Source organism: Ranitomeya variabilis, chromosome 3, assembly GCF_051348905.1.
Source record: "Ranitomeya variabilis isolate aRanVar5 chromosome 3, aRanVar5.hap1, whole genome shotgun sequence".
NCBI classification, from domain to species: Eukaryota; Metazoa; Chordata; class Amphibia; order Anura; family Dendrobatidae; genus Ranitomeya; species Ranitomeya variabilis.
Genome location: NC_135234.1, coordinates 276,050,043 through 276,122,131, shown reverse-complemented (window position 1 = coordinate 276,122,131; position 72,089 = coordinate 276,050,043). Strand labels below are relative to the sequence as shown.

The 72,089-nt window shown below is 47.0% G+C and overlaps 1 long non-coding RNA gene across 1 annotated transcript; it reads left to right on the top strand.

Moving 5' to 3' along the window:
- Positions 1-11,488: 11,488 nt before the first annotated feature.
- LOC143815838 (uncharacterized) lies at positions 11,489-65,877 on the top strand. Its single transcript, XR_013223814.1, has 3 exons — positions 11,489-11,601; positions 11,681-11,738; positions 64,730-65,877. It is a non-coding gene; the product is annotated as an uncharacterized LOC143815838 (long non-coding RNA).
- Positions 65,878-72,089: the final 6,212 nt, after the last annotated feature.

Here is a 72,089-nt window from a genome sequence, read left to right as displayed (position 1 = left end):
CTCAGCTGCAGACATGAATGTTCAGACTCTGACTTCTAGTGTGGATCATCTTACTGCACGAGTGCAAAGTTTTCAGGATTTTATTATTCATAGCCCTATGTCAGAACCAAAGATACCCATTCCTGAGTTGTTTTCTGGAGATATATCTAGGTTTCTAAATTTTAAGAATAATTGTAAGTTATTTCTATCTCTGAGACCTCGTTCCTCTGGTGATTCCGCTCAGCAAGTTAAAATTGTTATCTCCTTGTTGCGCGGCGACCCTCAAGATTGGGCTTTCTCTCTGGCGCCAGGAGATCCTGCATTGCTTAATGTGGATGCATTTTTTCTGGCTCTTGGACTGCTTTATGAGGAGCCTAATCTTGAGAATCAGGCAGAAAAAGCGTTGCTGGCTATCTCTCAGGGTCAGGATGAAGCAGAGGTGTATTGTCAAAAATTTCGGAAATGGTCGGTGCTTACTCAATGGAATGAGTGTGCCCTGGCTGCAAATTTCAGAGAAGGTCTTTCTGAGGCCGTTAAGAATGTTATGGTGGGGTTTCCCACCCCTGCAAGTCTGAGTGATTCTATGGCTTTAGCCATTCAGGTTGATCGGCGTTTGCGGGAGCGCAAATCTGCTCATCCTTTGGCGGTATTTTCCGAACAGAGACCTGAGTCTATGTAATGTGACCGAACTCTGACCAGAATTGAGCGACAAAGTCATAGACGTCAAAATGGGTTGTGCTTTTACTGTGGTGATTCTACTCATGTTATCTCAGCATGCTCTAAACGCTTAAAAAAGAAATTTAAACCTGTCACCATTGGTACGATACAGCCTAAATTTATTTTGTCTGTTACTTTGATTTGTTCTTTGTCGTCCTACCCGGTTATGGCTTTTGTGGATTCGGGTGCTGCCCTGAATCTGATGGATTTGTCGTTTGCCAGGCGCTGTGGTTTTGTCCTGGAGCCTTTGGAATTTCCTATTCCTCTGAGGGGAATTGATGCTACGCCATTGGCTGAGAATAAGCCTCAGTATTGGACGCAAATGACCATGTGCATGACTCCCGTACATCAGGAGGTGATTCGCTTTCTTGTTCTGCATAATTTGCACGATGTTGTCATTTTGGGTCTGCCATGGCTGCGAGCTCATAATCCAGTTTAAGATTGGAAAGCTATGTCTGTGTCAAGTTGGGGTTGTCAGGGAATTCATGGCGATACTCCGTTGGTGTCTATTGCTTCTTCCACTCCTTCTGAGGTCCCTGAGTTTTTGTCTGACCCCAGGATGTATTTGATGAGCCCAGGTCCTGTGCCCTGCCTCTTCATAGGGATTGTGACTGTGCTATAAATTTAATTCCTGGTAGTAAATTCCCTAAGGGACGACTTTTTAATTTGTCTATACCAGAGCATGCCGCGATGCGGAGTTATATAAAGGAGTCTTTGGAGAAGGGACATATTCGCCCATCCTCTTCCCCTCTTGGTGCAGGATTTTTTTTTGTGGCCAAGAAGGACGGTTCTTTGAGACCTTGTATAGATTATCGTCTTCTGAATAAAATTACAGTCAAATTTCAGTATCCTTTGCCACTATTATCTGATTTGTTTGCTCGGATTAAGGGTGCCAGTTGGTTCACCAAGATAGATCTCCGTGGTGCGTATAACCTTGTGCGCATTAAGCAGGGAGATGAATGGAAAACAGCATTTAATACGCCCGAAGGCCATTTTGAGTACTTGGTGATGCCTTTTGGACTCTCTAATGCTCCTTCTGTGTTTCAGTCCTTCATGCATGACATCTTCTGAGAATATCTGGATAAATTTATGATTGTTTATCTGGATGACATTTTGGTCTTTTCTGATGATTGGGAGTCCCATGTGAAGCAGGTCAGGATGGTGTTTCAGGTCCTGCGTGCTAATGCTTTATTTGTGAAGGGCTCAAAATGCCTCTTCGGAGTACAGAAGGTCTCCTTTTTGGGTTTTATTTTTTCTCCTTCTACTGTGGAGATGGACCCAGTCAAGGTCCAGGCTATTCATGACTGGACTCAGCCCACGTCTGTTAAGAGTCTTCAGAAGTTCTTGGGTTTTGCTAATTTTTACCGTCGTTTCATCGCTAATTTTTCTAGCGTGGTTAAACCTTTGACGGATTTGACCAAGAAGGGTTCTGATGTGACTAATTGGTCTCCTGCGGCCGTGGAGGCCTTTTCGGGAGCTGAAGCACCTGTTTTCTTCAGCTCCAGTCTTATGTCAGCCAGATGTCTCTCTCCCCTTTCAGGTCGAGGTTGATGCTTCTGAGATTGGAGCAGGGGCTGTTTTGTCACAGAGAAGCTCTGATGGCTCTGTGATGAAGCCATGTGCTTTCTTTTCAAGAAAGTTTTTGCCTGCCGAGCGGAATTATGATGTTGGTAATCGGGAGTTGTTGGCTATGAAGTGGGCATTTGAGGAGTGGCGACATTGGCTCGAAGGAGCTAAACATCGTGTGGTGGTCTTGACGGATCACAAAAATCTGATTTACCTTGAATCTGCCAAGCGCCTGAATCCTAGACAGGCTCGTTGGTCGTTGTTTTTCTCCCGTTTCAACTTCGTGGTCTCATACCTGCCTGGTTCGAAGAACGTGAAAAACGTGAAGAAAGTGATGCACTTTCTAGGAGTTTTGTGCCTGACTCTCCGGGAGTTTCTGAGCCGGCTGGTATTCTCAGAGAGGGAGTGATTTTGTCTGCCATTTCCCCAGATTTGCGACGCGTGCTGCAGAAATTTCATGCGGATAGACCTGACCGTTGTCCACCAGAGAGACTGTTTGTCCCGGATAGATGGACCAGCAGAGTTATTTCCGAGGTTCATTCTTCGGTGTTGGCGGGTCATCCTGGGATTTTTGGTACCAGAGATTTGGTGGCTAGGTCCTTCTGGTGGCCTTCCTTGGGATGTGCGTTCCTTTGTGCAGTCTTGTGGGATTTGTGCTCGGGCTAAGCCTTGCTGTTCTCATGCCAGCGGTTTGCTTTTGCCTTTGCCTGTTCCGAAAAGGCCTTGGACGCACATTTCCATGGATTTTATTTCGGATCTTCCAGTATCTCAGAAAATGCCTGTCATCTGGGTGGTGTGTGATCGTTTTTCCAAGATGGTCCATTTGGTGCCCTTGCCTAAGTTGCCTTCTTCCTCCGATTTGGTTCCTCTATTTTTTCAGAATGTGGTTCGCTTGCACGGCATTCCTGAAAATATTGTGTCTGATAGAGGATCCCAGCTTGTGTCCAGGTTTTGGCGGACTTTTTGTGCCAAGATGGGCATTGATTTGTCTTTTTCATCGGCCTTCCATCCTCAGACTAATGGCCAAACCGAGCGAACTAATCAGACGTTGGAAACTTATTTGAGATGTTTTGTTTCTGCTGATCAGGATGATTGGGTGACTTTTTTGCCTTTGGCCGAGTTTGCCCTTAATAATCGGGCTAGTTCTGCTACTTTGGTTTCACCTTTTTTCTGCAATTCTGGTTTCCATCCTCGTTTTTCCTCGGGTCAGGTTGAGCCTTCTGACTGTCCTGGGGTGGATTCTGTGGTGGATAGGTTGCAGCAGATTTGGAACCATGTGGTGGACAATTTGAGGTTGTCACAGGAGAAGGCTCAGCGCTTTGCCAACCGCCGCCGCGGTGTGGGTCCCCGACTTCGTGTTGGGGATTTGGTGTGGCTGTCTTCTCGGTATGTTCCTATGAAGGTCTCCTCTCCTAAATTCAAGCCTCGCTTCATCGGTCCTTATAAGATCTTGGAAATCCTTAACCCGGTGTCTTTTCGTTTGGATCTCCCAGCATCGTTTGCCATTCATAATGTGTTCCATAGGTCTTTGTTGCGGAGGTATGTGGTACCTGTGGTTCCTTCTGTTGAGCCTTCTGCTCCGGTGCTGGTCGAGGGCGAATTGGAGTAAGTGGTGGAGAAGATTTTGGATTCTCGTATCTCTAGACGGAGGCTTCAGTATTTGGTTAAGTGGAAGGGCTATGGTCAGGAGGATAATTCCTGGGTTGTCGCCTCTGATGTTCATGCGGCCGATTTGGTTCGTGCCTTCCACGCGGCTCATCCTGATCGCCCTGGTGGTCTTGATGAGGGTTCGGTGACCCCTCCTCAAGGGGGGGGTACTGTTGTGAACTCTATTTTTGGGCTCCCTCTAGTGGTCACAAGCGGTACTGTGTAGTGTTGTCTTTCTGCAGGTTGCAGCATCAGCTGGTTCGTTATCCATGGTTGGTTTCCTATTTAGCTCACCTGGAGACTCAGTTCCTTGCCTGCTAACAATGTATTCAGTGCTCTTCAGATTCCTTGTGTCTACCTTGCTCCCAGTCTCTCCAAGACAAGCTAAGTTTTTGTTTGATCATTTTTTGATTATCAGTGTTCATTATGTTTTTAGTCCAGCTCGCTAAAATGTGATTTCCTCGCTTGCTGGTTGCTCTAGGGGACTGAGTTTCTCCCCCCACACCGTTAGTTGGTGTGGGGGTTCTTGAAATCTCAGAGTGGATATTTTGTAAGGGTTTTTTACTGACCGCATAGATTCCCTTTTCTATTTTCTGCTATCTAGTATTAGTGGGCCTCATTTGCTGAATCTGCTTTCACCCCTGTGTATGCGCCTTCCTCTTTCCTCACCGTTATTATCTGTTGGGGGCTTCTATATCTTTGGGGATTATTTCTCTGGAGGCAAGAGAGGTCTTTTCTTTCTCTCTAGGGGTAGTTAGTTCCTCAGGCTGGCTCGAGACGTCTAGGATTTTTAGGCACGTTCACCGGCTACTTCTAGTGTGTTTGGATGGGTTCAGATTTGCGGTCAGTCCAGTTTGCCACCTCCCTAGAGCTTGTCCTATGTTTGTTACTTAGCTGGAGTAATTTGTGATCCTCAACCACTAAGGATCATAATAGTCTCTATGGCCTGGATACTTTTTTTGGTGTCAGCAATTTCCTTCTGGAGGTACTCCACAGTCAGAAGAATAATGTTTTTTGATATTTGTCACAGAATTCCTGATTATCTGCAAACAGAGTGGGTCTCAAATGACTCCTCAATCCCCTAGGGATTTTGTTTTGGCGGTGACCTCACTACTGACCTCTACACCAAACCAACCGACTGTAACAGCCTACTACTGTATTCCAGCTGTCACCCGAAATCCACTAAAGACAGCTTACCTCGCTCTCAGTTCATGAGGGTTTCCCGGATAGTCACTGACCCGATGACACGACAAGATAGGCTTAACCTCTGTCAGGGAGAGACTAGGTGAGCGAGAGCTAATAACCCGGGCTCCTACAATTTCCCTAAGACTAGGGAAATCCTGACTGACCCTCTACCTGAAGTTTACACTGATGGTGTGCATGTTCAGGCCTCGAACCTCACCCTAACTCCTGAGCTCAGCCCTAGGCTGAAACCTCCACCCACCACCCAGTGAAGAGGTAATACTTAAAAACCCACAGTTAGCACAGACAAGGATAAAGGAAAATATACACCATGCCGCAGACACTCAGGAATACACTATAAATGTGCAGGGCAAAATAAACACAAATATAGGAAGGAGTAAATAAGACGAAGGAATATACACCACCAGCAACGAATCTCCAACCACCAGCTCTCCACTCCAGACCGAGATAACAACGCAAGACAGAAGCTATAATCGGCGACGCCCAGTAATCAGGAGAACTATTTAAAGGCCATGGAAATGACCCAGCTTCCAATCCGAGGATCAGGTAAATTAACCCCGGAACAGCTAGACAAAATCTAGCAGATGCCAATGAGTAAATAGTGGTCAAAAGTGGAATTACCACTGTCTGTCGGACGACCTGGTCTGAACAGCGTCCGACATGACAGTACCCCGCTTCTACGAGGGACCCCAGGGCCCTCACGGCTTAAAGGTCCCGGCTTGTCCGGATGACGGCGGTGAAACAACCTGACCAGCCGGTCAGCATGGATGTCCGAGGCTGGTACCCAGGACCTCTCCTCAGGCCCATATCCACGCCAGTGTACCAAGTACTGTAAAGTATGACGCACTACACGAGAGTCAACCACCTTGGAGACTTCAAACTCCAAATTACCATCCACCAAGACTGGAGGTGGCATAGGCGCCGCGTCCACAGAACCCACCACCTTCTTTAGAAGAGACCTGTGGAACACGTTGTGTATCTTATACACCGTAGGGAGCTCCAATCAATACGCAACTGGGTTAATGACGGCGGTGACCCTAAATGGACCAATAAACCGTGGACCCAATTTAAGGGACGGTATCTTGAGTCTTATGTTTTTTGTGGATAACCACACCCAGTCATCCACACTCAGGTCCAGACCTGGCACACGCCTACTGTCAGCCACACGTTTGTACCTAGCACCCACACTCAACAGGCGCTGTTTAACTCTCCTCCAGACTGATGACAATTGTGTTCCTAACTGGTCCTCCTTCAGAACGCCGGAAGAGCCCCTCTGACTCAAGGTACAAAATTGAGGATGTAGCCCGTGAACACAAAAAAACGGAGACTACCCAGACGACTCCTGGCAGTGATTATTGATGGCAAACTCAGCCAAAGGAAGAAAGGTAGACCACTCCTCCTGGTTATCAGAGACAAAGCAGCGTAAGTACTGTTCCAAATTTTGGTTCATACACTCAGTCTTACCATTTGACTGAGGATGAAACGCCGAAGAATGAGATAACTTGATTCCCAGCCGTGAGCAAAACGCTCTCCAAAATTTTGCCACAAACTGAGACCCCCTATCAGACACGTTGTTAGATGGAACCCCATGAAGTCTGACCACCTCCTGCACAAATACCTGAGCCAGAGTCTTAGCGTTAGGCAACGCAGGCAAAGACACAAAGTGCGACATTTTAGAAAAACGATCAACAATCACCAAGATGACCGTGTTTCCAGCTGATGAGGGCAAATCAGTGATGAAATCCATGGAGATTTCCGTCCATGGCTTACTAGGTACCTCAAGAGGAAGTACTGTGCCAACAGGACGGGAGCGGGGCGTCTTAGCCCTAGCGCACGTGGTACAAGTTGACACATATGAGACCACGTCCTGTCGGATCTTGGGCTACCAAAACCGACGTGACACCAACTCCAAGGTACCTCTAACCCTTGGGTGACCAGCCAGGACGGCATCATGATGCTCCGCCAAAACCTTTAGGTGAGATGAAGCGGAACAAAAGATTTGTTGACGGGAAGCTCAGATGGTACCTCCTCCTGAGCCTCGGCAATCTCAGCCTCAACCTCGGTAGTGAGAGCCGAAACCACAACACCCTATTGGAGCATTGGTAATGGATCCTCCCGAGGTTCTCCCCCCGGAAAACACCTGGACAGAGCATCCGCCTTAGTGTTTTTAGACCCCGGTCTGTAAGTGACCACAAAATTGAACCGCGTGAAAAACAATGCCCAGCGAGCCTGCCTGGGGGACAGACGCTTGGCTGACTCCAAATACAGCAGATTCTTATGATCGGTAATAACAGTTACCTGATGGATCAACCCCTCCAAGAAGTGTCGCCATTCCTCAAAGGCCAACTTAATTGCCAACAACTCCCTGTTGCCGATATCGTAGTGACGTTCGACGGACGACAGTTTCTTGGAGAAATAGGCGCACGGACGTAAACCACTCAAAGATGAGCCTTGAGATAGTACCGCCCCCACACCAACCTCAGACGCATCGACTTCCACAACAAATAGTTTAGATACGTCTGGCTGCACAAGAATGGGGGCTGAAACAAAACTGTTCTTAAGAAATTCAAATGCGCGCACAGCAGCCTCAGGCCAAACAGAGAAATTGGTACCCTTTTTAGACATGTCAGTTAGCGGTTTAGCAATGATGGAAAAATCCTTGATAAATTTCCTATAGTAGTTAGAAAACCCAAGGAACCGCTGAAGTGCTTTCAGGTTATCAGGACGTTCCCAATGCAGCACCGCCTGCACCTTAGCGGCGTCCATTTTAAAACCAGAAGCAGACACAATATAACCCAAGAAAGGCAACTCTTGAACAGAAAATACACATTTCTCAAGTTTAGCATACAGCTTATTCTCTCTGAGAAGCTGTAACACCTGCCTGACATGATCTAAATGAGCCTCACAGTCGAAAGAATATATGAGAATGTCATCTAAGTACACGATAACGAATTTCCCCAAAACATGCGAGAACACATCATTGATGAAATGTTGGAACACTGCAGGTGCGTTAGTCAACCCAAACGGCATCACCACCAAATTTTCAAAATGACCCTCAGGGGTATTAAAAGCCGTCTTCCACTCATCACCTTGACGGACTCTTATGAGGTTGTACGCCCCCCTGAGGTCAAGCTTGGTGAACCACTTAGCACCTGCCACCTGGTTGAACAAATCTGGTATCAGAGGAATAGGGTATGGATCACGAACCGTAATCTGGTTCAACTCCCTGAAATCCAAACACGGGCGTAATCCGCCATCTTTCTTCTTCACAAAGAAGAACCCTGCTGCCACCGGCGAGGATGACGGCCTGATGTGCCCTTTGCTCAAGCTTTCCGCAATGTAATCTTTTAACGCTTGTCTCTCCGGGCCGGAGATGTTAAACATCCTTGCTTTAGGTAATTTGGCCCCTGGTTTAAGCCTGATAGAACAGTCATAAGGACGATGTGGCGGCAACTCTGAACAACCCTTCTCAGAGAACACATCCACAAAATCCTGAAGTGACGCCAGAACGCTTGAAGTCACCGCAGCCACACATGTGGCCAGGCAATTCTCCTGGCAGAACTTGCTCCACCGAATTATGTCCTGAGTTTTCCAGTCAATTACCGGGTTGTGCATAGACAACCAAGGAAAACCCAAAACCACCTGAGCAGGAAGATTCCTGAGCACCTTACATGTAACCCGCTCAGAATGTAGAACTCCAATGTGGAGTTTCACCTCAGCCACAACTTCAGTAATCTCCCCCTGAGAGAGAGGAGCAGCATTGATGGTGACCACGCAGATAGGATGAGACAGTTTTTCAATCCTAAAACTCCTCATCAATGAGATTTGTGGCTGAACCACTATCCACAAAAACAGTAATTGGCAGCTCACTGCCAGCAACAAAAACCTTAGCAGGGAGCATGCACTGAGAAACCACCATGGAGGATATACATAAGCTCAGACTGGTCTCCTCCACACCCTCTGAGGTCAGAAGTTTTCCGCTGTTGCGTTTTTCTTAGGCAGCAGAGGACAGATGTTAATAAAATGACCAGTTTTACCACAGTAAAAACAGGCTCCCTGCTTCCTGAGCTCAGGGGCTCGATGCTTGACATGTGACACCCCTGCGATTTGCATAGGCTCCGTGGGCTCACCTGCAGCAACCTCACGTGAACCTAAACCCTCTCCCATAGGCGGTGTCTCATGCTCCCCCTGACGCAAACGGCGATCAATGCGGACAACCAGACTCATAGCGGAATCTAGAGAAGTAGGAGTCTCGTACAGCAGAAGGGCTTTTTTAACCCTTCCAGAAATCCCATGTATAAACTGACTCCACAATGCTGCATCATTCCATTGGGTATCGATCGCCCAGCGACGAAATTCAGAACAGTAATCCTCTGCAACTCGCTCCCCCTGGCAAATAGAGCGTATCTTAGATTCTGCCAGAGCCATTCTGTCAGGTTCATCGTAGATTTTCCCAAGAGAAGAAAAAAAACTCTCCACAGAGACAAATGCCGCAGAATCAGATGGCAAAGAAAATGCCCATGCTTGGGGATCCCCACTTAACAATGACAACACCAGGCCCACACACTGAGCCTCATTACCCAAAGATATCGGGTGCATACGGAAATATAGTTTGCAAGCTTCACGAAAAGAAACAAATTTACTGCGCTCCCCAGGAAAATTTACACCACGCCGCAGACACTCAGGAATACACTATAAATGTGCAGGGCAAAATAAACACAAATATAGGAAGGAGTAAATAAGACGAAGGAATATACACCACCAGCAACGAATCTCCAACCACCAGCTCTCCACTCCAGACCGAGATAACAACGCAAGACAGAAGCTATAATCGGCGACGCCCAATTATCAGGAGAACTATTTAAAGGCCATGGAAATGGCCCAGCTTCCAATCCGAGGATCAGGTAAATTAACCCCGGAACAGCTAGGCAAAATCTAGCAGACGCCAATGAGTAAATAGTGGTCAAAAGCGGAATTACCACTGTCTGTCGGACGACCTGGTCTGAACAGCGTCCGACATGACAACCTCATGTCAGAGAAATTTCGCGATAGGGAATATCCTCCCACAATTTTACAACAGGAACTGACATGATCCCTAAATACCACACCTGACGTGATTTCCCGACAACCACAGGAAAGGATACCCTTCGTGCATATGCACCAACCCTTTATGCCCAAGGTCCACTCAGTAATTCGCAGACACTGGCCACTTTTGGGTAGGGCTTTTCCCAATATATCCTCTTTCCAGACCCCGGCACTAATGAGCACTTGGAGACCTCCCAATATTAAGGATCAGGTTGTCAGGGCCGACATTGGTAGTGCCCGTCTAGAATACACCCAAAGACTTTCAGTACACGCCGCCAGGGCACCTTTCCGTGCTTGAACTGTGCCGCTTGTTCCAACATCATCCGATCAGAAAATGTCACACACCCCAGGACTAGCAAGTCCTTCCCCATTCGAGGCTTCTTCACGTGCGACTCCAACTTTGTCGTGTATGTAATCAAATGCCCTTGCGGCTTGCTTTACGTAGGAGAAACAATACAACATGTAAGGGACAGGATTGCCAGCCATAAGTCCATGATAAGATGTGGAAAGACGTGGCTCCCCCTCCCTGAGCACTTTGCCACAGCTAGACATTTAGTGGCACAATTAAAATTTCAGGTTATTGAACACATACCATGACCCAGACACGGGGGTGACCATATTAAACTCCTCAAATCCAGGGAAGCTTTCTGGATATATACCCTTGACACCCTAACACCCAGTGGCCTTAATAGAGAAATGGACTGGCTCATTTAACTGTGACTAATTCTGTTCTCTTCTCTCCCTCACTACAGACCCGATGACTTCACCGGTGAGTCTCTCATTTAAACCCCAGTTACGTTGTCTCCTCTTTTTCCTCACCTTTCCCTCCTATAGCCTCCTTTTATTTTTTTCATTTTTTATTTTTTCATTTTTTTTTCATTTTTTTATTTTTGTATTTTTTTATTTTTAATATCATTTTTTTGCATCATCCTTTTTTCACTTTTTATTTATTATATTTTATTTTCATTTGAGTGCACCCAAGTGTAGCTACAATTACAGGTTCGCTCATGCTCCTCATGTCACATCTCCGGCCAGGCAATATATATGTATACAAGGGAGTTCAACATATGGGGAGTTCATTTAGTACATGGGTGATGAACACACATCTATAGGTTCCCTTATATTACATCTTCCCTTAGCGTCCCCAGCCATATGACCCCCGCAGTACTCATATGGGTATACACCATAGCAGGGAGATGCTCTCTCATCTCCCAGCTACGTATGTCCTTTCCACGCAAGCGCAGTTGTGCTCACAACTTGCGTAACGTCACTTCCGTTACCGGTTGATGTACTTCCGGTGCCTCGGGTCCCTGCGCGCTCATATATCGGATTGCTCACACAGACAGCATCAGGGCACACTCAGCTAGGCGCAGGAGCGCCGCTAGGACCTCTGTCTACATCCAGGTAATATGCTGCTCCATCCAGCGAGAGCACATCTTCACCCACACTGCCACCAATACTTAACTATTTACATTTATTCCAGACCCTATACTCGTCAAGACGGCTACTCATATCCCCACTCCATTTATACTACTTTACAGGTACTGTGCACACAGCACCTGCGTGCCTCTTTTCTTATTTATTTTGCATCCCTATTAACCCTGTCTATTCTCTGCAGGACATTCTATCCCTACATGGGATTCTCCTACATTTACTACTATTTTCACTTGTTAAGATAAAACTCTTTTTGTGGTTATATGCTTCCACTTTGTCTACTGACACAGTGTGACTCCATTACCTATCTACCTACCTCATACCCTGGTGTTCTAGTTCTTCTACTATGTCAGGCCTCCCAATCTTCCTTTTCCCACACAGTTTTCTATTCATCGATTAGTTCTTATTGTTTGCGATGGATGTTGTGTTCATTTACTTTATCCGGGGCGTGCACTCTTTTGTTTGATTGTTTTTTGCCTATTGTTTGCTATGGACCCACTGTGTTTTTTTTCAACTTTGAGGGCCGGATTTATTATTATTATCATTATCTTTATTTTTTGTCTTGTTTCATTTAATTTTGCTTGTATATATGACATCTGTACCATTGATATTATGTGTTTACATATGTTTTATTTTTTCTAGCGACCTATTTTGACAAAGACTCGGGAAGAGTCGAAACGTCAGCTTATGCTTCTGGTCGCCCTCTACATTATTGAGTCTTATGTCTAATGTAATACAAATAAATCTCATTCTCTTTGCATTATATACTCCCAGAGTGTGCGGTGTATACTATTTATATTGATGTCTATGGGCTTATCCAGTCCACTACACCAGCACCTTGCCTAATAGTTGATCCTAGTGCACATCAATTTTTTCTTTACTGACTGTGGGCCACAACAGGTGCAGGGCTAGAGGCATCTTTACATGCACGGTGGACTGGGGATTGGCTTCTATGCAAAACAGTGGAAGAAGCAGTGGTGTGACCTGCAGGCAGTGGTCCTGGAGCCTGGGGTTTGGCCCACAAAGTCGGATGATTTGCTGCCAGGTGCCTGATCATGCTGGTAGTTTTGCTACCCCTGCTGATGCGGGCATGGTAGGTGCTGCAAATGCCCTGTGTGGGGTTATCGTCAGAGTCTTTAAAAAATAACCAGACTCGGGAAGATCTAACAGTTGGAATGGCTACTTCCCTCATGTTGGTGTTACTGCGAATGGATGCATGCCTTCTGTCTGTGGCCACCACACTGCTTCTTCCTGCCTGTTGGTGTGATATGCCTCATTCCCCATGTGTGCTGCTGCCCTCGCTCTGCATTTCCTTCTGCCAGGTTGGGTCAGTCACATAGTCATCCACCACCTCTTTCCCACCATCGCCTTCGTGTGATCGGGGCTGGTCAAAGCTTTGGGCATCTCTACATGTGATCTCAGCTGTCATCACTTCAAGTTGACCGACCGAGAGTTCAGAATCTTGAAATGGAAAACTGAACAGCTCTTCAGAGTGTCCAAGTGTGGGATCAGTTGTCTCAGGGCTCTCGGCAAGGTGGCAGGAAGGAGGATCAGGGTAAGGAATATCCGGGCCACACTCATGGCTACTCAGACTTGACCATGTGGAAGACATGGTGGTGGTGGTGGCTAAGTGCCTAGAAGCATTACCCGCTATCCAACCAACAACCGTTTCACATTGCTCTGGTTTCAATAGTGGTGTGCTGTGATCCTCTAGAAACTGGGACAGGAAGGTCGAGCAACAACATGTGGGTCTTTGTTGTGGCCCACTTTCATCTTGGCCATGGCCTTATCTTCTGCATGCACCATCATCATCACGTCCACTTCCCCATCCCTTGCTCCTTGCCTTGCCCATTTTAAATGGACTACTGCACTATTTCAAATGTTCAACATAAATATATTTATTAGTAGCGAAATAATATCTGATCAGTATGCCTGCAAATCTACGATTTTTCAAACCCAAACACCAGGCAGGCCTCAGCCTGACATAACAGATTGTATTCAATTTTCGGGGGCTTTTTTGTTAATTTAATTTATGCAAAATAGTGCTGTATATGAGTAGAGTAACAGACAGCCAAAAAAGTGGTACACCGGCCTACAATGACCAAACTTGGAGCACGCAGATATATGAGGGCTGTCACGGAAATACCACACTGTCAAATATGTGGCCTTTTAATATTTTTTTGTGCTAAATAGTGCTGTATATAATTTTAGTAACAGACAGCAAAAAAAGTGGTCCTCCGGCCTACAATGACCACACTTGGAGCACTCAGATATGAGGGCTGTCACGGAAATACCAAACTGTCAAATATGTGGCACTTTTTTGGCTGTCTGTTACTCTAATTATATACAGCACTATTTGCCAATTTTTAAAAAACAGGCCACATATTTGCCAAATAGTGCTGTACATAAATAGAGTAACAGACAGCCAAAAAAGTGGTACACCAACTTACAGTGACCAAACTTGGAGCACGCAGATGTATGAGGGCTGTCACGGAAATACCACACTGTCAAATATGTGGCCTGTAAATATTTTTTTATGCTAAATAGTGCTGTATATAATTTCTGTAACAGACAGCAAGAAAGTGGTCCTCCGGCCTACAATGACCAAACTTGGAGCGCGCAGATATATGAGGGCTGTCATGGATATACCACACTGGCAAATGTGTGGCCTGTTTTTTTTTTTTTTTTAAATGCCAAATAGTGCTGTATATAATTAGAGTAACAGACAGCCAAAAAAGTGGTACACCGGCCTACAATGACCAAACTTGGAGCACGCAGATATATGAGGGCTGTCACGGAAATACCACACTGGCAAATATATGGCCTTTTAATATTTTTTATGCTAAATAGTGCTGTATATGATTTCAGTAACAGACAGCAAAAAAAGTGGTCCTCCGGCCTACAATGACCAAACTTGGAGCACCTAAATATATGAGGGCTGTCATGGAAATATCACACTGGCAATTATGCGGCCTTTTTGTAATTTTGGAAGCTAAATAGTGCTGTATAGAATTAGAGTCTCAGACAGCAAAAAAAGGGGTCCACCGGCCTACAATGCCCAAAGTTGGAGCATGCAGATATATAAGGCCTTTTTCGGTGAATTTAAAACTAAAAAAAAAGTGGAACAAGGCTAGCACACACAACTATGCTACGTTTGCCTGACAAACTATGATTTTTCAACAGGCCTCGGTATGACAGAACAGACTGTATATTTTTGTTTTTTTTCGGGGTGAATTTTTGGAAAAAAAATGAAAAAATCCAACTAGGTATATAGTAATGAAGCTGCAGCAGCAGACAGTTATGAAGCTTTGGGGCGGATGCAGTGGGAGCAATGGACCCACATACAGTGCCTGCAGGCCTTGCACTGATGGGGATATGCTATGCTCTGCCTACCTAGAGCTCCAATATCGGGACTCATGAATTAGCCCTAAAATGGACTATTGGTTTCTGAGGAGTTGTGGATTTAAGAGATGCAGACCTACACTAACTCTAAAAGCCACGATTCTGACCCTATCTCGGCACCAGCTCTTACCAGATCAGGTTTCTTATACTCGGGATGATGCTGTGCGGCCAAGCCAATCACTGCACGACCACAACAAAGATGGCTGCGGCATTTCATGGCATGGCAGACAATTCCTGCACCGTGATTTGGTCTCTAAAGTCTGCCAAAAATGCTGGGTGGAGACACCAGTTACCACCGAATAATCCTGGAAATGCTCATTTCATTTCATTTCCCATAGGGGTGGAGCCGCATAATCATCACTGTAATGAGCGGTACCACGTGACCGCTCATACAGGACAAGCTGCGGCGCTGAGAGGAAGCATCGAGGGAGCTGGGTGAGTATTTTATTTTCAGTGGGTGGGCGCACAGGGGTTGGGAGGGGCTGGGAGGGGGTTGGTTACAGGGAACTTAATTTCAACCGCAAAAAAAAACAAAACAATGATTTTTCATTCCTTCTCTCCAGCGAACGCTGCTGGAGAGAAGAAATGAATGGCGTCTTCAGCACCCAAAGCAGGGGACAGCGCTTACTGTAGCGCTGTCTCCTGCATGGTTCGTGTGGTACCCAGTCAGCACACAGGTGGCACACGGCTGCCGCACGTGTGCCACACTGATGTGCCACGTGAGCACACGGACACACGGACACGGATAACTCTGGTACCGATTTTTCCGGTACCGGAATTATCTGGACGTGTGAGACTGGCCTTAAAGAAGAAGTTACATGTCAGGAACATGTACAAGCCTCAATTACATGGAAGCAGCCTCCTTAGGTGAAAGAGACAGGAGTGCCATTGAACAATCTGCGCAAGACCAAGCACTTCTTCTCGAAACTACCCAACCAGGCAGAATTTATCTTTTGCATGGTTTTGAGCTACATTGGAGCAATTTCAGGATATGTCCCAGAGATTGTCTGTGGAATATATTACTCATGTGACAGGCAGTGCTACAGAGCTCCGGTAAAAGCCTTAGCGTGGAAATGACCACGTTCCAATATGTGTAAGGCTGTGGCCTGAATAGCTCTTTGGAGCATATTAACCCAGTCTCTTAGACGTGCTTAAAATATGTATAGAAACTGGCCAATACCCCACCACCATTTTTTTGTAAGGACCCAAATTTAGAAAAGTTAAGGGAAGCAACAGTTTAATAAAGAGACACAAATCTCACTTAGGAGCCTGGAAAAGTTAGCAATGGTCTTTGTCCAGCACCCGACAATGTAATTTGCTAACAAATATGTATGCCATATCTAACTAACAATTTGTAAACAGACATGTATGCTGACAAGGAGCAACTGAACGCTGCGCTGGGACAACAAACTAGACATGGTTTCTGACTGTTGTGTCTGCAAATGCAGACATGAAACACACGTGTGAGCGGGCACCATCAACTAACACTGTAGTAATAATCCAATAAATACTTAAACAGGGATCACCTCATGCATGTCAAAAATAACTATAATGAACAAAACAAGAGGAAAGTACATGCACAAAACAGGGATCACCAAAAAATGTTGTTGTTTTTTTTTAAATAACAAAGCTTTATTACTAGTGTTGAGCATTCCGATGCTGCAAGTATCGGGTATCGGCCGATACTTGCTGTATCGGAATTCCGATACCGGGATTCCGATACTCTTGTGGTATCGGGTATCGGGTATCGCAACAACATTAATGTTAAAATGTGTAAAAGAGAGAATTAAAATAAAAAATATCGCTATACTCACCTGTCCGACGCAGCCGGGACTTCAGCGAGGGAACCGGCAGCGTTGTTTGTTTAAAATTCGCGCTATTACTTGGTTACGTGAATTCCCGGCTTGTGATTGGTCAGGTCGGCCATGTTGCCGGGACGCGGACCAATCACAGCAAGCCGTGACGAAATTACGTCACGGCTTGCTGTGATTGGTCCGCGTCCCGGCAATATGGCCGCCCTGACCAATCACAAGCCGTGACGTCACGGGAGGCTGGACACGCGCCCATTTTAAAATGAGCGCGTCCAGCCTCCCGGCTTGTGATTGGTTGACCGCGGCGCAACCAATCACAAGCCGTGACGTCACGGGAGGCTGGACACGCGCCCATTTTAAAATGAGCGCGTCCAGCCTCCCGGCTTGTGATTGGTTGACCGCGGCGCAACCAATCACAAGCCGTGACGTCACGGGAGGCTGGACACGCGCCCATTTTAAAATGAGCGCGTGTCCAGCCTCCCGTGACGTCACGGCTTGTGATTGGTCAGGGCGGCCATATTGCCGGGACGCGGACCAATCACAGCAAGCCGTGACGTAATTTCGTCACGGCTTGCTGTGATTGGTCCGCGTCCCGGCAACATGGCCGACCTGACCAATCACAAGCCGGGAATTCACGTAACCAAGTAATAGCGCGAATTTTAAACAAACAACGCTGCCGGTTCCCTCGCTGAAGTCCCGGCTGCGTCGGACAGGTGAGTATAGCGATATTTTTTATTTTAATTCTTTCTTTTACACATTTATATGGTTCCCAGGGCCTGAAGGAGAGTTTCCTCTCCTTCAGACCCTGGGAACCATCAGGAATACCGTCCGATACATGAGTCCCATTGACTTGTATTGGTATCGGGTATCGGTATCGGATTGGATCCGATATTTTGCCGGTATCGGCCGATACTTTCCGATACCGATACTTTCAAGTATCGGACGGTATTGCTCAACACTATTTATTACAGAACCAGAAATATACACATGTAAAAACAATTAAAAATCCCTTTGGGATAATTCACACAGAAACAATTCCAAAATAAAGAGTATACCCCTAGGCGAAAAGTGGCATCAATTTTAAATAACGAAGCCAACACAACTGAGGACTAAAGAGACAATAAACACCTGTTGTAATTAATGTCTAACAACAAAATGTATAAAAGTGGACATAGAGTCATACAGTGTCCTGACTCTAACCTAATGGTATTTTCATCAGAATGTGTAAAATAACACAATTTGTCCTATAAGGTGATGGTTAAGTAAAATATGGTACCAATAAATTGGGGTCCCAGTATGTCCCTGTCTGGTCAGGAGACCTGGTTACATAAGGCAAGTTGATATTCCAAACTGTCAATACTCAGCCCTGACACAGTCAGATGGTCGCCCCAGCACACAGTCCAGCCTAAGGGATACACAGACCCACGCATTCCGACACTCACGGTGTTTTTTTCAAGGTGGATATACCCTGGTCCTGTTGTTTATCTTTAAATAGGGAACAAAATTATATAAAAATTTTTTACCAGCTCTTTCCTAACGGCGCATGGAACGGCATAATGATGGCTCAGCGGTGATACACGAGGTGTGCGGGGAGCGGTGACCCGGAAGAAGGCAAATAAAGGTTCACATGTACAGAGTGCATGCACAGGCCCTGGGTGAGACAGAAGTCATAGATGCATCTCTTAAAAGAGATTTATTTTGAACACAAACGCATGCGCTTTAATCCTGAACGGTTAGAGGGTATATTGCGCATCGGGCTGATGATATATTTGGTTTGACTACCGCAGCACAATAGGGACACACATAAAAGACAGAGATGTAATGACGTGGAGTCTTATGGCAAGTCAAAAGCAGAATGTTATTTTACAATGCAACCAAATATAAAAAATGTGAAAAAAATAAAAAATGAAAAATTTAATAAATGAAAGATAAGAAAAAAAATGAAAAAGGAAAAGAAAAATGCAGATATGATAAAAATATATCTATAAGTCCTGGAAGCCCCAAAACAGTGTGACTAAAGTTCGAAATAATCCAAAGGCCCCCCATTTGGAAATACAATACACAATTTTTTTTTATTACAATTTTTTTTTTAGACATGCAAAAGTGGGTAGGTGCAATGAGAAGGCCTAAGGGCTAAGGGCTTATAAATTAATGTATTAAGAAATATGATTTTGATGATGCAGTTACAAAAATACAATAACAACATGTATATAAAGCATATGGCCAAGCCAGGGGTGTTATCATTGCCCAATAGGAGGTATGAAAAGGCCTGTTCGGTCCCAAAGATAAATCTGGAGATGCTTGGGCTTGCAGGGCCACTATATTTGTTCTCTGTGCAGTTTCTATTCCAGACGCTTGAGAATTTAGAAGAAGAAAAAGGGGGAGGAAAGTAGGACGGTTTTAATGGCAACAAGAATAGAGGTACATGGAATATAACCCGGACTAAAGCAGAAGTACATGATCCAATTCGGATCACGTTTTCCTATAAAACCCGGTGTATAATAGCTCCTCATTTAGTCCTCCAGGCGAGAGACTCCCAAGATCAAAAATCCATCTAACCTCTCGTCTGAGGAGTTCGTCTGTGACCCACCCTCCCCCTGATATTTATATAGACGCCCTCCAACCCCATGACAAGCAAGGTGTCAGGTGAACTGTGGTGGACATCCAAAAAATGCGCAGCCACTGAGGTGATAGGTTTACCTTTTGATCTATTCCTTTCTTGCAATGTTGGAAAGATGTTGCTGGGTTCTCCGGCATAGCTCCAAGGTAGTCAGGCCCACATATAATTTATCTCATCCACAGATCAGAGCATACGACAAGATTGCGTGAACGGCAGTTGAAATATGCTTTGGACCGGACCTGTGTGGATAAATGGTTCAATGAGATACCAGTACTGGAAATCATTAAGGGGCAAACTGAACAATCCCCACATGGAAAGGTGCCCTTTTTTGGATTACCAACCCTGAGTTTAGTTGTGGGTCATTTAAAATGACTTTTTTTCAAGTGGTCTTTTAGATTTCACCACCAATTGTGGGCGATCACCAATAAATGGGTTGAGTTTAGCCTCACTTAACAGAATACCCCAGTTTTTGTTCAAAATGTGGTAGACATCACCCCACTAATGATTAAATTTAGTTATTAAGTTTATCTTATTAGTAGTGTTGAACATTCCGATACTGCAAGTATCGGGTATCGGCCGATATTTGCTGTATTGGAATTCCGATACCGAGTTCCGATATTTTTGTGATATCGGAAATCGGAATCGGAAGTTCCCAGTGTATGGTTCCCAGGGTCTGGAGGAGAGGAGACTCTCCTTCAGGCCCTGGGATCCATATTCATGTAAAAAATAAAGAATAAAAATAAAAAATATGGATATACTCACCCGTCCGGCGGACCCTGGACCTTAGCGGTGTAACCGGCAGCCTCCGTTCCTAAGAATGCAGTGAGTGTAGGACCTGCGATGACGTTGCGGCTTGTGATTGGTCGCGTGAGCGGTCACGCGACTAATCACAAGCCGCAACGTCATCGAAGGTCCTTCACTCTGCATTCTTAGGAACGGAGGCTGCTGGTTACATCGCTAAGGTCCAGGGTCCGCCGGAGGGGTGAGTATATCCATATTTTTTATTTTTATTCTTTATTTTTTACATGAATATGTAAAATTCGCTATACTTGTAACGAGTACTTTGTAAAAATCATGTATTTGTTCCGAATAGCGAGTACAATGCAAGTCAATGGGTGTAAAGGGTTGAGTTCCCACCACAGCACAGGGGGAATCTCGAGCCATGTCTGCTGTAGTCTCCCATTCTGCATCAGCCACAGTGGAGCCTGCTCAGCAGAGATGCTGATCCCAGCAGCTCGCTCAGCCTGATACTGTGCAAAGGGTTACTGCTGCCTTTCCAGGCTCTGCTTTTGTAGCCAGCACTGGTCAGCGGTGAGCAGGCTTTTCTGGGACTAAGTCCTGCTTTGCACACACTGAGCATGCCCATGGGAGGACCTCTCATTGAAGGTCAGGGGTCACACGCTCAGGTCCTGTAGCAGCTCCAATTGGACCACTAGGAAGGTCCTTGTCTGCTGCAGCTATATAAGGCTCGCATGGCCGCACGGCCATGTGCTAGTATCAATCTATGTTATGGGCTTTGCTACTTGATGGTCATGTCTGCATGTGATCAGGGTTGGCTGAAATAAGCCCCTAGAATACCAGCACCTCCGGTGAGGAGTTGTTTGTGTGCTATGCTGACTGCATGACCACTCTTTGCTTTGCTCAGTTAGGTAGCTGTAATCTTCTGTGAGGTTAACAGGGCACAGCGTTTTCATATCTTTGCGATTCTGTGAAGTTAGCAGAGTTCGCTTATACCGCAATATAGTGCCGCCAATTACTTTGCAGCAGATATCTCTGCACGGTGGACCCCGGGCTGCGAACGCACCTTGTTGTTTCCTTCCTATACTCGGTGCGTTCCGCTAGCCCTAACAGTGTACTAGCGCCAGGGTCTGGCTAAGTAATGGCGGACAATCAGCAATTGCAGGGGTACATCCAGCAGCTGGAGGGCAGGTTGGCGACTCTCGAGTGTGCAACCTCAGCTGTGGATGTAACCGCAATAGCTGTTCAGGTCGCTAGCACGGCTGCAGAAACTTTGTCCACTGCCACCTCTGTTCCGACTTTATCCCATCTCCCGCTGCCAGAGAAATATTCTGGTGACAGTAAAACCTGTAGGGGTTTCGTGAGCCAGTGCGGTATACACCTCAAGCTTCTGGCTGCACATGTTCTTACAGAGCAGAAAAGGGTGGGATTTATAATCTCTCTTCTGTCGGACAGGGCGTTGGAGTGGGCTACGCCGCTGTGGGAGCGCAACGATCAAGCGGTGCAGAGTGTCTCTTGGTTCTTGAGCACTTTGAAGCAGGTCTTTTTAGGACCTCGAGTCACTCATGATACGGCGCTCCAACTGCTGGCATTGACTCAGGGGACGTCCATGGTCAGCCACTGTGCCGTCCGTTTCCGGACTCTAGCCTCTGAGCTGGAGTGGCCGGATAAAGCTCTCATCCCGGTATTTTGGAGGGGGCTGGCTGACCATATGAAGGACGCTTTGGCCACTAGGGAGATTCCCACCACACTGGAGGAGCTCATGGCTATATCAACTCGCATCAACCTTCGTTTTCACGAGCGAAGGTTGGAGCGAGCCCAGTGTAGGCAGAGGTTTCGGCTGGCTCCCACCTTCGCCAAACCTCTGGAATCTCCGGTCCAGGCGCCTGAGTCACATGAGGCCATAGAGGTGTCACGAGCGGGATCCAAGTCCCGGTCCACTTGTGCACTTAAGGTCTGTCATATTTGCCGGCAGTCAGGAAATCTTGCCTCCAGGTGTTCTCAGCGGTCGGGGGAACGTCGGCGTCTAATGGTAGTTGGAGGAGGTACACTAGACACAGAGACATTTTCCTCTAAATTGTCTTTCAAGGGGACAATTACCATAGGCCCATCCACTCTCATGGTAGAGCTTTGCGTGGACTCCGAGGGTGGAAGGCAACTTTATGTCATCTGCTTTCGCCCAGTGACACTCAATACCCCTGGTGATGCATGCCAAACTTGTGACCGTTCGAGTGGTAAATGGGTCGACACTACCCTCACTGATTACACACCAAACCATTCCATTCACTCTCTCCATGTCTCCATCTCGTCAGGAGATTATTTCCCTACTTGTCATTCCCGAGGGAATTGATGAGGTCCTGTTGGGGATACCATGGTTACGCTACCACTCTCCTCATATAGAGTGGTCCTCAGGGAGAATTCTGGGATGGAGTAAATCCTATCATTATCACTTCCGGAGACAGAGGCAATGTCCCAGTATATCAGAGAGAATCTGGCAAGAGGATTCATTAGGAAGTCAGTGTCACCTGCAGGGGCTGGGTTCTTCTTCGTACAGACGAAGAGTGGAGAACTGCGTCCATGCATAGACTACAGGGGTTTTAACACCATCACCATTAAGAATAAGTACCCACTCCCCTGATATCTGAGCTTTTTGATAGGCTACGGGGAGCAAGGGTATTTACTAAATTAGATCTGTGGGGTGCTTACAACCTGATTCGCATCCGTGAGGGGGACGAATGGAAGATGGCTTTTAACACCAGGGATGGGCACTATGAATATCTGGTGATGCCCTTCGGGCTCTGTAATGCCCCAGCCGTTTTACAAGACTTTGTAAATGACATCTTCCGGGATATGCTCTCCACCTCGGTCGTAATTTATCTGGATGATATTCTTATCTACTCTCCAGATATTGACTCCAACCGGAGAGATGTTTGCAAGGTCTTCGACCTCCTACGTGCCAACTCCCTCTATGCCAAGTTGGAGAAGTGTGTGTTTGAGCAGGAGTCCTTTCCTTTTCTTGGCTATATCATCTCCGCCCAGGGATTGGCTATGGATCCTGCCAAGCTACAGGCTGTGATGGACTGGCAGGAACCCCATTCTCTCAAAGCGGTGCAGCGCTTTATGGGGTTCATTAATTACTATTGCCAGTTCATTCCCCACTTCTCAACCTTGGTAGCTTCCTTGGTTGCCCTCACCAAGAAGGGAGCAAATCCCAAGTTGTGGTCGGAGGAGATCTCCAAGGCCATTTCCTCTTGATTAAGTCACACTTCGCTAGCGCTCTCATCCTACATCGCCCCGATGTAGATAAGCCATTTATTATGGAGGTGGATGCCTCATCCATTGGTTCTGGAGCAGTTCTCTTCCAAAAGGATGCTCAAGGTCGGAAGCATCCTTGCTTCTTCTTCTCCAAGACCTTTTCACCAGCGGAGATGAATTATTCCATTGGAGACAGGGAGTTGCTAGCCATGAAGTTGGCTTTCTCAGAGTGGAGACACCACCAGGAGGGAGCTCATTTTCCCTTCCAAGTGTTCACAGACCACAAGAACTTGGTGCATTTACAGACAGCTCAGCGGCTAAATTCTCGCCAGGCTAGATGGTCCATGTTCTTCTTCCGGTTCCATTTCACCCTCCATTTTCTTTTCCGGGGAGAAGAACATTTGTGCCAACACTCTCTCTCGCTCTGTAGTGTCATCAGCGGAGGAGGAGGAGCCTTGGCTTATTGTCCCTTCAGAGAGCCTGAGAACTGTGGCTCCGGATTCGCTAGAGTCTGTGCCCCCAGGCAAAACTTTCCATCTAATTTGCGACCGTAGGTTCTCTTTTGGGCTCACTTGTCCAGGGTGGGTGGACATTTTGGGACCAAGAGGACATCTGAGCTCTTCGCGAGGACATACTGGTGGCCGCATAGGGCCCGTGACGTCGGGGACTGTATTCGGGCATGTGTCTCCTGCGCCAAGAATCGGTCTCCTCGGCAACGGCCTGCTGGGCTACTTTACCCCCTGCCGGTGGCAGACAGGCCCTGAGAGATGGTCAGGATGGACTTCGTGGTAGGCTTACCCAAGTCTCGTAGCTGTACAGTTATCTGGGTAGTCACCGACCATTTTTCTAAGATGGTGCACTTGATTCCACTTCCACGGTTACCTTCTGCAAAAGCTTTAGCGGCGTTGTTCGTCAAACATGTTTTCCATCTACATGGCATGCCTGACAAAATTGTCAGTGACCGGGGTCTTCAGTTTACGTCTCGGTTCTGGAGAGAGCTCTGTCGTTTACTCAGCATTGAGCTGAATATCTCTTCTGCATACCATCCTCAGACGAATGGGTTGGTAGAGGGTCAACAAGACTCTGGTCACATGCTTATGACATTTTGTCTCCGCCAGGCAGGATGACTGGGCATCTTTGCTACCTTGGGCAGAATTTGCTTTGAACAGCACCGTAGCCGACTCTACGGGGCAGACACCTTTTCTCCTTAATTACAGCCAGCATTCGCGTGTTCCTGTGCCCATGCCTGTGTCATTCACCGATTCTAGGGTGGCAGACTGGGCGGTGGAGGCACGTGACATTTGGGACCGCACACAGGATGCCATCCGGGCCTCAAAGGAGAGAATGAGGGTTTCTGCTGATGCACACTGGCGCCCCGCTCTGACCTTTGCTCCTGGTGACTTAGTGAGGCTCTCAGACCATAACATCAGGCTGCGAGTTGAGTTCATTAAGTTTGTGCCTCGCTACATTGGCCCTTACAAGGTTCTGGAACAGATCAACCCTGTGGTCTACCATTTGGCTATTCCTCCGCGCCTTGGTATCACCGACACCTTTCACGTTTCCCTCTTAAAGCCTGTCTATTTGTTTCGGTTTTCCGAGTCATCTGCCTGGACATTGGGTTCATCCACGGATGAGTTTGAGGTGAACTCTATCGTGGGGTGCAAGGTGGTATGTGGCAAGAATTATTATCTGGTGGACTGGGAGAGTCACGGCCCAGAGGACAGAACCTGGGAACCTGTGGAGCACATTCGGGCTCCGCTGCTCATTGCAGCCTTTGAGTATAGAGAGGCCGAAAGAGGGGGGGGAAATGTTAGGGGTCAAGTTCCCACCGCTGCACAGGGGGAATCTCGAGCCATATCTGCTGCGGTCTCCCATTCTGCATCAGCCGCAGTGTAGCCTGCTCAGCGGAGACGTCGGTCCTTTCCAGGCTCTGCTTTTGTAGCCAGCAGTGGTCAGCGGCGAGCAGGCTTTTCTGGGACTAAGTCCTGCTTTGCACACACTGAGCATGCCCATGGGAGGACCTCTCATTGGAGGTCGGGGGGTCACACGCTCAGGTCCTGTAGCAGCTCCAATTGGACCACTAGATAGGTCCTTGTCTGCTGCAGCTATATAAGGTTCGCATGGCCGCACGGCCATGTGCTAATATCAATCTATGTTATGAGCATTGCTACTTGATGGTCATGTCTGCGTGTGATCAGGGTTGGCTGAAATAAGCCCCTAGAATACCGGCAACTCCGGTGAGGAGTTGTTTGTGTGCTATGCTGACTGCATGACCACTCTTTGCTTTGCTCAGTTAGGTAGCTGTGATCCTCTTTGAGGTTAACAGGGCACAGCATTTTCATATCTTTGCGATTCTGTGAAGTTAACAGAGTTCACTTATACCGCCATATAGTGCCGCTAATTACTTTGCAGCAGATATCTCTGCACGGTGGATCCCGGGCTGCGAACGCACCTTGCTGTTTCCTTCCTATACTCGGTGCGTTCCGCTAGCCCTAACAGTGGGTAATGTGAGTCATTTTCTGCTGGATCCTAGAATGGAGTCTGTGGGCCTCAGGAAAAGGCTGAAATGGATGGCAAAGTGATGAAACAGAATTGGAAGAGCCTGGAGAATATGCCTGCATGAATTTGTGACTCACATATGGTTTCTAGGAATATGTTTGTTGCAGTATTATGCCACTTTTACAGATACACAAGAACAACTACCAAACCTAGATTTCTATTGAATATTTATCCCCTATCTCAGTCACAATGTGGGACAACCTGTCACAAGGGCCTCCAATGACAAATATTAGTTTGGTAGGACCACTCTACATTCACGACTTGTCCGCTGTACAATGTGCATAGGGTTTGTAAAAATTAGCTCTGTGCTGAGTCATGGTTGGTGCAGAAAGCCACCATCACAAGGGCCTCCAATCAGAAATAGTAGTTAGGCTGGGGTATACTGTCCTGGTTTGTCCACTGCACAGTGTGCATAGGTTATCTAAAAATTAGCTCTTTGGCTTGAGTCATGGTTGACACAGGAAGCCACCATCCAAGGGCCTCCAATCACAAATAGAAGTTAATATACCCAAAAGAGATGGAGTACAAGTCCATATTCATTAAAAAAGTATACATTTTATTAGACAATATTTCACAAACAGAAAATATAAATATTGAAATCAAAAGGTACAAACTATTTCAGCAAGGAAAACAAGAGTAGCACAGAATACAACAATGTGAACCTCTAATGATACCATAAACAAATAACAGTAAAGTGATAAGTGCATACTAGGTAGGCATGTACAGAGGCAGGGTAATAGGTATAACTAGTATCTAAGCCCTTATTTAAGGATCCGGAATCAAGTGTTCCATATTTTAATGGTCATCCCCACCCCTAAACTCCTTACCCATTGGTGACATCAGAAAGGTCCACACCGTAGCCCCCTGATGAAGCCGACATGAAACGCGCGTTGGGGCTACAGTGTGGACCCTTCTGATGCTGCGTAATGAGTAAGGAGTTTATAATGGGTAAGGAGAATATTTGTTGGGCTGGGTAGTATCACCCATTGTGAGATCTGGCTCCATACAAACATGCTGGGCACTCAAAACTTCCTCTTTTAGATTATGCAGTGATTCTTTCAAGAGACACAGCAGCGGGATTGTTATGCTGATAATAGCCTGATCCCTGCTCATGAGCATGGTGCAGTACTCAAAGTTCTCAAGAACCTCATAAATGTCAGTGATCCACACCTACTCGACAGTTGTTATGTGCAGTGGCTGACTCTCAGTCTGATGGGCATGTTGAAGCTGGTATTCAGCTACTGCCCTCACTAATCCTCGCCAACATATGATAGGTTGAGTTCCACTGCATCGGCAGGTCACAAATGAGTCGGTGACTTGGCAAATTCAAGTGCTTTTGCAGCACTGTAAGACGAGCAAAAAAGGTAGAGGAAGGGCAGAAATGTGCACTAATATGGTGTACACTGTTGTGAATTCCGTTCTCGAACTCCCTCCTGTGGTCATGAATGGTACTTCGGTGATTTCTGTCCGTGGACTCCCTCTGGTGGCTGTGAGTGGAGCTGCTGGTTCTGAGATTCCTTCCCCACCTGCCCTCGTTTAGGGCTAGGCTGGATTCTCTATTTAACTCCACTCAGATCGTTACTCCATGCCAGCTGTCAATGTTCTAGTACTGGTTCAGATCTCTCATGGATCTTTCTGAGGACCTGTCTACTCCAGCGAAGCTAAGTTCCTGCTTGTTCATTTGTTACATATGGTTTTTCTTGCTAAGTTCTAGTCCAGCTTGCTATCATGAAACTGCCTGGCTAGCTGGAAGCTCTGGGGGTGCAGAGTGGCACCACCGCACCGTGAGTCGGTGCGGGGGTATTTTTTGCACACTCTGCGTTATTTTGTAGTTTTTTGTGTTGACTGCAAAGATCCCTTTTCTTTAGGCTGTGAAGAGGCATCTAGGCAGAGTCAGGCACGCTCCACGGCTATTTCTAGTTGTGTTGATAGGAGTAGGGTTTGCGGTCAGCAGAGTTCCCATTTCCCCAGAGCTCGTCCCGATTCCGTGTTTAACTATCAGGTCATTCCTGGTGCACCTAACCACCAGGTCCATAACAGTACACCGTCTCAAGTACAGTAGGTACTGCAAGGCAGGGTAACTTTTCAAAAATTTCTGAACAATTAGGTTCAGCCTGTGAGCCATGCATGGCACCTGTACCAGCTTCCTGACCTTTAAAGCCACCACCAGGTTATTCCCATTATCATAGATGACCAGACCGGGTTGGAGGTGCAGAGGGGAGAGCCACTAACTGGTCTGTTGTTTTAAATCTTGCCACAACTCTGCTGCAGTGTGTGGATTATAACCTAAACATTTCAGCTTCAGCAGAGCGTGTTGCCGCTTTGCCAATGTGCAGCTGCACAGGTCCTAGCTTGTCAGTGATGGGGAAGGTACTTCAGCAGAGGATGAGGAGCAGTAGGTGGGGAGAGAGAAAGTGGAATATGAAGAGGCGGAAACCCTGACAGAAGTTTACATGGACTAATGTGGACAGCAGAAGGCAGGCTCTAACCCCCAAAACAGCCGGGAAAATGGCCTGGTGCCTGCTTGGCAGCAGGAAGTAGGAAATGTTTGGAGTACTGCTTTGCATAGGGCACTAACCGCCTTTTTAATTGGACTAATATGGACAGCAGAAGGCAGGCTCTGACCCCCAAAACAGCGGGGAAAATGGCCTGGTGCGTGCTTGGTAGCAGGAAGTAGGAAATGTTTGGACTACTTCTTTGCGTAGGGCATTTAATGCCTTTTCAAAAGTGCACTAATGTGGACAGCAGAAGCCAGGCCCTGACCAAAAAACAGTTGGGGAAATGGCCGGGTGTGTGCTTGGTAGCAGGCAGTAGGGAATGTTTGGATTACTGCTATGCGTAGACACTTAACGCCTTTTTAAGTGAACTAATGTGGAAAGCAGAAGCCAGGCTCTGTAATCAAAAACAGCAGGGAAAATAGACCAGAGCTTTTAACCCCTTCATGACTCGGAGTATTTTCATTTTTTCATTTTTCGCTCCCCTCATTTCCAGAGCCATAACTTTTTTATTTTTCCATCAATATGGCCATGTGAGGGCTCATTTTTGCGGGAGGAGCTGTATATTGTACATCATTGGTTTTAGCATGTTATGTACTAGAAAATGGGAAAAAAAATCCAAGTGCGGTGAAATTGCAAAAAAAGTGCAATCCCACACTTGTTTTTTGTTTGGATTTTTTGCTAGGTTCACTAAATGCTAAAACTGACCTGCCGTTTTGATTCTCCAGGTCATTATGAGTTCATAGACACAAAACATGTCTAGGTTCTTTTTTATCTAAGTGGTGAAAAAAAATTCCAAACTTTGCTAAAAAAAAAAAAAAATTGTGCCATTTCCGATACCCGTAGCGTATTTGCACACCAAGCTGATGTTTTTAGTTATATCATTTTGGTGCATATATGTTCTTTTGATCGCCCGTTATTGAATTTAAATGCAATGTCGCTGCGACAAAAAAAAACATGATTCTGGTGTTTCAAATATTTTTCTCGCTACGCCATTTAGCGATCAGGTTATTCCTTTATTTTTTATATATCGGGGAATTCTGAACTCGGCGATACCAAATATGTGTATATTTGCTTTTTGTATTGTTTTATTTTGAATGGGGCGAAAGGGGGGTGATTTAAACTTTTATATTTATTTAATATTTTTTTAAACTTGCAGCTGGCACAACTCGATCGGCTCAGCTACATAGGAGCAAAGCTCTGATCGCTCCAACAGTATGTAGCTGAATTCCTGCATTGCTATGAGCGCCGACCACAGGATGGCGCTCATCGCAATCCGGCATCAACAACCATAGAGGTCTCAGGGACACCTCAGATAGTTATGCCGACGCATCGCTGACCCCCTATCATGTAACGTGGGTCAGTGATGCGCTCATTTCCAGCCCGATGGCCGGAAGTGATAGTTAAATGCCGCTGTCAGCGTTTGACAGCAGCATTTGCAGCGCCCCAGAGTCCTGGTCGTTGCAGTAATATCGTTCTTCCACCAGGGGGAGTGATATTACGTCTGATGGCAATAAAGGAGATCTTCCTACCAGGTATCACAAACCATACACCACACTTCACACTCTAGACCACCAGGGTGAGCCTTGCTCCTATCTACTAGGGCACTCCTCACAGAAGGGTAAAATTGGTGGGCTGGATAGAAAGTTAGGGAGAAGCTGACTGGGCTTTGCCCAGGCAACACCTGTCAGGCAGACAGGGGGAAAGGAGGAACATCGGAGCTGCAGACAGAGGGTCCCTGACAGGGGTGGGATCCTGTCAGAGGCCTAGCTAGACAGAAAGACACGCAGCTTCGCCTGCCCCACGTGCGGCAGCATCCTAAGAAAGGACACGAAGAGAATTGTGTTGTAGAGGGTGAGAAACGAAGTCATAGCATAAGGAGAAAACACCAGAGGGAGTTCTGCCCTGTAAAGGCTGCCTCCTTCTGAGGCACGAAGCCAGTGGCCGGAACACCGAGGGAGCAACTGTCTCTAAGCCTTGCTCCAGAGACCGGCAGGATAGTCAATTCCAAGTTGGCTGCCCGACCTTAATACCTAGGAGACACGGTGGCAACTTGTGGGGGTAGGGGCGTCTCTAGGGTCCCTATAAACAAGCCTCAGGCCATCAGTCATATGGGTTTGTCCTATCCACACCATCTGGGGGACAGAGAGGAAGAAATAACATCTAGAACATCTACAACAGTTGTGAGGACCTTACCGAGAAGCTCAGCAGGGAGGTACTACAACACACAGGTGCTAGAGGAAGGCTACTGATTTCCACCTAGATAAGGGGACTCTGGATTTGCCTTCAGACTGGCTGGACTCTGCCTACCCTGTGGTCTGTACCCTGGACTGTGGATGCTGGAGCCTTCAGTAAAAGGTAAAGAGACTGCAACCTTGTGTCCTCGTTATTCACTGCGCCTTACATCATCCACCATCACCATCTACACTTCTGGGAAGCCCTGGGGATACACTTCACCTGTGGGAAGGTATACCATCTTGCTGCCATAACATCACCCCAGAGGACCCCTAAGCAGCGTTGGTCACCCTGACCGAATACCACAGGTGGCGTCACGAACATTTCCCCTTTAAAGACCTTTCCCCATCTATCAAACGGATGTCTCTCAAAGGGCCACGGACCATGAATATCCCCCGAACCTAAGGACCCGGTGCCGAGTACCCCATTGCCCTTACGTGGGGGCGATCCACCTTTGACTAGTTAATATCGGCAGGTGAATCGCGATTCCACCCGTCGCTATTGCGGGCACATGTCAGCTGTTCAAAACAGCTGACATGTTCCGGCTTTTATGCGGGCTCACCGCCGGAGCCCGCATCACAGCGGGGGATATAACTTCGGACGTACTATCCTGTCCGAGGTCAGAAAAGGGTTAAAAAAAGGCAGCACTAAATGTTAGTACTCTGTGTGATGGAAAAATATTGCTTTGCCTCTAACAAGAGCTGTTTTAAGATGGGCACTGGAGGAACACTTTAACCTCTCCCTACCTAATACACAATCTCTCCCTCCCTGTACTCTGACTTTGTTGTGTGTCTTCAGCTCTGAAAAAAGCTATTTTTTGGTGGTATTATGGAGCTAGCGACCGGCTCCTTTAAACTGTCCCTGCTCGAGTATCTCTCTCCCTACTCTAGACTGACCTAGTATACACTGCAGGTAGCCCTGAAAAGGGCTTTTGTGTTATCAAGAGGCCTAGAGACTCTCCCTAGCAGCTGAGCAATCTCTCCCTATGCTTGTAGAACACAGGCTCCGGATGCAATGAGCGCAAAATGGTGGTGGCAGGGCTTCAATAGACCCTATGATGCTGGGCGGCCAGCCAATCACAGCAATGCCACAACCAAGATATCTGCGGCATTCTGTGATTGGTTAAGAAGCCCAGCATGTTTAGTGGTTGCAAAGGAGGTGCCAAAACTGCAGGTCGGAACATCCGAATATAGCGAGGCGAGTACACAAATACTCACAATGGAACGAGTAACCCGAATACCGCACTATCTGTGTGAATAGCGAATAGTAACGAATACACTCGCTCATCACTAATCACAATACACTTAGCAGTTATTACAAGAGGTAGAGATAGAGAGTGCAAGTTACACCATTGCACAATGTGCAAAGGTTTCAAATAAATCAGCCAGGGGGTCTATCTCAGACCATCTGAAAGATGCCATGATGGGGACATCACAATATACTTAGCAGTTATTGCAAGAGGTAGAGATATAGAGTACAAGTATCACCATCGCACAATGTGCAAAGGTTTCAAATAGTACAAAACAATTCCCACATGGGGTATACATAAATGAACTTGTTGCAGAACCAGGAGGAGGAGGAATTGATTTCCTAAACAAAATGGTTTTAGATGGTGAGGGATGGACGTTAAGACAACTTAAAAAAAACAACATTTGGCCTGCATTTACATAACGTTTCTGTCATCCGTAGGGCTTGCAAAGTTGTAGGAAATTCAACCCTTGATCAATTCTAGAAGAGTCAGCCAGTCTGCATTTTCGGTTGACAGCCATGTGCGTCTATCCATTATGAAAAAAGAAAAATAAGGAAGTGTTGTGAATTCTATTTTTGGGCTCCCTCTAGTGGTCACAAGCGGTACTGTGTAGTGTTGTCTTTCTGCAGGTTGGCTGCATCAGCTGGTTCGTTATCCTTGGTTGGTTTCCTATTTAGCTCACCTGGAGACTCAGTTCCTTACAACCAACTGAGATAGTGAAGTCACAAACACGATCCAAATTCTATAAAAAATGATACTTTATTTATACAAACAGGAATATTCTGTATATATCAATACACATATCAAATAATTACAAATATCCGTAAATATAGTATATAGCAGTGGAACCCACTACTGTACATGGACTAATATAGAACGGGGTAACAGAACCAAAAATAGAAAGTGACCTATCCCCATGCCATAATGACATCCAGAATGCATATATTATCAGCAATAGTCCATAATTCATATATTTATATAGCCTTTTCTCAAAAAATTGAACTAATAGAGCATGTCAATATACTATCCTAATATGTTTGTTAAACCCAAAATAGGGGTAAGTTTACAGCTAGTTTAGCATGATAGCCGGTCCCTATCATGTAAGATAGATCTATACTAATGACATGAATCTATTGTATGCAGTCTCAACACTAAAAATAGAGGAGGATATAGATAGATAGTGTCTAATAACAGATCTCTCAATGAGAAGCAAATCCTATATCCACTGAGATACAAAACTATTAGAGGACATATTGTGATGAAGTAGATCTATTACCTGCGGTCATGTTGACAAGGGGTATGGACACACTGGCACCTCGACGCGCGTTTCGCTGGCTCCGCAGCTTCGTCAGGAGGTCTTGTTAGTCAGGATCATTGTTAGTTGTTATAGAGGAACTATTTTGGTGGTCAGACTCAGTTCCTTGCCTGCTATCAATGTATTCAGTGCTCTTCAGATTCCTTGTGTCTACCTTGCTCCCAGTCTCTCCAAGACAAGCTAAGTTTTTGTTTGATCATTTTTTGATTATCAGTGTTTATTATGTTTTTTGTCCAGCTCGCTAAAATGTGATTTCCTCGCTTGCTGGTTGCTCTAGGGGACTGAGTTTCTCCCCCCACACCGTTAGTTGGTGTGGGGGTTCTTGAAATCTCAGAGTGGATATTTTGTAAGGGTTTTTTACTGACCGCATAGATTCTCTTTTCTGCTATCTAGTATTAGTGGGCCTCATTTGCTGAATCTGCTTTCACCCCTGTGTATGTGCCTTCCTCTTACCTCACCGTTATTATCTGTTGGGGGCTTCTATATCTTTGGGGATTATTTCTCTGGAGGCAAGAGAGGTCTTTCTTTCTCTCTAGGGGTAGTTAGTTCCTCAGGCTGGCTCAAGACGTCTAGGATTTTTAGGCACATTCACCGGCTACTTCTAGTGTGTTTGGATAGGTTCAGATTTGCGGTCAGTCCAGTTTGCCACCTCCCTAGAGCTTGTCCTATGTTTGTTACTTAGCTGGAGTAATTTGTGATCCTCAACCACTAAGGATCATAACAGTATAGCAGGCCAAAAAGTGTTTAATGCATCGCAGAAGTGGGATAAAAAGACCTGAGTACATTTTTTTTTTTTCCTCCCGCTTTTCCTTTGCTGCAGTCTGTTTAGCTTCTTTCATCCCCTTGAACTCTGGGTGGTTTTGAGCTCAGCTGCAGACATGAATGTTCAGACTCTGACTTCTAGTGTGGATCATCTTACTGCACGGGTGCAAAGTATTCAGGATTTTGTTATTCATAACCATATGTCAGAACCAAAGATACCCATTCCTGAGTTGTTTTCTGGAGATAGATCTAGGTTTCTAAATTTTAAGAATAATTGTAAGTTATTTCTATCTCTGAGACCTTGTTCCTCTGGTGAGTCCGCTCAGCAAGTTAAAATTGTTATCTCCTTGTTGCGTGGCGACCCTCAAGATTGGGCTTTCTCTCTGGCGCCAGGAGATCCTGCATTGCTTAATGTAGATGCATTTTTTCTGGCTCTTGGACTGCTTTATGAGGAGCCTAATCTTGAGAATCAGGCAGAAAAAGCATTGCTGGCTATCTCTCAGGGTCAGGATGAAGCAGAGGTGTATTGTCAAAAATTTCGGAAATGGTCGGTGCTTACTCAATGGAATGAGTGTGCCCTGGCTGCAAATTTCAGAGAAGGTCTTTCTGAGGCCGTTAAGAATGTTATGGTGGGGTTTCCCACCCCTGCAAGTCTGAGTGATTCTATGGCTTTAGCCATTCAGGTTGATCGGCGTTTGCGGGAGCGCAAATCTGCTCATCCTTTGGCGGTATTTTCCGAACAGAGACCTGAGTCTATGCAATGTGACCGAACTCTGACCAGAATTGAGCGACAAAGTCATAGACGTCAAAATGGGTTGTGCTTTTACTGTGGTGATTCTACTCATGTTATCTCAGCATGCTCTAAACGCTTAAAAAAAATCGCTAAACCTGTCACCATTGGTACTATACAGCCTAAATTTATTTTGTCTGTTACTTTGATTTGTTCTTTGTCGTCCTACCCGGTTATGGCTTTTGTGGATTCGGGTGCGGCCCTGAATCTGATGGATTTGTCGTTTGCCAGGTGCTGTGGTTTTGTCCTGGAGCCTTTGGAATTTCCTATTCCTCTGAGGGGAATTGATGCTACGCCATTGGCTGAGAATAAGCCTCAGTATTGGACGCAAATGACCATGTGCATGACTCCTGTACATCAGGAGGTGATTCGCTTTCTTGTTCTGCATAATTTGCATGATGTTGTCGTTTTGGGTCTGCCATGGCTGCAAGCTCATAATCCAGTTTTAGATTGGAAAGCTATGTCTGTGTCAAGTTGGGGTTGTCAGGGAATTCATGGCGATACTCCGTTGGTGTCTATTGCTTCTTCCACTCCTTCTGAGGTCCCTGAGTTTTTGTCTGACTACCAGGATGTATTTGATGAGCCCAGGTCCTGTGCCCTGCCTCCTCATAGGGATTGTGACTGTGCTATAAATTTAATTCCTGGTAGTAAATTCCCTAAGGGACGACTTTTTAATTTGTCTATACCACAGCATGCCGCGATGCGGAGTTATATAAAGGAGTCTTTGGAGAAGGGACATATTCGCCCATCCTCTTCCCCTCTTGGTGCAGGATTTTTTTTTGTGGCCAAGAAGGACGGTTCTTTGAGACCTTGTATAGATTATCGTCTTCTGAATAAAATCACAGTCAAATTTCAGTATCCTTTGCCACTATTGTCTGATTTGTTTGCTCGGATTAAGGGTGCCAGTTGGTTCACTAAGATAGATCTCCGTGGTGCGTATAACCTTGTGCGCATTAAGCAGGGAGATGAATGGAAAACAGCATTTAATACGCCCGAAGGCCATTTTGAGTACTTGGTGATGCCTTTTGGACTCTCTAATGCTCCTTCTGTGTTTCAGTCCTTCATGCATGACATCTTCCGAGAATATCTGGATAAATTTATGATTGTTTATCTGGATGACATTTTGGTCTTTTCTGATGATTGGGAGACCCATGTGAAGCAGGTCAGGATGGTGTTTCAGGTCCTGCGTGCTAATGCTTTATTTGTGAAGGGCTCAAAATGCCTCTTCGGAGTACAGAAGGTCTCCTTTTTGGGTTTTATTTTTTCTCCTTCTACTGTGGAGATGGACCCAGTCAAGGTCCAGGCTATTCATGACTGGACTCAGCCCACGTCTGTTAAGAGTCTTCAGAAGTTCTTGGGTTTTGCTAATTTTTACCGTCGTTTCATCGCTAATTTTTCTAGCGTGGTTAAACCTTTGACGGATTTGACCAAGAAGGGTTCTGATGTGACTAATTGGTCTCCTGCGGCCGTGGAGGCCTTTCGGGAGCTGAAGCACTGGTTTTCTTCAGCTCCAGTCTTATGTCAGCCAGATGTCTCTCTCCCCTTCCAGGTCGAGGTTGATGCTTCTGAGATTGGAGCAGGGGCTGTTTTGTCGCAGAGAAGCTCTGATGGCTCTGTGATGAAGCCATGTGCTTTCTTTTCAAGAAAGTTTTCGCCTGCTGAGCGGAATTATGATGTTGGTAATCGGGAGTTGTTGGCTATGAAGTGGGCATTTGAGGAGTGGCGACATTGGCTCGAAGGAGCTAAACATCGTGTGGTGGTCTTGACTGATCACAAAAATCTGATTTACCTTGAATCTGCCAAGCGCCTGAATCCTAGACAGGCTCGTTGGTCGTTGTTTTTCTCCCGTTTCAACTTCGTGGTCTCATACCTGCCTGGTTCGAAGAACGTGAAAGCTGATGCACTTTCTAGGAGTTTTGTGCCTGACTCTCCGGGAGTTTCTGAGCCGGCTGGTATTCTCAGAGAGGGAGTGATGTTGTCTGCCATTTCCCCAGATTTGCGACGAGTGCTGCAGAAATTTCAGGCGGATAGACCTGACCGTTGTCCACCAGAGAGACTGTTTGTCCCGGATAAATGGACAAGCAAAGTTATTTCAGAGGTTCATTCTTTGGAGTTGGCGGGTCATCCTGGGATTTTTGGTACCAGAGATTTGGTGGCTAGGTCCTTCTGGTGGCCTTCCTTGTCGCGGGATGTGCGTTCCTTTGTGCAGTCTTGTGGGATTTGTGCTCAGGCTAAGCCTTGCTGTTCTCGTGCCAGCGGTTTGCTTTTGCCTTTGCCTGTTCCGAAAAGGCCTTGGACGCACATTTCCATGGATTTTATTTCGGATCTTCCAGTATCTCAGAAAATGTCTGTCATCTGGGTGGTGTGTGATCGTTTTTCCAAGATGGTCCATTTGGTGCCCTTGCCTAAGTTGCCTTCTTCCTCCGATTTGGTTCCTCTATTTTTTCAGAATGTGGTTCGCTTGCACGGCATTCCTGAAAATATTGTGTCTGATAGATGATCCCAGTTTGTGTCCAGGTTTTGGCGGACTTTTTGTGCTAAGATGGTCATTGATTTGTCTTTTTCGTCGGCCTTCCATCCTCAGACTAATGGCCAAACCGAGCGAACTAATCAGACGTTGGAAACTTATTTGAGATGTTTTGTTTCTGCTTATCAGGATGATTGGGTGACTTTTTTGCCATTGGCCGAGTTTGCCCTTAATAATCGGGCCAGTTCTGCTACTTTAGTTTCGCCTTTTTTCTGCAATTCTGGTTTCCATCCTCGTTTTTCCTCGGGTCAGGTTGAGCCTTCTGACTGTCCTGGGGTGGTTTCTGTGGTGGATAGGTTGCAGCAGATTTGGAACCATGTGGTGGACAATTTGAGGTTGTCACAGGAGAAGGCTCAGCGCTTTGCCAACCGCCGCCGTGGTGTGGGTCCCCGACTTCGTGTTGGGGATTTGGTGTGGCTGTCTTCTCGGTATGTTCCTATGAAGGTCTCCTCTCCTAAATTCAAGCCTCGCTTCATCGGTCCTTATTAGATCTTGGAAATCCTTAACCCGGTGTCTTTTCGTTTGGATCTCCCAGCATCGTTTGCCATTCATAATGTGTTCCATAGGTCTTTGTTGCGGAGGTATGTGGTACCTGTGGTTCCTTCTGTTGAGCCTCCTGCTCCGGTGCTGGTCGAGGGCGAATTGGAGTACGTGGTGGAGAAGATTTTGGATTCTCGTATCTCTAGACGGAGGCTTCAGTATTTGGTTAAGTGGAAGGGCTATGGTCAGGAGGATAATTCCTGGGTTGTCGCCTCTGATGTTCATGCGGCCGATTTGGTTCGTGCCTTCCACGCGGCTCATCCTGATCGCCCTGGGGGTCTTGATGAGGGTTCGGTGACCCCTCCTCAAGGGGGGGGGGTACTGTTGTGAATTCTATTTTTGGGCTCCCTCTAGTGGTCACAAGCGGTACTGTGTAGTGTTGTCTTTCTGCAGGTTGGCTGCATCAGCTGGTTCGTTATCCTTGGTTGGTTTCCTATTTAGCTCACCTGGAGACTCAGTTCCTTGCCTGCTATCAATGTATTCACTGCTCTTCAGATTCCTTGTGTCTACCTTGCTCCCAGTCTCTCCAAGACAAGCTAAGTTTTTGTTTGTTGCGTGGCGACCCTCAAGATTGGGCTTTCTCTCTGGCGCCAGGAGATCCTGCATTGCTTAATGTAGATGCATTTTTTCTGGCTCTTGGACTGCTTTATGAGGAGCCTAATCTTGAGAATCAGGCAGAAAAAGCGTTGCTGGCTATCTCTCAGGGTCAGGATGAAGCAGAGGTGTATTGTCAAAAATTTCGGAAATGGTCGGTGCTTACTCAATGGAATGAGTGTGCCCTGGCTGCAAATTTCAGAGAAGGTCTTTCTGAGGCCGTTAAGAATGTTATGGTGGGGTTTCCCACCCCTGCAAGTCTGAGTGATTCTATGGCTTTAGCCATTCAGGTTGATCGGCGTTTGCGGGAGCGCAAATCTGCTCATCCTTTGGCGGTATTTTCCGAACAGAGACCTGAGTCTATGCAATGTGACCGAACTCTGACCAGAATTGAGCGACAAAGTCATAGACGTCAAAATGGGTTGTGCTTTTACTGTGGTGATTCTACTCATGTTATCTCAGCATGCTCTAAACGCTTAAAAAAAATCGCTAAACCTGTCACCATTGGTACTATACAGCCTAAATTTATTTTGTCTGTTACTTTGATTTGTTCTTTGTCGTCCTACCCGGTTATGGCTTTTGTGGATTCGGGTGCGGCCCTGAATCTGATGGATTTGTCGTTTGCCAGGCGCTGTGGTTTTGTCCTGGAGCCTTTGGAATTTCCTATTCCTCTGAGGGGAATTGATACTACGCCATTGGCTGAGAATAAGCCTCAGTATTGGACGCAAATGACCATGTGCATGACTCCTGTACATCAGGAGGTGATTCGCTTTCTTGTTCTGCATAATTTGCATGATGTTGTCGTTTTGGGTCTGCCATGGCTGCAAGCTCATAATCCAGTTTTAGATTGGAAAGCTATGTCTGTGTCAAGTTGGGGTTGTCAGGGAATTCATGGCGATACTCCGTTGGTGTCTATTGCTTCTTCCACTCCTTCTGAGGTCCCTGAGTTTTTGTCTGACTACCAGGATGTATTTGATGAGCCCAGGTCCTGTGCCCTGCCTCCTCATAGGGATTGTGACTGTGCTATAAATTTAATTCCTGGTAGTAAATTCCCTAAGGGACGACTTTTTAATTTGTCTATACCAGAGCATGCCGCGATGCGGAGTTATATAAAGGAGTGTTTGGAGAAGGGACATATTCGCCCATCCTCTTCCCCTCTTGGTGCAGGATTTTTTTTTGTGGCCAAGAAGGACGGTTCTTTGAGACCTTGTATAGATTATCGTCTTCTGAATAAAATCACAGTCAAATTTCAGTATCCTTTGCCACTATTGTCTGATTTGTTTGCTCGGATTAAGGGTGCCAGTTGGTTCACTAAGATAGATCTCCGTGGTGCGTATAACCTTGTGCGCATTAAGCAGGGAGATGAATGGAAAACAGCATTTAATACGCCCGAAGGCCATTTTGAGTACTTGGTGATGCCTTTTGGACTCTCTAATGCTCCTTCTGTGTTTCAGTCCTTCATGCATGACATCTTCCGAGAATATCTGGATAAATTTATGATTGTTTATCTGGATGACATTTTGGTCTTTTCTGATGATTGGGAGACCCATGTGAAGCAGGTCAGGATGGTGTTTCAGGTCCTGCGTGCTAATGCTTTATTTGTGAAGGGCTCAAAATGCCTCTTCGGAGTACAGAACGTCTCCTTTTTGGGTTTTATTTTTTCTCCTTCTACTGTGGAGATGAACCCAGTCAAGGCCCAGGCTATTCATGACTGGACTCAGCCCACGTCTGTTAAGAGTCTTCAGAAGTTCTTGGGTTTTGCTAATTTTTACCGTCGTTTCATCGCTAATTTTTCTAGCGTGGTTAAACCTTTGACGGATTTGACCAAGAAGGGTTCTGATGTGACTAATTGGTCTCCTGCGGCCGTGGAGGCCTTTCGGGAGCTGAAGCACCGGTTTTCTTCAGCTCCAGTCTTATGTCAGCCAGATGTCTCTCTCCCCTTCCAGGTCGAGGTTGATGCTTCTGAGATTGGAGCAGGGGCTGTTTTGTCGCAGAGAAGCTCTGATGGCTCTGTGATGAAGCCATGTGCTTTCTTTTCAAGAAAGTTTTCGCCTGCCGAGCGGAATTATGATGTTGGTAATCGGGAGTTGTTGGCTATGAAGTGGGCATTTGAGGAGTGGCGACATTGGCTCGAAGGAGCTAAACATCGTGTGGTGGTCTTGACTGATCACAAAAATCTGATTTACCTTGAATCTGCCAAGCACCTGAATCCTAGACAGGCTCGTTGGTCGTTGTTTTTCTCCCGTTTCAACTTCGTGGTCTCATACCTGCCTGGTTCGAAGAACGTGAAAGCTGATGCACTTTCTAGGAGTTTTGTGCCTGACTCTCCGGGAGTTTCTGAGCCGGCTGGTATTCTCAGAGAGGGAGTGATTTTGTCTGCCATTTCCCCAGATTTGTGACGAGTGCTGCAGAAATTTCAGGCGGATAGACCTGACCGTTGTCCACCAGAGAGACTGTTTGTCCCGGATAGATGGACCAGCAGAGTTATTTCCGAGGTTCATTCTTCGGTGTTGGCGGGTCATCCTGGGATTTTTGGTACCAGAGATTTGGTGGCTAGGTCCTTCTGGTGGCCTTCCTTGTCGCGGGATGTGCGTTCCTTTGTGCAGTCTTGTGGGATTTGTGCTCAGGCTAAGCCTTGCTGTTCTCGTGCCAGCGGTTTGCTTTTGCCTTTGCCTGTTCCGAAAAGGCCTTGGACGCACATTTCCATGGATTTTATTTCGGATCTTCCAGTATCTCAGAAAATGTCTGTCATCTGGGTGGTGTGTGATCGTTTTTCCAAGATGGTCCATTTGGTGCCCTTGCCTAAGTTGCCTTCTTCCTCCGATTTGGTTCCTCTATTTTTTCAGAATGTGGTTCGCTTGCACGGCATTCCTGAAAATATTGTGTCTGATAGAGGATCCCAGTTTGTGTCCAGGTTTTGGCGGACTTTTTGTACTAAGATGGTCATTGATTTGTCTTTTTCGTCGGCCTTCCATCCTCAGACTAATGGCCAAACCGAGCGAACTAATCAGACGTTGGAAACTTATTTGAGATGTTTTGTTTCTGCTGATCAGGATGATTGGGTGACTTTTTTGCCATTGGCCGAGTTTGCCCTTAATAATCGGGCCAGTTCTGCTACTTTAGTTTCGCCTTTTTTCTGCAATTCTGGTTTCCATCCTCGTTTTTCCTCGGGTCAGGTTGAGCCTTCTGACTGTCCTGGGGTGGATTCTGTGGTGGATAGGTTGCAGCAGATTTGGAACCATGTGGTGGACAATTTGAGGTTGTCACAGGAGAAGGCTCAGCGCTTTGCCAACCGCCGCCGTGGTGTGGGTCCCCGACTTCGTGTTGGGGATTTGGTGTGGCTGTCTTCTCGGTATGTTCCTATGAAGGTCTCCTCTCCTAAATTCAAGCCTCGCTTCATCGGTCCTTATAAGATCTTGGAAATCCTTAACCCGGTGTCTTTTCGTTTGGATCTCCCAGCATCGTTTGCCATTCATAATGTGTTCCATAGGTCTTTGTTGCGGAGGTATGTGGTACCTGTGGTTCCTTCTGTTGAGCCTCCTGCTCCGGTGCTGGTCGAGGGCGAATTGGAGTACGTGGTGGAGAAGATTTTGGATTCTCGTATCTCTAGACGGAGGCTTCAGTATTTGGTTAAGTGGAAGGGCTATGGTCAGGAGGATAATTCCTGGGTTGTCGCCTCTGATGTTCATGCGGCCGATTTGGTTCGTGCCTTCCACGCGGCTCATCCTGATCGCCCTGGGGGACTTGATGAGGGTTCGGTGACCCCTCCTCAAGGGGGGGTACTGTTGTGAATTCTATTTTTGGGCTCCCTCTAGTGGTCACAAGCGGTACTGTGTGGTGTTGTCAATTCTGCAGGTTGGCTGCATCAGCTGGTTCGTTATCCTTGGTTGGTTTCCTATTTAGCTCACCTGGAGACTCAGTTCCTTGCCTGCTATCAATGTATTCAGTGCTCTTCAGATTCCTTGTGTCTACCTTGCTCCCAGTCTCTCCAAGACAAGCTAAGTTTTTATTTGATCATTTTTTGATTATCAGTGTTTATTATGTTTTTTGTCCAGCTCGCTAAAATGTGATTTCCTCGCTTGCTGGTTGCTCTAGGGGACTGAGTTTCTCCCCCCACACCGTTAGTTGGTGTGGAGGTTCTTGAAATCTCAGAGTGGATATTTTGTAAGGGTTTTTTACTGACCGCATAGATTTTTCTTTTCTATTTTCTGCTATCTAGTATTAGTGGACCTCATTTGCTGAATCTGCTTTCACCCCTGTGTATGTGCCTTCCTCTTACCTCACCGTTATTATCTGTTGGGGGCTTCTATATCTTTGGGGATTATTTCTCTGGAGGCAAGAGAGGTCTTTCTTTCTCTCTAGGGGTAGTTAGTTCCTCAGGCTGGCTCGAGACGTCTAGGATTTTTAGGCACGTTCACCGGCTACTTCTAGTGTGTTTGGATAGGTTCAGATTTGCGGTCAGGCCAGTTTGCCACCTCCCTAGAGCTTGTCCTATGTTTGTTACTTAGCTGGAGTAATTTGTGATCCTCAACCACTAAGGATCATTACAAGGAAGTATGCTGGTATGGTCACTTAAGTAGTCCTTCACCATCTTGGTCAACTTCTCCCTCCTCATCATACTTACACCCACAGATAGCCCTTGCTGATGTGACGGTCTCATTAAAATTGCCCAGATGGTGGACAATCCCCCCCCCCGAATTTCACCTGGTGTTTATTGCCCTCCCATTTAATCCTTGTCGGTGAACAGAGCCAGTACCTCTGCCACCAGCGTTGTCTGAGGGTAATTTTTGGAGCAAGTCTTCCACTATGACCCTCTGTAATGTATGCACTGAAAATGGCACTTCTGCCTCGGACATTATTTCAAATTTCTCCTTATACAGTGGGGTCAAGAAAGGTGCACAGCCAGTAGTATTTCATGGTGGACAAAATATCTTTCACGTGTGGGAAAGGCTTCTGGAAATGAACTCTACCATCTGTGGCAGGCTACAAATAGTCAAATGTTCAGTGTCCTCACCAGGAACAACACTAACCATTCAAAGCTTCCTCTTTGAGATTCTGCAGCAAATGTTTTAACAGACAGAGCAGTGGGACAGTTATGATTGCGGCACCCCAGGATCCTGGTCGTCGCAGTGGTATTGCTTTCCTCTCGACTCGAGTGATGCTACGTTTGGAGGCAATGAAGGAGAACTCTTTGTCAGGTAGCACAATGCATGCAACATGTTCACACTCCAGACCAGAAGGGGGAGCTCTAAGCCTGTTTAAGGTGAACTCCCCTATAAGAACATCCTGATCTGGAGGGAAAGAGTTCAGTTCCTGTCAGAGAGACAGAGGGAAAGGAAGGAGAGAAGCCGTGTATCCTAAAGTGCTACAGCTCCTGGGAAGAGACATCAAACATCAAAGGCAGAACTGTATTCCAGAGAGCGTGAAGGAAGTCAGAGCAAAGGAGAGGATACCAGAAGGGGACCAGCCCTACACAGGCTGCCTCCTTCTGAGGCACAGAATCCTGGAAGCCGGAACACCGAGGGAGTAAGGACCTTTATGCTTTACTTCAGAGACCGGCAGGACAGCTAATTGCAGGTTACCTGTCCGCACCTACACCCAGGAGGCACGGTGGCACCCCTCAGAGGCCGGGGCGTGCTAGAGTCCCTACAAACAGCCTCAAGCCACCAGTCATACGGGTTTGTCCTATCCTATATGGGGGACAGAGAGAAAGACATTACATCTGTGAGGACCTTATGTGAAGCCATAGGCAGTAAGGAAATACAACACTGTAGCGCAAGGGAAGGCTACTGATTTCTACCTGGACAAAGGGGACTCTGGACATGCCTCCAAACCGGCCGGACTCTGCCTGCCCTGTGATCTGGTGCCCTGGACTGTGGATGCTGAAGTCTTCAGTAAACGTAAAGAGACTGCAACCTTGTGTCCTCGTTCTTCTCTGCGCCTCTCACCATCCACCATCTACACACTGGGAAGCCCTGGGGATACACTTCACATGTGGGACTGTATACCATCTAGCTGCCATAACATCACCCCAGTGGACTTCTTAAAGCAGCGTCGGTCACTCTGACTGAATACCACAGGTCATAATCAAAAAGAACCTAGCACTCAACTTGATGCTTTAGAGTGAGTTTTATTGTAGTGGTACTCAAAACGTTTCGGTCCTACACCTGGACCTTCGTCAGTTACTACATGTGAAATATAACCAAATGTGAAAACAATACAAAAAAGGGGTAAACCATAACAAAACAATTATACAAAAAAAGTATATACATAAATGCTGAGGAGAGAATATAGCATCGATATCTATACATGGTCAAGTGTATCCAAGAAACATATGCTGGAGAGAAACCCCAAGAATCTAGGCTAGGGTGCTCCACCTATGCTCAGAAGTGGGGGACCCCCCATAAATAGAACAGTGAGGGGTGAGGTACATACAGTACTGCAGAGTATAAAGGGGGACCAAAGGGTCAGAAGACACACAGGGGCGGCGTCTGTAAATGTGCAAACAAACCCCCCAGGGGTTGTGTGAGATATGTATAACAGTTGGTGGATGTGAGAGGAGACACAAAGGATGACTCATACCTTACACAAGAACCAGACAGGAGCGGTACTATAGGTGTGCAATGAAACAAAGGAGAGGGTTGGTTACCTTCTCAAAGAAAACAGGAAGGGATGAGATAGGCGCTTGTGTGAGAATTACCTGTGGAGACCGTAGCAGATAGTATAGGGAGCAGACGCGGATTCCACCGCTGGTCTGCCGGTGAGGAGAGACATCGCCGTTAAGAGGAAGTAGGGCGGGACTGACAGTGCCAGAGAGCCAATCAGCGGCAAAACCGCTGACCGGAAGTGACGTCGCGCGGGAATAACCACACAGTGCAGTTGCATACAGAGATGTGATGTGTGGTGAGCGGAAGTGACGTCAGGTTGTCAGGGTAACTGGGCGATACACAACCCCGGTAAGGGATAACTAAGCGCTATAGTGAAACATGAATGGACACAAGTGTGGAGAACATAGGTACATTGCAGGATGAGTGGACCTAGAGCTGAGGTGCCCAAACGGAGAATTCTGTAGAGGGTGAACGGACTCCTTGGTGGTGGTGATCCTACGTTCTATTATTTTGCCATATAACGATAGGCCGATGTGTATAGTGGACCTGGTTCAACGTGACATGCGGAAGTGACACAGATCTCAATACAGGCGATTCTAATGGCAAAAAGGAAAAAGAGAGTTAGCTCACCGTAGATACACATTATAATGGTATATAAACAATAGGATGGCTGGAGTCCGTACAAACCAGTGGCTGACATCAAAATGATGGAACAATCAACAGATGGAATAATACATTTTAATCATTTTTATATAAAAGAGGCTAAATCGTAGTCTCTGTTAAGTCCCAGCGGATGAAGTGTCTCTAATGTATGGATCCAAAATGCCTCCCGTCTTTTAAGACGGGCCACCCGGTCCCCACCCCTCCTGAAAGGGGGGATATGCTCTATGACCTGATACTGTAGCTGAGAGACAGTGTGGCCCTGATTGTGAAAGTGAAGGGGAATGGGTAACAGTAAGTTCTTGCGGCGGATTGTCGATTTGTGTTTAGAGACACGGTCTCGTATAGGTTGCGTGGTTTCCCCTATGTATAAAAGTCCGCAGGGACATTTGATTAGGTATATAACCCATGACGAAGCACACGTGAAATAATCCGAAATGCGAAATGACTTACCGGACCTAGGATGATGAAAGGAAGAGCCCTTAAGGACGTTATGGCATTGGGCACAATTTAAGCATGGGAAGGTCCCCATGCGTGGATTCTGTAGAAACCGTTGACGAGGAGTGGACGTGCCTGATCCCAGGTCCGCCCTAACTAATGAGTCCCTGAGGTTGGGTGGACGTCTGAAACAGGGGAGGAAAGGGTTCTGGAATTCAGGTATTTTGGGGTATCCCTTTGATAGTAGGTGCCAGTGTTGGCGTATTGACCTATGTAAGATGTACGAATACGGATGATACGAGTGAACAAATGGAATCCGATTAGAGGCTCTGTTAGGTCGTGGGGTAGATGGAGCTGCAGCCTTTTCCAGTACCGAGGGTGGATAGCCCCGTTGGGTAAACTTAGTGGCCATCTCTTGGAGGCGCACCGGTTTGAGCTCCGTATCGGACACGATCCTGGAGACTCGTTGAAATTGTGACTTGGGTACTGAATTTTTAGTAGCAGGGGGGTGGAAGCTTGTAAAGTGCAACAGACTGTTGCGATCGGTGCTTTTCGTGTAGAGATCCGTAGTTATGGAGCCATCTGGTTGGAGTATGACCAGGGTATCCAGAAAATTAATCTGTGTTGTACTATGAGACATGGTGAAGGAGATTCCTGGCCAGGCCGTATTAAGCCAGTCGAAGAGCACCGTGAGGGCTTCTAACGAGCCCCCCCATATGCAGAACACATCATCGATGTATCGTTTCCACATGATGACGTTGTCGCGGACAAGCGGGTGAGGGTATATCAGACTTTCCTCAAAATCCGCCATATAGCAGTTAGCATAGGGGGGCGCTACGTTAGAGCCCATCGCGGTGCCGCGGATTTGTAGATAAAAATCGTCCTGAAATAGAAAGTAATTCCGGGTGAGAATAATGGTAAGTAATTCGATACACAATTGTATTTGGTCTGGTGAGAGGCCGGATTGAGTCAGGAGTTTATGGACCGAGTTGATGCCCTCCGTGTGAGGAATGGATGTATAGAGATCCTTAACGTCCATGGTTACTAGTATGGAATGTGTAGGGATGGGACATATATCCTTCAGGGTGCTGAGGAAAGAGCCTGTATCCAGGATAAAGGATCTGGATGACCTAATCATTGGGGTGAGGATTTTTTCCAAATAAATAGCCAACGGGGAAAGAATAGAGTCGGTGGAGGCGACTATAGGCCTCCCTGGGGGTCTCTCTAAGTTTTTATGAATCTTCGGAATAGTGTAGAACACTGGAGTGATGGGATGTAATTTGGTAAGAAAGTCCCGTGTTTTGGGATCTAAGACACCTAGTTCCGTGTATTTTATAAGTGTCTCTGAAATGATTTGTCGGGTTACGGACTGGGGATCATGTTGTAACTTAGTATAGACCGTGGAATTATCAAGTTGGCGTTTTATTTCTTGGAGATAGTCGGATCTATTCATAATGACAAGGGCGCCCCCTTTGTCTGCGGGTTTGAAAATAAGATTACTGTCATTCTGTAAGCTCCTTAGAGCTTGTCGTTCAATGGAGGAAAGGTTAGAGGGAAAGAATAACTTTCCCTTACGGATGTCGTCACAAAGTGTTTTAAATGACTCTTTAACGAAGCCTATAAAAGACTCCATGGCATGCGAGCCTTGTGGTGGTCTGAAGTGGCTTTTAGTATACAGGCCTAGGCTTCGTGATGAGAGAGAATTATCAGGTGAGACAGTAGGAGGCTGAATGGAGGGTAACTCAGGGGAGGTAGAGAAAAAAGCTTTCAATCTTAGGGATCTAAAGAACCTCTGAAGGTCCATCTCCAAGTCGAATGTATGGCATTGGTAAGAGGGGCAAAAGGACAAGCCCTTCTGCAGGATTTTGTATTCAGCAACTCCCAACAGTCTATCAGAGATGTTGATCACCAACGGGGTGGTCGTACCTGTGATCTCGTGATCCTCCCTTGGAGCGGGTCTCCTCCTATATCCGTGGCCGCGCCTCGTGGCCTTCTTTTCGGGAAACGGTGTCGTTGGCCTAAAAAACGCGGTGGGAGAGTAGCAGAGGCCCCCGACTCCTGTTCTGAGCCAGATGTCGAATAGTCAGGGGAGGTGCGTAGACCTTGGCGAGATGTATTTCGTCGACCAGAGAAGGAGTCCTGCCATCTGTATACCTGCTGGCGCTCGTAGTCCTCTGTGTCCCTGTTGAACTTACTGCGTTTCCTGTCCTGTGTCTCCCGTCGATGTTTCTCGATATTTTTTGTTATCTGGTCCTTAAGGATGGAGAGTTCCTCTGGAGATCCGGATGAAGATAGTTGAGCCTCAATGGATTTTATGGTCTCGGAGCTGGCAGAGATCGCCTTCTGTAGATGCTCGATCGTGAGGGTGATAATATCAAAAGAACACTTGTTTAGTATTTGTTCGTATTTAATACAATATTCAGGAGAGTCCCGAAACAGTGTGGGACGTAGTGAGACCCGTAGACCCCTAGGGATTCGTTGTGCTCGAAGATACTCAGAGAGTGTGGCACAGTGGAGTTCAATGTTGGTAAAGTGACGAAGCTCCCGTTCTAAATCTCGGCCTCTCGCCTCTCTAGGGGGGATTTTCAGGAAATCACTATTGTAGGTGGAGCGTGCCAGGATACTGGAGGTCTCCTCAGCATTATAGGAGAATGTGGACATGACCCGTCAGTGTGCACAACGTAAGGGAAAAGTAACCATAAAAAATTGCCGTGTGCACTACTGGAAAGGAAGGTGCTAAGGTTAGGTTCCCACACCTTCTTAAACCATAATCAAAAAGAACCTAGCACTCAACTTGATGCTTTAGAGTGAGTTTTATTGTAGTGGTACTCAAAACGTTTCGGTCCTACACCTGGACCTTCGTCAGTTACTACATGTGAAATATAACCAAATGTGAAAACAATACAAAAAAGGGGTAAACCATAACAAAACAATTATACAAAAAAAGTATATACATAAATGCTGAGGAGAGAATATAGCATCGATATCTATACATGGTCAAGTGTATCCAAGAAACATATGCTGGAGAGAAACCCTAAGAAATTTTCTGGATACCCTGGTCATACTCCAACCAGATGGCTCCATAACTACGGATCTCTACACGAAAAGCACCGATCGCAACAGACTGTTGCACTTTACAAGCTTCCACCCCCCTGCTACTAAAAATTCAGTACCCAAGTCACAATTTCAACGAGTCTCCAGGATCGTGTCCGATACGGAGCTCAAACCGGTGCGCCTCCAAGAGATGGCCACTAAGTTTACCCAACGGGGCTATCCACCCTCGGTACTGGAAAAGGCTACAGCTCCATCTACCCCACGACCTAACAGAGCCTCTAATCGGATTCCATTTGTTCACTCGTATCATCCGTATTCGTACATCTTACATAGGTCAATACGCCAACACTGGCACCTACTATCAAAGGGATACCCCAAAATACCTGAATTCCAGAACCCTTTCCTCCCCTGTTTCAGACGTCCACCCAACCTCAGGGACTCATTAGTTAGGGCGGACCTGGGATCAGGCACGTCCACTCCTCGTCAACGGTTTCTACAGAATCCACGCATGGGGACCTTCCCATGCTTAAATTGTGCCCAATGCCATAACGTCCTTAAGGGCTCTTCCTTTCATCATCCTAGGTCCGGTAAGTCATTTCGCATTTCGGATTATTTCACGTGTGCTTCGTCATGGGTTATATACCTAATCAAATGTCCCTGCGGACTTTTATACATAGGGGAAACCACGCAACCTATACGAGACCGTGTCTCTAAACACAAATCGACAATCCGCCGCAAGAACTTACTGTTACCCATTCCCCTTCACTTTCACAATCAGGGCCACACTGTCTCTCAGCTACAGTATCAGGTCATAGAGCATATCCCCCCTTTCAGGAGGGGTGGGGACCGGGTGGCCCGTCTTAAAAGACGGGAGGCATTTTGGATCCATACATTAGAGACACTTCATCCGCTGGGACTTAACAGAGACTACGATTTAGCCTCTTTTATATAAAAATGATTAAAATGTATTATTCCATCTGTTGATTGTTCCATCATTTTGATGTCAGCCACTGGTTTGTACGGACTCCAGCCATCCTATTGTTTATATACCATTATAATGTGTATCTACGGTGAGCTAACTCTCTTTTTCCTTTTTGCCATTAGAATCGCCTGTATTGAGATCTGTGTCACTTCCGCATGTCACGTTGAACCAGGTCCACTATACACATCGGCCTATCGTTATATGGCAAAATAATAGAACGTAGGATCACCACCACCAAGGAGTCCGTTCACCCTCTACAGAATTCTCCGTTTGGGCACCTCAGCTCTAGGTCCACTCATCCTGCAATGTACCTATGTTCTCCACACTTGTGTCCATTCATGTTTCACTATAGCGCTTAGTTATCCCTTACCGGGGTTGTGTATCGCCCAGTTACCCTGACAACCTGACGTCACTTCCGCTCACCACACATCACATCTCTGTATGCAACTGCACTGTGTGGTTATTCCCGCGCGACGTCACTTCCGGTCAGCGGTTTTGCCGCTGATTGGCTCTCTGGCACTGTCAGTCCCGCCCTACTTCCTCTTAACGGCGATGTCACTCCTCACCGGCAGACCAGCGGTGGAATCCGTGTCTGCTCCCTATGCTATCTGCTACGGTCTCCACAGGTAATTCTCACACAAGCGCCTATCTCATCCCTTCCTGTTTTCTTTGAGAAGGTAACCAACCCTCTCCTTTGTTTCATTGCACACCTATAGTACCACTCCTGTCCGGTTCTTGTGTAAGGTATGAGTCATCCTTTGTGTCTCCTCTCACATCCACCAACTGTTATACATATCTCACACAACCCCTGGGGGGTTTGTTTGCACATTTACAGACGCCGCCCCTGTGTGTCTTCTGACCCTTTGGTCCCCCTTTATACTCTGCAGTACGGTATGTACCTCACCCCTCACTGTTCTATTTATGGGGGGTCCCCCACTTCTGAGCATAGGTGGAGCACCCTAGCCTAGATTCTTGGGGTTTCTCTCCAGCATATGTTTCTTGGATACACTTGACCATGTATAGATATCGATGCTATATTCTCTCCTCAGCATTTATGTATATACTTTTTTTGTATAATTGTTTTGTTATGGTTTACCCCTTTTTTGTATTGTTTTCACATTTGGTTATATTTCACATGTAGTAACTGACGAAGGTCCAGGTGTAGGACCGAAACGTTTTGAGTACCACTACAATAAAACTCACTCTAAAGCATCAAGTTGAGTGCTAGGTTCTTTTTGATTATGGTTTAAGAAGGTGTGGGAACCTAACCTTAGCACCTTCCTTTCCAGTAATGCACACGGCAATTTTTTATGAATACCACAGGTGGCGTCATGAACACAAACTTTATCCTTTTAAAGACCATTCCCTTTTACACGGACGTCCGAGGGCCACAAACCAGGTCAGCCACCATGACATTCCCCTGTGAATCGAAGGACCGAGTACCCCACTGCCCTGATGGGGCGATCCATTTTGGCGTCACGAACAGGATCTACTAAAGCCTGAAAAGTGGGTCATGTGCACCTAGAGACTGTGCCATAACTGTGCCTAACCGTGATTTGTGCTAAAAGACTGATCATTGCGCATTGCCGCCAAAATCCACCATTGCTGCTCCACATGGAGCACAAGTGGGGAGGAGACGTACCTTAGTGGGGGGAGCTAGCCAAAGAGAGCGCGAAGCAGGAAGAACAGGTGCCGCGCTGCTGCCTGGAACGCTGTAAGTGAAGACGTCGTGCAGCGGAGCCGAAAGAAGAGATGCTGCAAACAGCAGAGCACCGGAGGAACCGCTGCTGATTCCAGAGAGGAGCCCCGACTTCCACCAGGTTAGCGAGGAGGAAGAACCATGTCTAAACCGGGAGGGGAGTTGGTGGCGACTAGCACCCCCAGGCCTCGCCGTGGATGTGCCCGCAGGCTGCTCAATAGACGCAGCCGCAGGCCTTTTACTGCCGCCAGGTCCCGCAGAGCCCGCCGCTCCCATCAGCCAGCCGGGCACCGCCCCAGCTACAGCGGCCATCATGCCCCTCTCCATGCCATACATACCTGGAGCAGCCTGGCTCCCGCAATATTCTGGAGAATCGCATACGTTAGCTGACTTTAAAGAAAGACTCTGCAGCCTGCTTGAAGTTTATCCCCTGACAGAGCATCAGAAAGTTCACATTGTAACGGGCCAACTGTTTGGAGCAGCCCTGAGGGAGGTAAAATCCTGGCCAGCTGCGGATAATGGGACTGTGCAGCAGATCTTTGCTAAGCTTAAAACCACCTTTGACACCTGCACCGCTACAGAAATCAAATTGAAGTTTTATGGGTGCAAGCAGAGGCCGCAGGCAGGGCCAGCGTCAGCACCCGGCGCACCCGGGCAAGTGCCGGGGCCCTGGCGAGACAGGGGGGCCCACTCACGCTGTCATAGATACAGCTGGCACAAGCATCTTCTCACTCAGTCAGTGCAGCCAGGCAGGCAGGCACATAGGGGTTAAGAGAATACAGCCAGCGTGACTGTTTGTGGGCGGAGAGAGCACGTTCTGCTCTCCGACCCTGGCTGCAGTGCTGAACTTAGGCTACTTTCACACTAGCATCATGTACTGTACGTCGCTATGCGTCGTTTTGTAGAAAAAACGCATCCTGCAAAAGTGCTTGCAGGATGCGTTTTTTCTCCATAGACTTGCATTAGCGATGCAGTGCAACGCATTGCCACACATCACAACCGTCGTGCGACGGTTGCGTCGGGTTGCGTCGGTCCGTCGCCACCAAAAAACATTGCATGTAACGCTTTTTGGTGCGTCGAGACCGTCTTTTCCAACCGCGCATGCGCGTCCGGAACTCCGCCCCCGCCTCCCCGCACCTCACAATGGGGCAGTGGATGCGTTGAAAAACAGCATCCGCTGCCCCCGTTGTGCTGTGCATTCACTGCTAGTGTCGGTACGTCGCAACGACGCAATTCGTCATGCGTTGTACGACGCTAGTGTGAAAGTAGCCTTATCAGGCAGATTCCGGAGGAGCTCCTACCGGTGCCTGAGTGAGTGCAATGATATCCCTGTATTCTGGGGTTCTGGGTGAGCTGGGCGGCTGCAGGTTGCAGCTGAGCTGCTGAAGTATATACACTGTACAGCACCTCTCATCCTGTATATATACACTGTACAGTAACACTCCCCCTGTATATATACACTGCACAGCACCTCTCCTGTATGTATACACTGCACAGCACATTTCCTCCTGTATATATACACTGCACAGCACCTCTCCTGTATATATACACTGCATAGCACCTTTCCTCCTGTATATATACACTGCACAGCACCTCTCCTGTATATATACACTGCACAGCACCTCTCCTCCTGTATATATAAACTGCACAGCACCTCTCCTCCTGTATATATACACTGCACAGCACCTCTCCTGTATATATTCACTGCACAGCACCTCTCCTGTATATATATACACCGCACAGCACCTTTCCTTCTGTGTATATATACACTGCACAGCACCTCTCCTGTATATATAGACTGTACAGCACCTTTCCTCCTGTATATATACACACTGTACAGTACCACTCCCCCTGTATATATACACTGGCCAGCACCTCTCCTCCTATATATATATACACTGCACAGCACCTCTCCTCCTGTATAGATACACTGTACAGTACCACTCCCCCTGTATATATACACTGCACAGCACCTCTCCTCCTGTATATATACACTGCACAGCACCTCTCCTCCTCTGTGTATATACACTGCACAGTGTCACTCCTCCTATATATATACACTGCACAGTGTCACTCCTCCTGTATATATACATTGTACAGTACCACTCCTCCTGTCCTGTATATATACACTGCACAGTACCGCTCCTCCTGTATATATACACTGCACAGCACCTCTCCTGTATATATACACTGTACAGCACCTTTCCTCCTTTATATATACTCTGCACAGCACCTCTCCTTTATATATACACTGCACAGCACCTCTCCTGTATATATATACACTGCACAGCACCTTTCCTCCTGTATATATACACTGCACAGCAACTTTCCTGTATATACACACTGCACAGCACCTCTCCTCCTGTATATATACACTGCACAGCACCTCTCCTGTATATATACACCGCACAGTACCTTTCCTCCTGTGTATATATACACTGCACAGCACCTCTCCTGAATAATAACACTGTACAGCACCTTTCCTCCTGTATATATATATATATATATATATATATATATATATATATATATACACTGTACAGTACCACTCCCCCTGTATATATACGCTGGCCAGCACCTCTCCTCCTGTATATATACACTGCACAGCACCTCTCCTCCTGTATATATACACTGTACAGTACCACTCCCCCTGTATACATACACTGCACAGCACCTCTCCTCCTGTGTATATACACTGCATAGTGTCACTCCTCCTGTATATGTACACTGCACAATGTCACTCCTCCTGTATATATACATTGAACAGTACCACTCCTCCTGTCCTGTATATATACACTGTACAGTACCGCTCCTCCTGTATATATAAACTGCACAGCACCTCTCCTCCTGTGTATATACACTGCATAGTGTCACTCCTCCTGTATATATACACACTGCACAGTGTCACTCCTCCTGTCCTGTATATATACACTGTAGAATTTACAATAGCTGTCACTCATGTAAGAAGTGAAATCTGGCATTGTACTATACCTATATTTCTCTGCCGTATCTGTGCATCATAAATCGGGGTATGTGTTAAAGTGGGGGGACCACTGAGACTCTTTCGCCCGGGGTCCTCAAAAACCTGGAGCCGGCCCTGGCAGCAGGATAGCCTACGGGACTATGCCCTTAATCTCCAGGAAGCACTGCGGGCAATCAGGAAGGTTGATCCTAACAGCGTGCAAGATGAAGACAAACTCTTAACAGAGCGGTTCATGGAGGGACTCCAGTGTAATAACCAAAGGGCCCAACTGCACCTCCTGGCCATGCAGAATCCGGACCTAGCCTTCATGCAATTCAAAGACAAGGCCATCCAGGTGCTACAGGAACGGTAGCCCAGCAGTGCAGTACCCACTAGGCGTCAAGCCCTCACGTACCACCAGGAGGTGGCGCCAGATCCTCAAGTCCCTGCTGAGGCCGATGCCCAGATCCTTGAAGATGATTCTCCAGCAGGACTATGCCTCCAGATGCAGGAGCTGACCAAGAACCTTGCTGCGCTAGCCCGGACCGTGCAGTCCCTACAGGAGGCCCCCAAGGAGAAGATCAAGCTGGCTTCCAGACCGGAGGATGTTCCCTGGCAACGACAGAAGAGGATCCCGCCGACCAGAGGAAGAGACGACGATCGCTATCATCAGGACGGACGACCCATCTGCCGCCGCTGCAATCAGGCAGGCCACATTGCAAGGTACTGTCATTTAAACGAGCAACCCCTGGGGCCAATCTCCAGGAGTAGGACGACCAGGCCCAAACAACTGGCGAGCCAAGCACGTTGGAGGACGACCTGTTCTCCCCATTGTGATCGATGGTATCCCCATGAATGCTCTGTTGGACACCGGTTCTCAGGTGACAACTATGCCTTTCATCCTTATAAATGTTATTGGGCTGACACAGACATTACTCGTGGTCCTGATGATAATTTCACCATAGTAGCCAGTAACGGTCAGCCCTTACCACAAGTGGGATACAAAGAGGTCGCCATTAAAGTGGGGCGGGTAGAGTTGAAATCCCAAGGGATAGTGGTTGTTGACGTTGATCGCCGCGAATGTAACCCTATGATGACCATTGGTACGAATGTCATAGAAAATTGTCTTGCAGAGGTTATTGTCTTATTACAACAGGTGGCCGAAACTGCTGGTTCCAGTGAACAACGTATTTTGCAGAAAGAAATCAGAGCTCTGGTACAGAGACAGCAGGTAGAACTATCTGGTGGAAAAATTGTCCATGCCACAGTGAGTGATTCAAGCCCCATCGCAATAACCCCCATGAGTATGGTGTCGGGCAGCAATAGGCCTCAGAGGTAAAGACTACCAAGCCCTGGTAGAACCTGTGTATTCAGATAGTAGGCCCACAATCCTGACAGCCAGAGGGGTGGTTGAAGTCCGCAAGGGGAGGGTGCCAGTACGTGTCCTTAACTGTGGAGAGAAAGAGGTCCATCTAACCAAATATGCAACAATTGCCAAGCTGTTTACTGTTGATAATAATGTGATACAGGCAACAGAACCCTTTGTCCCGTCCAACCAGGCTGAGGACAATGGCTCTGTAGGACAAATGGAAGACAAATGGAAGATTGGTGTCAGAAACTACACGTGGGCACTGATTCTACACCGTCACATTAGAAACAAGGGGCTTACAGTGTGGTACATAAGTATGAGCGGGTATTCAGCAAGCACCCCCTAGATTTTGGGCAGGTAAAAGGGATTCAGCATCATATCCCCACGGGAGATCATCCGCCCATCAAAGAGAAATATCGGTCTGTACCTCCAGCCCATTATCAGTGTGCCAAAGACATGTTATGGGAGATGAAGGAGGCTGGGGTAGTTAGAGACATTTGTAGCCCCTGGGCAGCTCCATTAGTCCTCGCCAGGAAGAAGGATGGCACGATAAGAATGTGTGTTGATTATAGGCAGATAAACCACATTACACACAAAGATGCATACCCACTGCCCAGAATAGAAGAATCATTAGCTGCTTTAAAATCTGCTTACTACTTCTCTACCTTGGATCTCACCAGTGGGTACTGGCAGGTTCCCGTAGCGGTTAAGGAAAAGACGGTCTTTACCACACCGATGGGTCTCTGTGAATTCAACTACATGCCATTTGGACTGTGCAATGCCCCAGGAACACTTCAGAGGATGATGGAGTGCTGTCTTGGACACAAGAATTTTGAAACTGTCTTGCTGTATCAGGACGATGTAATCGTCTTCTCCAAGACTTATGAGGACCATCTGGAACACCTGGCCGAGGTGTTCGAAGCTCTGTCTAGCTTTGGTCTGAAGGTAAAACCATCCAAATGCCATCTGTTAAAGCCCAATGTGCAGTACCTGGGCCATGTGGTGAGCGCCGAAGGAGTGGCCCCAGACTCTGACAAGGTCACTGTGATTAGAGACTGGCCAAAGCCCAGCCACCTCCATGAGGTCCAGCAGTTCCTCGGGTTGGTAGGTTACTACCAAAGATTATCAAAGACTTCACCAACAAAGCCACACCACTACAAGACCTGTTAGTGGGCCAATCCAAGAAAACCAAGGGTAAGAATACACCATTTGACTGGGACGACGGACTGGAGAGATCCTTCACTGGTCTGAAGCTGGCTCTGACGGGGGATGAGGTACTGGCTTACCCTGAATATGACCAACCGTTTGTGCTGTACACGGACGCCAGCAACATGGGACTAGGAGCCGTGTTGTCCGTGGTCCAGAAAGGCAAAGAAAGGGTAATTGCCTACGCCAGCAGGAAACTTCGCCCCCTGAAAGGAACCCTGAAAACTACAGTTCCTTTAAGCTGGAGTTCCTCGCCATCGTCTGGGCAGTGACAGAGAGATTCAAGCACTACTTGGCCTCGGCAAGATTCACCGTCTTCACGGATAATAATCCACATTGTTATAGAAGGGTTATTAGTTTGCCTTTAACTGCCTTGCCTTTAAGTGCCTTTTACCTTTAAGTGTTAGAATTACTAGAATCTGTTGACTCAGTAGTCTGATGATCTCCTCTCCAAGGAGACTACACTTCTTATCATGTATGTTCTCAATAGTCAGTCACAATATGTTCTGAGCTATGGTAAATAGAATATGACCCTGGGTGCTGGTGGGGGCTACATGAGTTACATTGAAATGCATTGGATGTAAATGGTATAAAACATTGCTTTGGCTTTTTATACATCAGATAAAAGTGACTTGCTCACGGGATACGTGTGAGGTGTCTTTTGTCTCCAAGCGCTTGTCAACTAAGGGCGTAAATCCACAATTAGGTCTCACTGGTGATCTGTCAGCTGACATTTGGGTCAGAATGAAAACAGCTACGACAGTTTGGCGCCCGAACAGGGACCGTGTAACCAGCCGCCTTATTCGGAATCCGTATGTGGGAGCTTCCAGAGAGATTGGATAATGCAAACAACAGCTGCAGCAAGGTAAGAAATGTTATTCTTACAATCTGTTTGCACCTGCAATCTCTCTTCCGGATTTCTCCATACCTCTGGGTAAAGGCTGTAAACACGGTTCAAAGAATCCACACATCACCAGTGAGTTTTGTGTTTGTTTGTCTGTTTATGTCCGTATGAGAGTATGAGAGTTGAATAATAGAGTTATAAGATGATAATTGTGATAATTGTTATCTGTATTATTTGTCAATATCCTAATTGGTTGTGTATTTGTTTAGTGTGTGTAATTCAAGAGCTGGGATAGACTCTGTGCAGTGTTGTTATTTTGGTCATTTTGGATTGGCAGTACATTATATGAAGCTGTATTTTGTATAAGGCTGTGTTGTTTGGCCTTAAAGTGTTTTCAGAGTGTCAGTGGACGCTGCTGCAGTTTTATTTATATAGAGTTGTGTTAATTCCAAAGTGCAGAATAGACAGGCTGTGTGAGCCTTGTATGTGTGTATGTCTATGAGAAGCTCTGATTGAGATAAGGGATTTTCTTCTTGTAAAATCTACTAAAAAGTGAAAGAAAAAAAAAAAAAAACAATCCCTGAATGAGCATGTATGAATGAGTCATCACATAAGTATCATTACTTATCTAACTGTTGTTGAAGGTCCAGGATGAATGAGTTATGGATATTTTTAATGTACATTTAATTTACATCTGAGATTCAGAGAAACCTGTGTTATATATGGTTTGATACTGGATAGGTTTCTATGTATGTCTATATGTGGTTTGGCCGGATGCGGTCAGAATCAGCTTTTTCAAGTTGTGCAGTGATTTGCCTGTATAGAGAAATTGTTTTTAATTCCGAGAGGATGAATGTTTTGTAAACTGCTTCTGTGTGTGTGAGGCACAAAGCTCTGATCAGCGCGAAATACCAGATGGGAGGAGGGAAGTGCACCCCTGCGCTACTTGCTTGAGATTTCTCCCCTTTGCGCTGAGGGGCCAGAGGAAGGGGGGGGCCAGGTATTGCATTTTAAGTTTCTCTGTCCTTGGTTTGGTACACGCTGAGAGATTTGTGTTTAAAGCAATAAGTACTGTATGAAATTGAAAGTGAAAAAGAACTGTGCCTATTTTAGAGGAAAACTTGTAAGTGATTGAAAAGATTGGTAAAAGAGTCACCTGCTTCAAGCTGAGTGATTGATATAGTAAATTGAGGATCAGCAGAGGAGGTAACCAACTGCACGGCTGATGTAGTATAGGTGGTGTAACCTGCTACAGTCAGTCTACGGCATTAGGTGGTGTAACCTTGCCGTCCATGGAGCTGTGCTAGCCAGCTGATTTACCGAGTGGTAGGTGGTTAACCTGCTTGGTAAAATCCTTTAAGTCCACCGAGTGGTAGGTGGTGTAACCTGCTCGGTGTTGTTGAGCGGATAAGTTGAAGCCATGGGCAACTTATTCTGTGTGCAGTCAGGGCCCCCAATGGGATTCAAAAACCGCTGTATAGATTGGAAAAAGGAAGCAGTGAAAGATGTGAAACCAATATTGAAAAAGGCAAAAATGCCAGTGAGTGGATGTTTTGTTGTTCAAAAAGGCACAGACAAAGGACGAAAGTAAGGTGTATTATGAATGTTTTGATGCTTAAAAGTCCGACTATGACTGACACATTACTGCTACCGTTATACCTTTGTATAACCAGAGACCCAGACAAGACAGATGGACTGTGGTCAGACAAACCCAGACTGGAGAAATACTCGTATGATTTGTGCTGCAACCCGACCTAAGAGAATTACACTGAATCCTGTCCAGACAAGATCACATGTAGTGACATAAGAAGCTGACACAGGATTGTGGTTGGTGGATAGTGGGGACATTAACTTTTGGGAGTAGGCTGACAGTAATCCTTTTGGGAAGGAGCTGTAGACCAGCATGTCATGTCACCCTCAACCGGTCATCTAGTCACCCCCACCACCAGAGAACCAACCACATCAGGTAGGGTAGGACAGATATAGGAGTATTATCCCTGGAGGCTCTCTGACTAGTTAGCTATGCAAAAACAATTGGCTGACCCTAAGAACCAACCTTTCCCATTTTTCAGATAAAGACAATATGATGGACGTATAAGTGCACCTGGGCAGGCCTAGGTAGTTAGTGAGCACAAAAGCAGGTGACTTGCTAGGACACATAATTAAGACACATACAGATGTGACAAAAGAAGAAAGTGTAGAGATGTACTTTAGATGGTTGCAGCTTAAATGGGAAGACATGGGGTACAGTCCAGTAAACCCACTTGATGTTAAAGTATTGGTAAATACATTCATTGATGGTATGACCAAAGACTTACGAGACGCAGTACAGACAGCTAGACCTGAATGGAGGAATGTAGATCCAAAAGATCTCCTGAAAGTTGCTAAAGGAGTTGAACAAACTAGGCCAATAAGACGACGTGTCATGTATGCTGGACTACAAGGAAAACAGTAGAGACGTAATGAGAGACCTAAAGACTTAGAAACCGTAAAGTGCTGGAATTGTGGAGAAAATGGACACTCAGACCAATCTTCCACCTTCTTCACCTCCAGACTAGGAACCTGACAACCCAGTGACAAATGTGTGCCCTGTTCTTGTCCCCTCCGGACCAGGTCCGTCCTTGATGGCCACCATACCAATGCCAGGAGGGAAAAAGACAGAATTCTTGATTGACACTGAGGAAGCCGGAACTGTGGTACACAAAGACTTGATAATGCCAGACATGATTACTGACGAGACTGTGGAATACGTGAGTGTAGAGGGACAAGCGACTGAAGCCCCTATGACTAAACAAATAAGACTAGAATCACGAGACCGTGCTTAGAAGAGCTGCTTACAAACTTATTGTTAGTGACAATACCCCTATGGATTTGCTGGGAGCAGAGTTGAGTGCTGGCTAGGCCATCATACAGTACTCTCCTGAGGGTATTACAGTCACAAGTCCCCTTTCATATAAACACTTGGTGCAGAGGGACGTCAGGGTCTTCCACGTGCACATTATACCACAGGTAAATCATGCCCAATTATAGTTACACTTAATTCCATTCATTTGCCAGTTTAGTAGTTTCCTTACACAAGATGGTATAGTTACCGTGTATTTCTAGGTTGTCTTCATATGATATATAGTTTTTTAGCCATTCATTATATTGGCTCAAACCATAATCACTGTTTATTTGTCCTTTCCACTTCTTATACCTTATCGCAAGCAACTGGTATTAATATTTGGCATTTTTTCAAATCCCTTCTTTTTATATTTGGAACTGTTAGTTATGGATTTACATAGGGCTACTACCTTCTTAAAATAAGCTTGTGCTTTGCTGTGGCCTATGGCATTGTGCTCCCCCATTTTACGACTCAGTATCTTTCGTAAATATATATATTTTCATATATATAATTTTCTTTTGGTAACATATTTTGTGAATCAAATTTAGTTTTCTTAAGGGGTACTCTACCCAATCAAATACGGGTATAAATAGTATTTGGACATTAGTGTCTGATTTATATAAACACTTGTGTAATATTTCACAAATGGTGTATATGGCAAGAGTGGTGAAGGTAATGCCTGACACCAGAATGTCTGAGGACAGGAAAAAGAGTCAGGTGCCAGACACCGTTTGGGCAAGGGGAAAATCTGATGTGGGTCGATTGCCCATTTCCCTTGTTTTGATTAAATTAAAAGAAGGAACCACTTCTCTTTGGTTAAAGCAACACCCCTTTGTATCCCATTAAGAAGAAAAAAGACCCAAGGGTTCCCCTGACACAGAATAGTTCAGGACTTACAGGCCATTAATGATGTTGCAGTGAGTGTCATCTCAATTGTCCCTAATACACACACCGTACGGTCACAAAATGTTTCACAGTCATTAATTTGGCAAAATGCATTCTTTTCTATACCCCTGCACCCTGACTGATGGCATCTTTTCTCTTTTACTTGCGAAGGTAAACAATACTGTTGGACGGTCCTCCCAAAAGGGGGAAAGAACTCCCCAACCATCTATTCAACAGCGATGGCAGGGATTCTTGAGCAGTGGCAACCACCTCATCCACAGACTGTACTATTGCAGTATGTGGATGACCTCTTGCTCTGCTGCCCGGACCAGACGTCCTGCTACAGCTATAGGTTCCTTGCTGTGTTTTTGGCAGAGAAGGGTTGCAAGGTCTCACGTGACAAATTACAGTATTACAAACAAAAGGTGACATTTTTAGGACATTGTATTGCTGAATGTACAAGACACCTGACTGAAGACAGAAAACAGGCAATACAAAATCTCCCTTTACCCAGGTCACACCAGCATCTACGTATTTTCCTAGGTTTGGTGACCTACTGTAGGCCTTGGATAAGGTCTGCTTCACAAATGATGCAACCACTCTATGACAGGTTGTCATCAAACCCCTACAATCAAAAAGCAATTGATTCCTTCTATTCTCTGAAGCTGCTCATTGTGCCAGCCCCGGCCTTAGGCATTCCAAACTATGATCAGCCATTTTTTCTTATTTTGAACAGAGCAGGGAGGACATGCTACCGCATACTGACACAGCAATGTGGAGAGGAACAGAGACCAATAGCTTACTACTCAGCACAATTAGACCCAGTGATTAGAGGGTCTCCTACGTGTGTCCGTGTTGTAAGAACTGCTGTATTACTGTTAGGCATGTGAGCTCACACTGACTTTTTCGTTTGACAATTTGTTCCCCACATGACATTAATGCCATACTCATACAAATACAACCAGAACACCTGTCTATGGATAGACAGATCAGACTCGAATGTGTTCTAATACTAATTCCTGAATACGTCACCCTCAAAAGACATAGTGTTCTGAATCCAGCCACTCATCTGCCTGTGGATTCAGAAAAGGGGGAATTGGTGACAGCATTAGAAAAAAAAAAAAAAAAAGTACACTGGTACGTTGACATGACGCACAAACATGACTGCATAGGAACTGATGAGTCAGGAGACAGTATGTTTTACATATGTTCATGAAAAAAAAACAAAAAAAAAACCTGTTCCTAATGCATATTTTGAAGTTTTATTTTTGTAGATGGCTCCAGATACCACCAGGATGGGCGATTCTACACTGGACATACAGTAGTATCCTCACATGAGGTAATCCGAGTTGAACCACTCCCTCCACACATGTTGGTGCAGGAGGCAGAGTTGAAGGCGCTCACTGAGGCGTGTAGAGCTGCTGCAGGTAAAGTCGCTAATATTTACACAGATTCGAATTGTGCATGGGGAATATCCCATGATTATTTCCCTGTCTGGAGAAGCAGAACGTTTCTTACATCAGCCGGTAAGCCCATTAAAAATGCATAGCTGATGAAACAATTAGTGGAGGCATTGACGTTACCAGTCCAGGTTGGCATCGTCAAGGTAACAGCACACATGGACGGTGACTCTGTGGAGGTAGAGGGCAACAGAAGGGCGGACGAGGCTGCTAAAGTAGCAGCAAGGCTGCCTAGGGAGCAGTGGACGGTGGCGGAGAGTCAGCGTATTCCAGCCACACTGAGCCTAGATGTCCTGAAATCCCTCCAGCTGCCCAAACAGAGAAGGAACACGGGGGAGAATGGGAGCTGAGCTGAACTCAAAAAGAGTTTTGGGAGAATAAGGATAAATTGTATATACCAAAGTCCCTGTTCCTAATAATGGCGCAAGCAACACCTGGCCCCACAAACACCTCAAAATGTCACATGTGTCCATGGTAGATGCCTTCCGGATCGCTCCTGGTTTCAGTTACGTAGCAGCAAAGCTCGTACGGTCATGCCTCATCTGTGCACAGCACAACCTGGTAAAACAGTAAAAATCCCTAAGAAAGCGACACCCAGGCCTCTCTACCCATTTCAGAGACTGCAGACGGGCTACATACAGCTACCCAAGGTAGGAGTGTGTGAAAAATGTCCTAGTATGTGTAGATCTCTTCTCTGGTTGGCTGGTAAAATGTGCAAATACTAAAGTGACTGCAGACAACCTAATGAAAGAACTGATCTGCAGGTATGGTGTCCCAGAAACCACAAAGAGCGATAGGGGTACACACTTGCAGGCCCTGGGAGTACAGCAAGCATATCATGCACCATATAGACAACAAAGTAGTGGGAAAATGGAAACACTAAATGGGACACTTAAACTGAAAATTCAGAAGCCTTGGCAGACACAGGAAAGAGCGGGGTAGAATGCTTGTCTCTTGCACTCTTTCTAGTCAGACACACTCCAAATAGAAAGACAGGCTTGTCCCCTTTTGAAGTCCTGTTTAGTAGTTTGCCAGAGACTGGTCTGTACTTCCCACAGGTGCTACAAATGCAACACGGTGCTATAACAGCCCATGTCCAAGCCTTACAGAAAATACTTATTGTGGTGCATAAACATGTGTTTTCATCCATTCCAGATCTTAATGCCAGTGCGGACGCACATCTGCTAAATCCAGGTGATTGGGTGGTCATACACAGACACGCGAGAAGGAGCCTATATCCACGGTTTGACGGCCCGTTGTAAAGTCCAGTTGACCACATTCACTTGAGGGAAAGCCCACCTGGATCCATGCCAGTCACTACAAAAAGATCTTTTCACTAGCAGAAAGACTGTTGTTCTAATCACCTTGCTGGTAGTGGTAGGATGTCTGCACCTTACAGAGACACTGGATAAACTTTTAAATGTTGACAAGGACAGCAACTTACTCAACATCATGCTTTTCTTATAAAAGACGCGGAAGGACAAACCTGCTGGACTGTTAGATCTGTATACACAGCCCAGTATTTGTAAGGGCTATGCTGTACTTAGCCTTTACCCCTGGAGCCAAGGAAGGTATTAACACCACACAGCATACCCAATGAGACTTGGACTCAGATTTTCTTGGTTCCTTAAGGCTCTTAATAAGACTAATACAACATAAAGACTTCTTTTTAAATCCAGCCGATTGGCTTAGCGGCCTAGCAGGATGGATTATTTTTGGTATTTTTCAGACTTGTATGCAAATCTTGTTGCTTTGCTTATTGTTTTATGTAGCCGTAAAAGCGCTAATATATGTATTATCTAAGGCTGAACCTTCTGTAGTATATCATAGGCCCCGTATGGCCACTGCTGATGGGGAAGTTGAGTGTCCACATTGAGGGTGGATGGGCGAAGCAGGTAGGAAGTCCCCTTGTGGGTACTAGACCCATGAGACAGTAGCTCCTTTGTGGACATCAGCGGACCCCGTAGCAGAGGTTATACCATTTACAAAAGGGAGAAATTGTTATAGAAGGGTTAATAATTTGCTTTAACTGCCTTGCCTTTAAGTGCCTTTTACCTTTAAGTGTTAGAATTACTAGAATCTGTTGACTCAGTAGTCTGATGGTCTCCTCTCCAAGGAGACTACACTTCTTATCATGTACGTTCTCAATAGTCAGTCACAATATGTTCTGAGCTATGGTAAATAGAATATTACCCTGGGTGCTGGTGGGCGCTACATGAGTTACATTGAAATGCATTGGATGTAAATGGTATAAAACATTGCTTTGGCTTTTTATACATCAGATAAAAGTGACTTGCTCACGGGATACGTGTGAGGTGTCTTTTGTCTCCAAGCGCTTGTCAACTAAGGGCGTAAATCCACAATTAGGACTCACTGGTGATCTGTCAGCTGACATTTGGGTCAGAATGAAAACAGCTACGACACACACTTGGACACCGCAAAACTTGGTGCCCTGGAGCAACGGTGGATGGCCCGGTTGTCCAATTATGATTTTACCATCAAGTACCGTGCAGGGCACAAGAATGCAAATGCTCATGCATTGTCCAGAATGCCCAACTTGCCAGAGATGGGAGAAGATTCAGAAATACTCGAAGAAATAGAATTGCCAGCTTTCCATCGCCCCAAGGCAACTCAGTATTCTCATTATGTGAGGAACTGGCACAGAAACAAGCCAGAAGCCACGCTGAATCCCCTGCCCCACCATGGATGGGCAGAGACCCAGGACAGTGACCCGCGGTCCGTCAGGTGAAAGAACTCCTGACCCAGGCAGGTTCACACCCTGGCCCAGGTGATCCACAGGAGACGCAACAACTGTGGAATGAGAAAGGCAAACTATTTATCTACAATTTTAAACTGTGCCGGAGAAACATCGACCCACACACTCATGAGTTAGTTTAGCAGATAGTTGTCCCTAGACTAGATGCGCCAATGGTTCTGGAAGCGTACCACGATGGAGCAGGACACTTCAGATGGAAGAAGTTGGAGAGTCTACTTCGTGGAAGGTTCTACTGGACTGGCATGAGAAAAGCCAACAAAATGTGGTGCTGAGAGTGTGGCCCATGTAGCCTGCGCTGAAAGGACCATGACAGTCAGAGGGCTCCCCTACAGCCCATAGTCACCAAACAGCGACTTGAACTGGTGGCCTTAACCACGTGAAGCTAACTCCAAGCCGATCAGGCTATGTATATGCTCTAGCCATCGTGGGCCATTACTCCAGATTTCTGGTAGTTGTTCCTGTTAAGGATCTGACAAAAACAGAAGCCAGGGCCGGACTGGCCATTGGGCAGTTCTGACAAATGCCAGTGCAGCACCCCAGAGTCCTGGTTGTTGCAGTACTGTGGCTCCGCCACTATGGGGAGCTATGGTACGTCTGATTGCACTAAGGAGTTTCTCTGACCAGGTACACTCACACCACACTTCACACTCCGGCCACCAGGGGGGGTGGTCCTATCTAGTAGGCCACTCCTCACAACTCTGGTAAAACTGGGGGTTGGACAGGAAGACAGAGAGAAGTAGCTGGGAAGAGCTTGTGAGAGGACCTGTCAGGGATGGGATCCTGGCAGACTCCTCAGAGCAGAACTAACCAGTGCACAACGGGAATACAGTAAAGAAGTATTGGGACCAGAAGGAGTCGTGCTGTTAGACCGAGGCAACATCCTTCTGAGGCGCAAACAGTCGGTGGCCGGAACGCCGAGCAAGTAAGAGACTTTAAGTACACTGCAAACCACGGCCGGACAGCTAATTACAGGTTGGCTGTCTCACTTAACACCTAAGCAGACAACGGAGGCAGCTGTGGGAGAGGGGCGACTCTAGGGTCCCGGAAGAACTCCAGGCCTACCCCGTCATACGGGTGCATCCTATCATATCACCTGGGGGACGGAGAAAGCGAACATCAGAGACAGACAGAAACAGTTGTGAGGACTATCCCGGGAGCTCAGCAGGGACGAACTACAACACCCAGCGCTAGCAGGTAGACACTGATTCCCACCTGTAAAGAGAACTCCTGATTGCCTTTGGACCGGCCGGTCTCTGACAACCCAGTTAACAGCGCTCTGGACTGAGGTCTCCAAAACCTTCAGTAAAGAGGTAAAGAGACTGCAACCTGGTGTCCTTGTTATTTACCGCGACCTGCACCTCACAACTGTACCGTTACAACACCACTTATTGCACCGGACGTCCCCCACTGACAGACAGGGCCACGGACCGGGTCTAGCCACCGTGACAACCCCAGGACTGAGACCCAGAGGCCCGGCTCCGGGTACCCCTCGGCCCTGCGGCGGTGTGGGGGCGCTCTAACTTGGCGTCACGAACAGGATTTACTTAAGCCTGAAGAATCAGGTCATGTGTGCCTTGGAACTGTGATTTATTGCGCTTGAATTGTACTTTATTGAAAAGACTGTGTATTGCCATTTACCGCCAAAATTCGCCATTGCCGCGCACGGAGGGAGGAGCCTTAGCTACGTGGGCGGAATCAGCCAAAAGAAGCGCGGAACGGAAAGCGCGGTAAGGCGCCAATCCCGGAAGAGGAACTCCGACCTCCAGCAGGTTCGTGGGAGGAAGGGACAGCCATGTCTGAGTCGGGAGGAGAGGAGGTGGCGGTCGCAGCCGCGGACGCAGGGGCAGCTCCGGTCCCCACAGCGGACGGAGCCGCGGCCCTAATACCACCACCGGTAGCCGCAGAACCCGCTGTTCCTCCCAACCAGCCGGACGCTGCCGCTAACACAAAAGCCATAATGCCCTTCTCTATGCCGTACCTGCCCGGAGTGGCTTGGCTTCCGCGATACTCTGGGGAGTCGCATACGTTCACAGACTTTAAAGAGGGGCTCTGCAGCCTGCTCGAGTTCTATCCCCTAACCGAGCCTCAGAAGGTCCATATGATAACCGGCCAACTCTTTGGGGCGGCTCTGAGAGAATTGAAATCCTGGCCCGCTGAGGATAAAGAAACTGCACAACAGATTTTTGCCAAGCTTAAAGCCACCTTTGATACTCGCACTGCTACAGAAATTAAACTGACTTTTTATGGATGCCAACAAAGGCCACAGGATAGCTTACCCTTAATCTCCAGGAAGCGATGCGGGCCATTAAGCAGAGTGACCCCGGCAGCATGCAGGATGAGGATAAAATCCTGAAGGAGCGGTTCATTGAGGGGCTCCTGTGCAGTCACCAGCGGGGCCAATTGCACTTCCTGGCCATGCAAAATCCAGACTTGACTTTTGCGCAGTTTAAAGATAAAGCTATCCAGGCATTGCAGGAGCGACAGCCCAGCCGCGCAGTACCACCCAGGCGCCCCGCTCTCACATACCACCAGGAGGTGGCATCGGATACCCCAGTTGCCGCGGAGGCTGACGCCCAGAGCTTCGAGGACGACTCCCCTGCAGGACTCCGTCTCCAGATGCAAGAGCTAACCAAGAGCGTTGCTGCCCTGGCCCGGACGGTGCAGTCCCTACAGGAGGCCCCCAAAGAGAAGATCCAGTTGGCTTCCAGCCCGGAGGATGTCCCTTGGATGCGACAGAGGAGGACTCCGCCGACCAGGAGCCGGCCCGACGATCGCTTCCACCAGGATGGACGACCCATCTGCCACCGCTGTCACCAGGTGGGCCATCTTGCAAGGTACTGTCCTTTAAACGAGCAACCCCTGGGGCAAAGGGCCAACCCCCAGGAGTAGGACGGTCAGGCCCGCAGCATTGAAGAACCAAGTATATTGGAGGACGACCAGTTCTCCCTGTAGTGATTGATGGAATCCCCTTGAATGCTTTGCTGGACACCGGTTCTCAGGTGACGACTATACCTTACGTGCTCTACAAATGGTATTGGGAGGACGCTGATATTACTCGTGGCCCTGACGATGATTTCACCATAATCGCCAGTAATGGTCAGCCGTTGCCACAAGTGGGGTATAAGGAGGTCACCATCAAAGTGGGGCGGGTGGAATTGAAAGCCCAAGGGATTGTGATTGTTGATATTGATCGTCGAGAATGTAATCCCATGATGACTCTTGGTACTAATGTTATAGAAAATTGTCTTGCAGAAGTGATTGTTTTGTTGCAACAGGTGGCAGAAACTGCTGGTCACAGTGAGCAACGTGCCCTGCAGAAGGAAATCAGAGCTCTGATGCAGAGACAGCAGGTAGAGCTGACTGGTGGTGAGATTGGTCGTGTCACTGTGAGTGATTCAAACCCCATCGCGATACCCCCCAAGAGTGAAATGTTAATATGGTGTCGAGCAGCCATAGGCCTCAGGGGTAGGGACTACCAGGCCTTGGTAGAACCCGTATATTCAGACCCTAGGCCTACTGTTCTGACAGCACGGGGGGTGGCCGACGTCCGTCAGGGGAGAGTGCCCGTACGTGTCCTCAATTGTGGGGAGGAAGAGGTTCACCTCACCAAGTATACCACGCTCGCCAAATTGTTCACTGTCAATAATAATGTGATACAGACACCTGAACCCTTGGTCCCGTCAAACTTGGCGGAGAACAAAGGTTCTGCAGAGCCCTCGAAGGACTGGTGTCGGGAATTGCATGTGGGCACTGACTCTACCCCATCCCATCAAAAACAGGGGGCCTACAGGGTGGTACACGAGTACGAGCAGATATTCAGCAAACACCCCTCAGATTTTGGGCAGGTGAAAGGGATCCAACATCACATCCCCACGGGAGATCACCGACCCATAAAAGAGAGATATCGCCCTGTACCCCCAGCTCATTACCAGTGTGCCAAGGACATGTTGCGGGAAATGAAGGAGGCTGGGGTGGTGAGAGACAGCTGTAGCCCCTGGGCAGCTCCGTTAGTCCTTGTTAAAAAGAAAGATGGTACAATGAGGATGTGTGTTGATTACAGGCAGTTGAATCGCATTACACATAAGGATGCATACCCACTGCCTAGGATAGAGGAGTCTCTGGCTGCCTTAAAATCTGCTAATTACTTCTCTACCTTAGATCTCACCAGTGGGTACTGGCAGGTTCCTGTAGCGGAGGCGGACAAAGAGAAGACGGCCTTCACGACGCCAATGGGTCTCTGTGAGTTCAACTACATGCCCTTCGGATTGTGCAATGCTCCCGGAACGTTCCAGAGGATGATGGAGTGCTGCCTGGGACACCTGAACTTTGAAACCGTGCTGCTATATTTGGATGATGTCATTGTCTTCTCTAAGACCACCTGAAGCACCTGGCCGAGGTGTTTGAAGCCCTATCCAACTTCGGCTTAAAGGTGAAACCGTCCAAGTGTCATCTGCTGAAACCTAAAGTGCAGTACCTGGGCCATGTGGTGAGCGCTGAAGGAGTGGCCCCAGACCCCGACAAGGTCACAGTGATTAAGGACTGGCCAAAGCCCAGTGACCTCCACGAAGTCCGGCAGTTCCTCGGGCTGGTAGGCTATTACCGGAGGTTCATTAAGGACTTCACCAAGAAGGCCGCACCCTTGCAAAACCTGTTGGTGGGCCAACCAAAGAAGACCAAGGGGAGGAACACCCCCTTTGATTGGAACGAAGAGCTGGAGGAATCCTTCACCTGTTTGAAGTCGGCACTGACGGGAGAAGAGGTACTGGCTTACCCCGAATACGACCAACCGTTTGTGCTGTACACAGATGCCAGTAATGTGGGACTAGGAGCCGTGCTGTCTCAAGTCCAGAAAGGCAAGGAAAGAGTGATCGCTTACGCCAGCAGGAAACTCCGTCCCACGGAAAGGAACCCTGACAACTACAGTTCCTTCAAACTGGAATTCCTTGCCCTTGTCTGGGCAGTGACAGAGAGGTTTAAGCACTACCTGGCCTCCGTGAAATTCACCGTCTTCACGGACAACAATCCGCTAACGCATCTGGGTACTGCCAAACTCGGGGCTTTGGAACAGCGGTGGATGGCCCGGCTGTCCAACTATGATTTCACCATCAAATACCGGGCAGGACACCAGAATGCCAATGCCGATGCTCTGTCCCGAATGCCCAATTTACCAGAAGTGGGAGAAGACCCGGAGGCACTTGAAGAGGTGGAGCTGCCTGCCTTCCATCGCCCCAAAGCCACTCAGAACTCTCACCATGTGAAGAACAGGCACAAGAACCAACCGGATGCCACGCTGAATCCCCTGCCCCACCACGGATGGGCAGAAACCCAGGATAGTGACCCCGCGGTCCGTCAGGTGAAGGAGCTCTTGACGCAGGCTGGGTTGCACCCTGGCCCAGATGATCCACAAGAAACCCAACAGCTGTGGAAGGGGAGAAGCAAGCTGTTTATCCATGATGGCAAGCTGTGCAGGAGGAGCATCGACCCACGTACTCATGAATTGGTGTGGCAGATAGTGGTGCCAAGGCGAGATGCGCCCATGGTTCTGGGAGCCTACCATGATGGAGCCGGACACTTCGGATGGAGGAAGCTGGAGAAGCTACTCCGAGGGAGGTTCTATTGGATTGGCATGAAGAGAACCATTGAGAAGTGGTGTCGGGAGTGTGGTCCATGTAGTCTGCGCAGAAAGGACCGTGACAGTCAACGGGCTCCCCTGCGGCCTATCATCACCAAACGGCCGCT